This window comes from Perognathus longimembris, chromosome 7 (assembly GCF_023159225.1).
Source record: "Perognathus longimembris pacificus isolate PPM17 chromosome 7, ASM2315922v1, whole genome shotgun sequence".
In the NCBI taxonomy this organism is placed as follows: Eukaryota; Metazoa; Chordata; class Mammalia; order Rodentia; family Heteromyidae; genus Perognathus; species Perognathus longimembris.
Window position 1 is genome coordinate 66030679 of NC_063167.1, and position 72089 is coordinate 66102767.

The 72089-nt window shown below is 42.1% G+C and overlaps 1 protein-coding gene and 1 pseudogene across 1 annotated transcript; both read right to left on the minus strand.

The window, feature by feature from the left end:
* Positions 1-1010: 1010 nt before the first annotated feature.
* Positions 1011-19120, minus strand: LOC125355379 (guanylate-binding protein 1-like). The gene is made up of 11 exons (XM_048351720.1): positions 18989-19120; positions 15744-15952; positions 9011-9138; positions 7570-7679; positions 7074-7267; positions 6026-6268; positions 4944-5224; positions 3889-4101; positions 2848-2950; positions 2555-2748; positions 1011-1154 (listed from the first exon to the last, which is right to left on the minus strand). Exons 2-11 carry the CDS (start codon positions 15931-15933, stop codon positions 1038-1040), a joined length of 1773 nt encoding a protein of 590 aa, XP_048207677.1. The 5' UTR covers positions 15934-15952; positions 18989-19120; the 3' UTR covers positions 1011-1037.
* Positions 19121-49096: 29976 nt separating this feature from the next.
* On the minus strand, positions 49097-50841 carry LOC125355722 (annotated as a pseudogene).
* Between the last annotated feature and the right edge of the window lie 21248 nt (positions 50842-72089).

Sequence of the window (72089 nt, forward strand, 5' to 3'; positions counted from 1 at the left end):
CAACATGCTTTCAGATATTGTTCTGAATGTTTTTACTGTTATGATAGGAGACCTACTTATTACTAAGTGAACTGACATATGTTTTAAATTCTAAACTGGCTTTATCTATGTCTTGAGATAAGTTGATTTTTAAAAAAATAATGTACTCTTGCCCTTCTCTCCAGCCTTGCATCACCTCGGCCACAGGCCAGCAGTTCCGTAATGAACTTTCTTTCCTGCCTGAATACCATGTGGCGTTCTCCTTTATCAGCTATTTATTTCAAAAACCTAACAGCTTCCAAGCATGATCCCAACCTCAGCTTCCTGAGTAGCTAAGTTAACCTTGCAGGCTAGAGAGCAAATCTTTGTTTTTTGGGTTTTTTTTTTTTTTTGGTTTGTTTGTTTGTTTTTCAGTCCTGGGCCTTGGACTCAGGGCCTGAGCACTAACCCTGGCTTCTTTTTGCTCAATTCTAGCACTCTGCCACTTGAGCCACAGCATCATTTCTGGCTGTTTTCTATATATGTGGTGCTGGGGAATTGAACCCAGGGCTTCATGTATATGAGGAAAGCACTCTTGGCACTAGGCCATATTCCCATCCCTAGAGAGAAAATCTTGTCTAAGTAGACCCTGGGTCTTGGGGTGGCCAATCTAGAAAGGTGGGCTGATGCAAGGAGGTATTCACCTGATGCCAGGGCAGCAGACTGTACTCACTCCCAAGGTAGCAGGGCTTCTGAGCCACATCTGGGGGCATTTGTGCTGCCAAACATGGGGGTAGGTGCTCCTGGCATAAAGAAAGTGGAGGCACCAGATGGTGTTACCCATGACAAACACCCCAGAGGTGATCCCACCCCATTGTCCCAGAAAAGAAAAGAAATATCTGCGAGACAAGCAAAATGAAAGGATTAGTGTATGGTACAATAAAGAGTATGCCATTATCTGAAAAATGTCCAGGTATTGTCTGCCTAGTCAAGATAATTTTGCATATGCAAACTAATTATCATGGTCCTGATTCACAAAACAAAAAAGAAATAAAAAAAATAATGTACTCTTTAGGTCTTCAACTTATGACACATAAAGGCTTTGGTGCTGACAGCTTCTTCTGGAGATTCTGTATCTCGTTATGAAGCTGTCTGCTCTCTGATTGAAATCCCTCTTTTAGTATTCGGGCCTGTTCCTAAATTAAAAAAAAAAAAAAAGGAAGATCAATGGATAATTAAGCACCATGACATTAAATAAACGATATACTTTTTTTTTTTTTTTGCCAGTCCTGGGCCTTGGACTCAGGGCCTGAGTGCTGTCCCTGGCTTCCTTTTGCTCAAGGCTAGCACTCTTCCACTTGAGCCACAGCGCCACTTCTGGTCGTTTTTTATATATGTGGTGCTGGGGAATCGAACCCAGGGCTTCATGTACACGAGGCAAGCACTCTTGCCACTAGGCCATATTCCCAGCCCTAAACGATATACTTTTTATAATTACTTATTTATAGTACTTAATTTCGTAGTGACATTTTCTTTATTCTTAATTTTTATTACACTTCTTGGAAAGCTGGGCAATGTGATAACATCTTCTGAATGTCCTGTAGCTACAAAATTGTTCTCGCTGCACCTTCTAATATACTGATGAGCCTAAAATTACCAGTATTGATTTTTCCCCCCACTAATTGTATATAACCTGTGTGAGAAATCTTAGTCATATGTTTGGCTTCAAATCTTTTTTTTTTTTTTTTTTTGTTAGTTGTGGGGCTTGAACTCAGGGCTTGGGCACTGTCCCTGAGCTCTTCTGCTCAAGGCTAATGCTCTACTTTGAGCCACAGCTCTACTTCTGGTTTTTCACTAGTTCATTGGAGATGAAAGTCTCATGAGGACTTTTCTGCCTGGGCTGGCTTCAACCCATGATCCTCAGCTCTCAGCCTCCTGAGTAGCTAGGATTACAGGTGTGAGCCACCAGCATCCAGCTACTTCAGATTGCATCCATGTATCTTAGACTAGGAAATTTGCTCTAAGCCTCATGCCTTGGTCCCATGGGTGGGATAAGATAGAAAGGGCACTCGGAATTACAGAATGACAAGACTGAATTTCTGCACTTAACTCCCAACCAAGCACAAAGTGGGAGCAGGACATAGAAGACAGGTAGGAGTGGCAAACTATCATGGAGATTGAGAAGTTTTTCTCACAAAGATTTCCTTAGAGGTAGGTCATAGAAAGTATGACAGAAAAATTCCTTGTAGATTCTACCATGTGGTAAAAAAAAATAGCTTCAGATATGTAGCCAGCTCTATGGCCTTATAAAAGTTATTTATTCTTATCTAAATCTTTGTTTCTTCTCTTCCACAATAAAGATAAATTTCTTGCTTCAGGTAGTATTAAGCAAATGAAAAATTTTCATGTTTCAGAGCAGAGAATTCTATCCATAAAGGAAGTACTGAAAAAAAGTGGAGTTTGACATAATGGACCTAATTGCATTCACAGGAGAGCAGGCAAGGTCATTTGGGGTGTTTTAAGCTCTCCCTGTCACATTCAGTTTGTACAATAAAGAGAAAACAGAAAGAAACCTGAAGGTGGTACATTGAAATACCTGAAGTTTCAGAGCAATGGTCCTCTCTTGCTGTTCCACCAACTCTTTCCTTTCCCTCTCCATCTTCTTAGTCAACTGTTTCACATGCTCTTGATGACTCCTCTCACTCTGTTCTATCATCTGCTGATTTTTCCTTTGCATTTCCTCCAACATTTTTGCCGACGCTTGTGCAGCCTCAGCTTTCACACGTTCCACTGAAGAGGAAAAGGAAGAAAATGTAAAGGGTGCTGCCATGTTTCCTTTAACTTTTTCAGATCATTCTAGACCATCTAGTCTTGAGATGTGTTCCTCACCTTCAATCTCCTTTTCCTTTTCAGACAGAGTCTGGTCTGTTTGTAGGAGTGCATCACTCACATTTTGCTTAGACTGTAAGTACTGCTGCAGAATCTCTTCAGCCTTAAAGTCCAGAGAATATGGGATCAACATCAAAAAAGAGCCATCCATCCTGTCTCCCTAGCATTTCTTTCCTAATTGCTTCTTTTGTCCTTGATGTGTCAGATTTCCTGTCAAAGGAATGGTCATATGATCTAGCCTGCCTAGTTTGAGCACTTAACAATGCCCTTTATAAGGATTCTGTACTAGGGAAAATGGCTTCTCTCTCCTTCAGACAGAGGGCTGTATGTGGAATTCCTGGTATGGTGTTCTGTATCTGGTAAGCATACTGGAGGATGAAGCCCTCATGGAGAAAGATCAGAGAAAGAAGGAGGAAAGGAAAAGAGGAAAAGAGGTTAGGAAGATTGCTTAATGATAGACTGCTTTCCTAGTATGCATGAAGCCCTGGGTTCAGTTACTCAGTACCACATAAACAGAAAAAGCCCAAAGTGGCACTGTGGCTCAAGTGGTAGAGTGTTAGCCTTGAGCAAAAGCAGTTCAGGGACATCTCTTAGACCCCAAGTTCAAGCCCCAGGACAGGCACACACACACACACACAAAGGGAAGAGAAGTGTGGGGATGAGAAGAGTGATGGAGAGAGAGAGAAAGAGACAGAGACAGAGACAGAGACAGAGACAGAGACAGATAATACATTTAATATCTCAGATGTAGTTGTTTTTCAAAGCTACATAGAGCCCAAACTGATGACTTACTGTTGTGTAAGAGGTGCATCATTGAGTTTCTGTTCCATTCAAGATAAAATGTCCAGTTGTAGTAGTAAATGACAGTTTGTAACTCAATTTTTAAATGAGTAATTCAGATGAGTACCCAAGACATATCTAGTATAACAGCCTTCCTGTGCATCTTATTGAGTGAAAAGTGAATGTTTATGTCCCATTGCTGTTTGTTTGAAGGAGGTATGTCAGTACCTTCCTAAGGAGACACAGATAAAACTTAGTTACCTGAACTCCCTTTCCAGGTTCCTTTTGGTACTTTTTCTTCAGTTCGTGTAACTGCTGAATAAAGAAACGATAACCTCCAGGTTTAGAATAGGTTCCTTGTTTCACTTCTTCTTCTAGAGGGCTGAAAATTTCTTGAATTAAAGCTGAGCAACGATCTGCAGATGCTTTAATATTCTTTGTACAGAACTCATCTCGCTTTTTTTCCAGCTGAGCCTTTAAGTAAAAATAAGAAATAGAATAACAGGGAAAACATTATATCGATCTCTGGTTTTCTTGAAACACTTCTAAAAAAGCCCAAAAGTTATGCTTCCTAGGAAAACAAAATATCTCCCTACCTACTCCTGACCCAAATTAAAAAAAAGTAAAGACCTTTTCTCCTTGGAAATGAAGGTAAAATCAATAATGGGTAGCTTTATACTATGGCTTAACCAGTAAATTGCTTTTTCACATTGGACCAATGATTGCACAGGATACAAATGTGGCTTAATGAAAGCCTTCCTCAGATAGCTGAGACTAAATCTTTCTTTGCCTTTGGCTTGAATATTAAATCAGTCTGATAACAGTGGATGTCCCCAAGGATTGTTACTTATATGCATTTAATTTTATTAGGTGGAATATTAGTACTTTATTCATGAAAGGAGAAATGTCTCACAACTTTGAATTTATAATATTCTTTTTGATTATTGTAATTATTAGTAGTGAAGCTTAAAGTCTAACATTAAATAAAAATGGTGAGACAAAGGACAAAGGATGAACTAATGCAACAGTGATACTTACAAGACAATATGTTGTAAACTAACTGTACTACTTGCGTGGGGGTTGTGGAGGAGGGAATGTAGATGAAAAATGAGGAAGGAGGTAACAAGTTTGACAAGAAATGAACTAATTACCTTATGTATGTAACTGTAACTCCTTTGTACATCATCTTGACAGTAAAATTAAATTTAAAAATCTAGCATTAATTTCCCTCCTGAAAATAAATACACATTTAATTTCCTCATAGAACTTTGCTTTCCAAAACCCAAATGTGTTATAAACTTGAAAGAAAAAATTACCGCCAATTCCTTTTGAAATGTTTGGTTAATATCTTTGAAGGAAGTTTTGATGAAGAATTCAATGGCCTCTTTCTCACAGACCCTGTGCAGGTCCAGCAGGTCCTGGAGGGTATCTGTGGGAAGCTGCACCTTTTGATTCATCTGCTGGACATAGTGAGCAATGGCCTTTTGCACTGCAGCTGAGTTCTCTATCTGGGCCAAGGCCAGGACTGCGTTCTCCATGCATGGTAGGTCCCCACTGCTGATGGCATTGATATAGGTCAGCACCAAGTTCTGGAGACCTATGTATAGAAATCAGGTGATAATGTCTCTTTTCCACTGGAAGACATATCTCTGTCCTGTGCAATTCTGAATATGGCTCATATTTGCTACAATGTCAATGTCCTCAGCATCACTTGGAAGTTTACTAGAGATGCACTGTCTCAGCCCCTGATCCAGACTCACTGAGTCAAGCTCCCCTAGTGATGGGTGTGGACATCAAAGGAGGAGAATGCCAAACCTAGACTATGTAAACCTGTTTCTGTTGAATGTTTGCATCCATCTTCACCAATCAAAACACCATTAGGCACCATATATTTATGTCTGAATCCTCTGGTTTGATTGTAGCCAGCAGTTGAGCAGTATTTATGTAAAAATAGATGCTACTCCAATCACTAGGAGTCTTTCATTTGGCTTTTTATGTAAACAACTTTATCAAAGAGAACTTTTTATGTGTGATAGCACAGTGTACCAGCCACAGGTAGATAGGAGCTCTTGAAATACAACCATGCCATCTTCTATTTAAATTTTATTCATGCTACATAAGTTATATTTAAATTTTCATAGTCACACACATTTGGTGGCTATCATATTAGTGACTACCAGTTCTGCTACTAGGGAAATTTGAAGCAATATTTTTCTTTCATCCTTTTCCTTTCCCATCAAGAAATTTGATTAACAAAATCTAGTAAAAAATGTTGCTACCACCTGAAATGTCACACACTGAGTATAGATTTGTGCTTTTCAAAGAGGATCTTAGTGGATGTGTTTTCATATTCCTTGTGGGCATAATAGTAAGCAGAGGGACTGGGGAGTGTACTCACGAGGGCCGTTAACCTGGATGCCTCCTGAAATTGTTTTTGTCTTAGAATGCTTGAAGATGTAGGAACAGAATTCTGCTACTTGTTTCACAAATTCAGAGTCCAGCTCATCATCATGTAGTGTCTCAAGCTTGCAAAGCTTTTTTCTGTGAGCTGGCCTATCGAAAATAAAGCATTTCTTCTTGGGGAAAAACTTGCGGATGCAGATCCGGGGCAGGTTAAAATTTTTTTCTTTGTGACCAGTACCTATAGGAAGGTTAAAGACAGGGGTTTGTGAACATTTTCTTGAGAAGGGAAGAACAGTGTATCTTTTAATTTTTAAGGACAAATAGCTTCTTTTCTAAATATTTATTTACTATCACATGAATGACCATTCATGGACAATATGTAAGTAAAGAATATTATTCCAATAAAACTTCTTTCCATAGATGGCCAGCAGGGTTGTGTTGGCCATCATTTATCTATGAACTATAAATTTCCAACACTTGGGCTATGATATTGTTAATGCTTTAATCTGTTTTCTTCCAATATACTTATTCATTGTACTCCATATTTTTTGCTTAAATACAGAATAACAGTCCTTAGTAAGGAGATAAAATTAACCTAAATGTAGTAAGAGAAAGTGAGAGGGAAAGATACTTGACCCTAGAATGTGGATAGAAATAATTTAAAATCAAGTCTCCTCATTCAGATAGTAAGCATTAACATTCACGATAGCTAGCTGGAAGAAGTAGAAAACCTGTAAAGATAAGAAAACTGTGAATAGAACAGTAAAACCTACTCCTTTTTAGTTTTTTTTTTTTTTTTTTTGGCCAGTCCTGGGCCTTGGACTCAGGGCCTGAGTACTGTCCCTGGCTTCTTCCCGCTCAAGGCTAGCACTCTGCCACTTGAGCCACAGCGCCGCTTCTGGCCATTTTCTGTATATGTGGTGCTGGGGAATCGAACCTAGGGCCTCGTGTATCCGAGGCAGGCACTCTTGCCACTAGGCTATATCCCCAGCCCCTTTTTAGTTTTTTTGAGATTCTCATTACCAATTGTAAGTCCCTATTACCTGGTACTAGCTTTAGAGAATTCATCAGGTACTCATCTGCTGAGACAGATTTCCCATCAATGTTTAATTCCAGGGCGAAGTCTCTCAGAGTCCATACGAAGTCAGGGAAGAAGCTTATAAATTCAGCTGAGTCCTCCTCATTCTGCTCAGGTGAGGATTTTGCCCTGATTCTGTCTGTCAGCTCTGTCACATAGCTGAGTTATGACTTAAGGAAATCTGGCAAAAGAACATGGCTTCCCATTCCCTATTAGTCCAACATATTCACAAATTTTCATTTTGCTGTTGTTCTTAATGTAAATATTAATATGTTAGTAGATACCTGCATCCCCCCCTTACCCCCTGTAGTTGAATGATTTTTTTAAATAAAGTAATCAATTTATTTTTATGTTTTTAGATTTTCTGTTGAATTTGTTAGAATTCAGAACCAAGCAGCTGGTATATTCAGCAACATCTCTGCTCTGACTTTGCACTGTACTGTACCATAAGGAAAGGATACTGCAGCTGGTCCATGGCCTGCTGGTTGATGGTACCCATGCTGTTGTACACGAAGGTGCTGCTCAGAAGTATGGCCAAAGCAAAGATCCAGCTGTCATTCTGGTTGTCACCCTGGAAATCAGAGCATGTTTGAGTAGGAGTAAGTTTTGTTCTCATAATTCTTCTCAGAAGAACAGTGCTAAAGGCAATTAATGGTACTGGCAATTAGAAATGTTTTCACTAATGACCCATGTAAGGAACTCAAATCCAAGTTCATAGGCCTTGAACCTTGAATCATTTATTAGTATTTTTGGTTTTCACTTATTCTCACTATTGGTTCTTATAATCACTCGCAGCTAACTACAAAATAGTCTAGGTTGACAGACACTCTAAAGTCTTACATGCAATTTAAATGGAAAATTATCATTTATAACTCATATATATGACACATATAATATATGTGTGTGTGTGTGTGTGTGTGTGTGTGTGTATGAGTGGTGGTCTCGAGGCATGAATTCTTTTATTCAATGTTAGCATTCTACAATTTGAGCTACCGTTCCACTTCTTCCCTTTTGTGGACTAGCTTATTGGAGATAAAAATCTTATAGACTTTCTTTCCCCGGTTGGCTTTGAACCACAATCCTCAGATCTCTGCCTCCTGGGTAACTAAGATTACAGGTATGAGCCACCGGCAACCAGTATGTTTCCATATTTTTGTATCAATGTTGACCCATAAAAGATTGGTAATACTAGTAGCTTTTATGATGCTCCTGAGACATTATTTATCTTATTAAATATTTAAAGCAATACAACTATATCCACTTGACAGATCATAGAGTGATACTAAAGGAAGTAAATTTGCTTAAGGCTACTAAGTTTGCAACAGTTTAAATTTAAACAGGTCACAAAATCTCAAACTGCAATTCTTTTTTTTTTTTTTTGGCCAGTCCTGGGCCTTGGACTCAGGGCCTGAGCACTGTCCCTGGCTTCTTCCCGCTCAAGGCTAGCACTCTGCCACTTGAGCCACAGCACCGCTTCTGGCCGTTTTCTGCATATGTGGTGCTGGGGAATCGAACCTAGGGCCTCGTGTATCCGAGGCAGGCACTCTTGCCACTAGGCTATATCCCCAGCCCTCAAACTGCAATTCTTTAACTCAAGTTATCAGCAGGAATAAGATCCATGACATTGAATACATCTGTACTGCTTTTACATCTGGAGATTACTTGCTTAGTTTATAGCCTGTTAGCAGTTAGAATACTGTGCATTGGCCATCTTGTCCTACTAGAATTCTGTCTTAGGAATGTTTTCCTTGCCTCTAGTTGTTAATCTCAGTCTCATGACAGATTAGTAAAATAATGTCATATTATGGATAAATCCAAGCTCCTATTTAAGGAGAAGCTAGTTAATGTGAAAAATGTTCAGATATAAAGGCCTTAATCCAAAATTGAATTCTCAATCCTTACTTTCTCAACATCTCCCAGGCCCTCAGTATCAAGCAGAACTAGGGTGTGTTTTGGCTTTATGGGATGAGGCACACACCACATCCAGATTCCTTTGGTGTGGGACTGGACTGAGGCACCCAGAGAGAAGCCTGCAAAGCACAGAAGAGAGATTTAGCAGTTAGTAGTTTTGGAAATTGACATAAAATTTAATATAATGTGAACCATCTCTAGCTGTTGATTTTTTAACTAGAGAAATGATACCAAGTTATTCCACACATCACCGAGACGCAATCAATGAATTCAGCAAATATACTGCATACAAATTCAATATGAATAAATCACTTACATTTCTATATACTAATAGTGAATGATCTGAATAGAAAGTTAAAAACAATCCCATTTACAATAGTCCCAACAAAACGAACTATTTAAAGACTTAAATGGTAATAAACTAGTTAAAAACAGATTACTGTTTTTAGATGGTAAATAACTTAGTGAAAGTTTCTTGTGTAAAATATTAAAAAGAAGTTCAAACATCACGTGGAAGGACAGAAGAAGAAGAGCTGTAATTGTTCAACACCTTGCTATCAGGCCAACTATCTACGCCAAATATTTACTGGAAGGAAAGTGGGGTGTATATGCAATTTCTTTCCCAGAGGAAAGAAATTTTGACACATGCCCTGACGTCAAAGAACCTTAAGAACATTATACTAAATTAAAGAAGTCAGTCACAAAAGGAAAAATCATGTCTAATTTCATTCACATGACATTCCTAAAATGGCAAAATTCATAGAGAGGGAAAAATAGTTTGTTTAATGGTTATAAAATTTCTTTATGGATAGAGGTGAATAGCTGCATAAAATGTTAAATTACTTAAGCAACAGAACTATATATTTAAAATAAGTGTAAGTTATATGTATATTACAATAGCAAAAACATCTCATCCCAGTGTAAATGCTGTTTTACCCTTAAAGAATAATAGAAATGTGCTATTATTATATAAGTGTTAAAAAAGTCTTAGTTTATATTTAAGTTATTTTTATGTGGCCTTTTCTTTCTAGAAAAGGAACAAATTATGTTTTTATGAGAGAAACTAAGGCATAGTGGGGGAAAATTGGTGAACTGATTCAACTCCTGAGAGGAAAGTGAAGATCAAAGCCTAACTTTGAGCAGGGCAGGGGAGAGAACAGCTGTGAGAGCACTCAGGCAGCTGAGGCAGAAAGAACACAAGTTCAAGGCCAGCTTAGACTGCATTGAGAAAGACTCAAAAAATAGAAATAAACCCAAAGACTAAACAACAACAGCAGCAAAACCCAGTCAAACCTTACCTCAACCAACTGCCTCACCCTTGAGGTGTACTCTTATTTTCCTAATAAATCACTAGTGTCTCCTTACTCTTTTGTGTGTGTGTGTGTGTGTGTGTGTGTGTGTGTGTGTGTGTGTGTGTGTTGTAGGGGTTGAACTCAGGACCTAAGGGCTGTCCCTGAGCCTCGTAGCATTCTACCACTTGAGCCACAGCATCACTTCCAATGTTTGAGTGGTTAATTGGAGATAAGAGTCTCATGGGGACTTTTCTGCCCAGGATGCCTTCGAACTACAGTACTCAGATCTCAGCCTCCTGTGTAGCTAGGATTACAGTTGTGAGCCAGTGGCACCCAGTTGTCTCCTTGCTCTTCATGGTTCCTTTACAGAATTCTAATCTTAGACATTATACCCAAGGATTGAAGAACATCTGACACACCCCAACAACCAGTTCCATGTTGGTGTTATGAATGGTGTCTGCTGAATGGGTAAGCCCTCTCTGTGTCCTCTCTATTAGCTAGAGAGCTTCTTCTAATTTGCTTTTCTTTCATAGAGGGGGATCATCTTTTTTATTTTTTATTTTTATTTTTTGCCAGTCCTGGGCCTTGGACTCAGGGCCTGAGCACTGTCCCTGGCTTCTTTTTGCTCAAGGCTAGCACTCTGCCACTTGAGTCACAGCGCCACTTCTGGCCATTTTCTGTATATGTGGTGCTGGGGAATCGAACCCAGGGCTTCATGTATACGAGGCAAGTGCTCTTGCCACTAGGCTATATCCCCAGCCCCAGATCATCTTTTTTTAAAATTAGTTTATTTATTGTCAAAATGATACACAAAGTAGTTACAGTTTCATACATAAGGCAGTGATTACATTTCTTTTCTTTTCTTTCTTTCTTCCCTCCCTCCTTCCCTCCCTCTCTCTCTCCCTTCCTTCCTTCCTTCCTTCCTTCCTCCTTCCTTCCTTCCTTCCTTCCTTCCTTCCTTCCTTCCTTCCTTCCTTCCTTCCTTCCTTCCTTCCTTCCTTCCTTCCTTTCTTTCTTTCTTTCTTTCTTTCTTTCTTTCTTTCTTTCTTTCTTTCTTTCTTTCTTTCTTTCTTTCTTTCTTTCTTTCTTTCTTTCTTTCTTTTGCCAGTCCTGGGGCTTGGACTCAGAGCCTGAGCACTGTCCCTGGCTTCTTTTTGCTTAAGGCTAGCACTCTGCCACTTGATCCACAATGCCACTTCTGGCTGTTTTCTGTATATGTGGTGCTGGGGAATTGAACCCAGGGCTTCATGTATACAAGGCAGGCACTCTTGCCACTATGCCATATTCCTAGCCCCTACAGCATATAGTTTTGTAAGTATTGCTGTTGCATTGATTTGCCTTTTACCCATTGTCTCTTCACTTTCATGTTCCCTTTCCCTTCCCTATTTCTGATAAATGTATATAAATACTCAGGGTACCAAGCCTTTGCTCTATCTCCCTTCCCATCTAGCCGCTGTGGCAACTAAACCAAGACTAGGAAAGTCTTGGGGTTCTGACAGGTTCCCACACTTTTTGAGACCTCCTCGCCCTTCCTTTTTTATGTGTTGATACTTTGCATGTTTCATGGGATGCCTTTTCCACTTTGACTCAAATCCAAACAAAATCAAATTCCTTGATATTTGTCTCAGTAGTTATCTCCTCCAAGATTGAGAGGTAGAAATGAAGGGAATATATGGTGAAACTAAATTCCTGAACCTCCAACATGGGAGGCCTTGACATCCATCAAATGTGGGCCATTTAAAGAGACCATGGGATTTACAGAGACTTGATTAAAAGGAGTGACTAGAGGGCTGGGGATATGGCCTAGTGGCAAGAGTGCCTGCCTCGGATACACGAGGCCCTAGGTTTGATTCCCCAGCACCACATATACAGAAACCGGCCAGAAGCGGTGCTGTGGCTCAAGTGGCAGAGTGCTAGCCTTGAGCGGGAAGAAGCCAGGGACTCAGGCCCTGAGTCCAAGGCCCAGGACTGGCAAAAAAAAAAAAAAAAAGGAGTGACTAGAATCACCATGTTCCACATGGCCAATGGTCAGCCCAAGACAGAGGAAGATTGCAGAGCAGCTCAAACTCAGGGCTATGTCATGGGGACACATTCAGGACTTGGGAAGTGGAGGATGTTTCCCCTGGAGGTAGCTTTCTGTAGAGGAAGCCTATAATGGAACATACTCAAGCCCTCTGTGATAGGTTATTTTTTTTTCTTCCTCTCTCTTCCAGAAATGGGGAACACCTGGAGTCTCACCTATTGGTTGTATTTTACATCACTGGAAAGAATTCAACCCCAAGTCCTCCAGTAAAAGTGTCTTGCTTGCTTTATTACTTGTGGTAGATGTGATGTTATGGCCTACCAATGAATCTCTAGATATGAACAACATATATAATATGTATGGGTTGGTTACCAAATGCATTTTTATAAATTGCTACTGTGTAGAGAGGCAGTTTGATATTACTATTTTTCCACTAAGTCTTCATTGAAATAAGTTCTTACTTGTCAAGCAAGTTATTTTCTCCTTTAAATATTTGTTCTTGGTTTTGTTTTGTTTTCCCTTGTAAAGCTATGCAGCTCTTGTCTGCTGACATTCTGCAGAAGTACAACTTCTTAGAAAATAGCCTGAGCAATGTTTTGAGAAATACCTATAGCACAGTCAGAATTAAATTACAGAATGGGCTTGAGGTTGTCCCAGCCTTTGAACCACTTCTTAGTTGCTTAAATTTGGTTAAAAAGATCATTGACATTCATTGACTCTTGCCTGGCTCTATCTGTTACTTTTCTCAGCTTGGATCAGACCAATCTAACTTTGGAGGTCTCCTTCAAGAAGCTAGTGACCATTTAAGACACTTCATAGAGTGATCAACTGGAAATGTTTTCAGAGAAAGTTGCCCAGAGATAAGGTGATACTGACAGAATAATAGTGACATCAAAGTTATGTGTGGCAGTGCCAACCTATAATCTCTGCACTAGTAAGGCTGAAACAGCTTGGCTAGTTGGAGATATAAGATAGCTCTTCTACCTTTAGGGTTAAACAATGGTCTCTTTCAGTTGAATCCTTTGGCCACTGCAACATTTTCCTTCTCCTGTTCTAGTTTGAGCTTGCTCTGGAAAACTCCAAAGCCATACTGGCTGACACCCAAATTCTCTCAAGATTGAGAAATGTTTAAACAAGAGGGTTATGGTAGGTAGATACATAGAAGTATGTTTTTTCCAAACTGCAGTGACTTCTTACAAGGACTTGCAAAATTCTGGATCCATTCTGTCTTCTTTATCTGAGCCATTATTTTCTCAGGTCTTCTTATATTCCCACAACAACAGAACACCAACTTTCTTATCCTGACTAGTCTCAGACTAGTCTTATATCCATGTCTGCTTAGTTATACAAACTCTGGCCCCAACTTCAAGTGCTGCAAACTGTCTCATGTGGATCTCTAATTTTTAACACTCTTATTAAATTTCTTGCCTCCATTCTACAGAATATCTTCTTGCCCTTGATGGTTGTTTCATCTCATAACAACGTTAATGCTACTGGCTCAGCAATGGGAGCGCTATACTCTTGGCAACCATCTTTTCTAAAACTTAACTGACTTTACACTTCCTGCCAGTTAGCAAGCCTCTGGAACCTGAATTTCCCTGTCCCTCTCTGAGCTCAGGGTCCATAATCCCAAAGAATTCAGGATCCTGAGCTTGCTTGATTTTTTTCTTTCTTTAAGTTTAGGTGCCAGTACCTGAGCTTGAACTCAGGTCCTAAGTGCTGTCCCTTAGCTTTTTTTTTCTTTGCTTTTTTATTCATTTCTTGATTGTCAAAGTGATGTACAGAGGGGTTACAGTTTCATACCTAAGGCAGTATGTACATTTCTTATCCAACTTGTTATCTCCTCCCTCATTTCCCTCCTTTCCCCTCCCCATTTCCCTCTCCCCATGAGTTATATAGTTTTATAAGTATTGCTATTGCATTGGTTTGTCTTTTTATCCTTTGTCTCTTGATTTTGGTATTCCCGTTCCCTTCCCTAGTTCCAATACACATATATACATTATCGAGGGCACCAAAATCAATTACAGTGATATCAGGGGTAAAACCTTCAACAAGTCATGAAAAAAAAATCATACACTATGATCAAATTGGATTCATTCCAGGGATGCAAAGCTGGTTCAATATACACAAATCAATTAACGTAATTTACCACATCAGTAGTAGCAAGGTCAAGAATCACATGATTATTTCTTTAAACTTGGAAAATGCATTCGACAAAATCTGGCACACATTTATATAAAAGCTTTGGAGAAATTAGGATACCAGGGAACATTCCTGGATATAATCAAGGCTGTGTATGACAAACCTACAAGTAGCATTATACTTAATGGTGAAATGTTAAAGCCATTTCCTTTTAAATCAGGAGCAAGACAAAGATGTCTGCTCTCTCTACCCTCTTCAACATAGTACTAGAATTCCTAGCCAGAGCAATAAGGCAAGAGGCAAATATAAAGGGGATCCAAATAGGGAAAGATGAAGTTAAACTATCTCTCTTCATAGATAACATGATCCTGTATTTAAAGAATCCCCTAGCTTTCTTGCTCAAGGCTGCTGTTCAATCACTTGAACTACACTTGCAGCTGTGTGTGTGTGTGTGTGTGTGTGTGTGTGTGTGTGTGTGTGTGTGTATGTATGAGAGAGAGAGAGAGATTAATTGGAGGTACAAATTTCACTGACTTTCCCATCCTGGTTGGCTTGAATTGTGATCCTCAGATCTCAGCCAATGGAGTAGCTAGGTTTATAGGGGCAAGTCACAAGGGCCTGGCTGAATCCTAATCTCTGGAGCGGATAATGTTACCATAGGCAGCTAGGAAGACATCAGCAGGAATGCTGAAATGTTTCAGACTACAAATCTCCAGGATGGCCCACATCTTGAGCTAACAAGTAAGCTAATGGCCCTATAGTCCACTTCCACCCCCCGCCCCACACACACACCATGTAGTCAGGGTTAAACCAGAAAGGACAAAGAGGATTAAATAGGAAGGGGAAAAAAAAGGTCAAGTATACAATCATGAGTCCTTCCACACTGGAGCAGCTTCTGCACAGTGGCCAACCATTTAAGGAGGGCCACAAGGGGGAGGTTCTGACTTTATACACCTAGTAACTGCCACCTATTGAATAAAACTGTAATCCCCAATGCTCCCTTCACCCTTGGGAGCATACTGGGTATGTTTAGGCAGTCAACCCTTCCTTGAATCGATTGCTCCATCTACTCAGGTGTATTTGTTCTTTCCTTATAAATCACCCTCTATTGTCCTCAAAAAAAAAAATCAGGATTCCAACTGTATGTGGAAAAATATCATTCAATATTCGTTTCTATCTCTTCCTTTCCTCTTTCCCATGCCCTTGCTGGATTCTGACAACATGACTGAACAGAGGGGATCAGCCAGGCTTTATAGGTAGCACTCACCTTTTTTCTTCCCAGCCAGTTTGTTCATCAGGTAGGATTTGCCTGTGCGGTAGAGGCCCACGATAGCTACCACCACCACAGGCTGTGAGATGGTTGATAGAATCCTCAGAGCTTCCTCATTAGTCATCAGTTTCCCTTCTGCATTCTTGATGAGGCACACAGGGGCTGGCATTTGCAACTCGGAGTCCATGTTGAGGGGTGTCAGTTGTCTGCAAGGAAGGGGGAAAGAATGAGAATTTCCATTCTGTTGTACTTAGATGGTGAATCATAAATTCTAGGCATTAGGAAAACTTGTATGTGTGTCAGTGAGTTAGGTAAGGGAGCAATATTTTAGGGAGTAATGGAAATATTATGAAAATAGTTCTTTAAAAAGCATTGCTATCTGGGGCTGGGGATATGGCCTAGTGGCAAAGGGTGCTTGCCTCGTATACATGAGGCCCTGTGTTCGATTCCCCAGCACCCCATATACAGAAAATGGCCAGGAGTGGCGCTGTGGCTCAAGGGGCAGAGTGCTAGCTTTGAACAAGAAGAAGCCAGGGACAGTGCTCAGGCCCTGAGTCCAAGCCCCAGGACTGGCCAAAAAAAACCAACAAAACAAAAAGCATTGCTATCGGGGGTTGGGAATGTGGCTTAATGGTAGAGTACTTGCCTAGCATGCATGATGCCCTGGGTTTGATTTCTCAGTACCACATAAACAGAAAAAGCCAGAAGTGGCACTGTGGCTCAAGAGGAAGAGTGCTAGCTAGCCTTAAGCAAAAAGAAGCCAGGGACAGTGCCCAGGCCCTGAGTTCAAGCCCAGGCCATGCAAAAAAAAAAAAAGAAAAAGCCTTGCTATCGAGGTGAGTTATAAACTTTCACCTGCTCTGAGAAGCAAGCATGCTATTCAATTTGTTGTAGAAATCTTACCTTTGGAATTCTTATTTTATGGTTTTTTTGTTTTTTTGGCCAGTTCTGGGCTTGGACTCAGGGCCTGAGCACTGTCCCTGGCTTCCTTTTACTCAAGGCTAGCACTCTGCCACTTGAGCCACAGTGCCACTTCTGGCCATTTTCTGTATATGTGGTGCTGGGGAATTGAACCCAGGGCCTCATGTATACGAGGCAAGCACTTTTGCCACTAGGCCATATCCCCAGCCCCTGGAATTCTTATTTTAAAAAACAAGGTGTGGTGCCCAGTGGCTCATGCCTATAATTCTAGCTATTCAGGAAGCTGAGATCTGAGGATGGCAGTTCAGAGACATTTGGGGCATGCAAGTCCATAAAACTCTTCATCTCTAATTAACCACTAAAAAGCCAGAAGTGGAGCTGGCTCAAGTAGCAGAGCACTAGCTTTTAACAAAAAAGCTCAGGGACTTGTGGTGGCAATGGGGGATTGGGGGGAATTGGAGACAGCATGGGAAGGGGTAACATTGTCCATAAAATTATGTACTCTATCTGACTTACATAACTGTAACCCCTCTGTAATCACCTGTATAATAATAAGGTTTTTTTTTTAATTTAAAGTTTAGGAACAATGTCCAGGCCCTGAGAACAAGCCCCAGAACTGGCACCAAAAAAAAATAAATAAATAAAAGAGGAAATTTACATGAGATCAAATAGAGGCCAGAATAGAATTTAGAGAACTTATTTTCCAATCCAGTAATTGGCAAGAAGGTAAATAAATATTGATTGTTTATTCATCATCTCTTCTAATAAATACAGACTCACAAAATAAATGCTTTATTATTTGATGTGTACTCTTGGAATATTTTCCAGTAATTTAAAAATCTATTCCTCTCTCCCACCCAAAGAATATATGCTTATTTTGTTGCCTTACAGCTTCAGAGAACCTTCTGCACTGCCATTGGAGAAGTGAAAAAACCAACACAACTTAGTTTTTAAAAAATACATGAACTAGGTGGCTGGAATATGGCTTAATGGTAGAGTGCTTACCTTGCATGCATGAAGCCCTGGGTTCAATTCCTCAGTACCACATATACAGAAAACGGCCAGAAGTGGCACTGTGGCTCAAGTGATAGAGTGTTAGTCCAGCAAAAAGAAGCCAGGGACAGTGTGCAGGCACTGAGTCTAAGCCCCAGGACTGGCAAAAAAATAAAAATTAAAAAAAAAAGCATGAACCACGAGTTTTTATAATTAGAGCCCTTTCCTTGGAATGGCTCTGTGAAAACAAAGCAACATAAGAAACTTAAGATTCATTAGTTTCACAGAAAACCTAACTAAAATGAAGGTGTAAATGTACAATTGCGAATGCTAGATACTGCTAAAAATAACTATGACATGGGCATTACAAAATCAGGGAGCAAGCCAAGAGAGCTACAAAAGAAAGTGGTTCAAAGAAAATGTCTATATTTTTTGCCATGCACTTTCAGCCTTTCTCTTTTGGTTTTCTCTTTGGGAGAGGCATAGAAGGAAGAATAATGTGAGGGGAGGAAAAGAAGGAGTGGAGGGAAAAAGAGTATCAGAAGAAAGATGGCTTGAAGTGCTGCTAGACAATCAATGAGACTAGTCTCCTGCCAGGAATTCAGATGAGGAAGTTCCAGGAGGCAGGACAAGTTGTCCCAGGTCATGAGGAAGGCAAGGTAGACAGAGATGCTGCCCCTAGTACTGGCCCTGTACGAGATTCTTTTAGAGAAGACTTGTGACATGCTGGATCTTCAGATCCAGTGAATGGACACTGAGAATTGAATGCCTCTGCACCACTTCTAACAGAAGATCACTTTGACTACAAAGGATGTTGCGGTGAGCTTCAGGTTTTACTCTGGACTCCAGAATTGTGACTCATTATCCTTAGGATGATGATGGCACTTTATCCTGCCTCAGATCTCCCCAGGAAGTACCTTCAGTTTCTCAGCTGCAGCAGGACATAGCGAAGTGAACTCATCATTGACCCTCATCGCTATGTCCCTAGTTGATACAGACAATCTGAACAAGGAGAAAGCCATCCTGCTGCCTTTCACCCTATTGGCGAAGCCCATGTCTGCTGATGCCTAACACTAAGCAGGTATTTGCACTGATATAACCAAAGCAATATACTCAACACCAGCCCAGTACTGCCCAATGTCAACTCACCTTGTGTCCTACCCAGTTTCAGCTGCAGCCTCTTGTAGTCTTGGTAGTTTTTAAGTTGATGAACTGGTCATTGTAAATATTTCTTATTTCTGGTCCAACCAAAAAATCCTAATTTTCCAGCTAGAGCTCCTTCAGTTATGGATCGAGAGCACTGTATGAAGAGAAGGCAGTGTTCCTACCTGAGCTTTGTCCTCAGAGTGGATGGAATGGCTTCTCCATTCTCTGTCACAGGGGCTGGCCTTTTATTTCCTCCTGAATGCCCTGTGGATTTTCTCCTGTGAACAAATCATAACAAGAACAGCAAGAGTTTAGAGGAATGTGAAACTGAACGTGCTTACTTAGTCTGGGCTGTGAGCCAACAGATTTCCTGAGCTGGGCTGGTGGGAGGAGCTGGAAGTCTCAACCAGAACCTGCAAAAAGTTTGTTGGAAGTAATTGTTATGGGGTTTGAGGGACGGGATTCCCCATCCATCCAAGAATCCACCAATCAGAGACAGTCTCAAGTAAAAAGATGAATTTATTGGGGAAGTTCCAGATGGACCGGTCTCAAGTTTCAGAAAAACATATAACACAAAACAGGACAGAGACACAGACTTACTTCGGGATTTCTAAGTAACTCCTGCAGCCCACACATGCCCTTAACACTATCAGGAAACAGGCCAGAGGAGGAGGAAAGAACAAAAAGCGATACCAACAAACCAATTTAGCTCTGATGGAGAGCTGACTTGGGACGCCATGGGGACGAGAGAGGAGACAGGAGACAGGACACAGGACGTGAACATGGAGAGATGTGACATAGCTAAATGGTGCCTGAGCTGGCCTGACCCTAAATAGGGTCAGGTCAGGGGGCTAGGTCACAGGAAACTCCCATTCCCAAGCACTTGACTGACAGGTTCAGTAACCTATAGGCCATGTGCCCTCCCCTGTCTCTTGGGATTCAGGAACACCAGGCACACCCATCAGGCAAGATGCTACATAGTACAACTTGCCATGTGGCCAATGATAGCACTGGCCAGATCTGACCTCCATATTAAAGTATCATTATAAAAATTATCAAGAAGTGGTTGTACAGAAGGGTTTCAATTCAACATGTCTGTGAGTACAAATGTATCTTGATCAGTGCCACCTCTTTCATCATTCTCTCCTAATTCCACTCATCCCCTCCATTTACCTGGCTCTACTTTCACGTGTATATACTGAATGTTATGACTGTATTCACCCACCCTTCCCCTCTCCACTTGTCTGCCCTTCCTTACCTGACCACATCTCCCTATAATACATGTTTCAGCTTCCTGGTATCCATTTTGTAAAACTAAGTTGTTCAAGGAAGTTACACCATTATGTATATAACATACTTTATAGTTAATATATAACTAAAGCATATAGCATGTTTTAGTTAACATATTCTCATATGTATGCATTTGACCCTGTATACTTACATATATTTATAATTTAGATCTAATGAAAAAAATCTTTGAAACCATTTCCTCTTTTGCCTATAGATACAATCAAATTTTCCTCAATATTGGGGGAGGATCAGCACGAGCATCCTAGAATGAGGAGGAATCACTAAGAGTTTGAAGTCTGATTTCTGGAAATAATAGATCCATTTACAGTAGAGTCAGTTATGTCTTCAGAGATGCTAAAAGTGTGGGAGAGGGTATGTTAAAATTGAAAACAGGTATTTCTCATGATTTTATAGAAAACAAGCCACAGATAGACTTTATTGTCTTAAATCATAGCACTGTCATCAATCTGTATCCAAGCCATTTTGATTCGAAAACTACTTCTTGAATGACCTCACTGTTGCTTCTCTGTTTGCTGTGCAAATAATTGTAAAAAGATTGGATTTTATTTTTAGATCATTCAGCTTGATAAGTTACAGATGAAATGGAGTCTTGAGTAATCCTTCTGAATAAATGGTATTGTTTCTATTTTTCAATGGAAGGGGAGTTCAAAGGCTGGGTCTATGATTAGATATGGCTTGAACGTGGCCTCCAAATGTGCTTTTTCTTTATTTTAAACATTTTATTAACATGCATTAGTTATACAAGGGGAGGTTCACTGTGACGGTTTTATACATATGCACATACATACACATACATGTAATCTCACTTTCATCTAAAAGACATCAATATGTTTCTTGTGGCACTGTTTGGAGGGGTTGTTTTCTGTTTTAATTTTTACTTTTTACTGTTATTATAAGGTTGATATACAGAGGAGTTATGTTTGTGTTTTTGTAAGAAATGTCACATGTGCTTTTAAAAGGTAATTTCACCTCCCACTCCTGCCCCACTTCTCATTGTGCAACATCTCTGTCAGCCTTAAGAAGACTCCACCCACCATGCAACAAAGGAAACAGTATGCTTTCACAAGAGGCCAAATATGGGCCTACAGTTTCCAAAACTTAAAGCTACTTTTTCTCTATAAAATAGCAAATTTTACATATTAAAAAATAGTAACACCTATCTAAGAGAGGCTAAGTTTAAATTCATGAACCAATTCATGGATGGAGGATGAAATCAATGATGTCCTTGGACATGCTGCAGGAGCAAATTCTGGGCCTGTTTAACTAACTCCTGTGTCCTGAGTTCTTTGTAAGAAATGGAGCTGGTCATTAACTTGCGTACTTGGCAATGCCTGAGTGTCATGTAGGGCTCAGCATTGAGAGTGGCAGAGGTGTTGATGGGTTATTGTAGTAACATGAAATAAAGTGCCTTTATAGAAGACATTGTTCTAAGTACCTACAGGAATTTTAATTATGCAGTACTTATGATATAGTTGTTATCATCTGAATTTTACAGATCAGTAAATACAGCTTAATGATATTTGGTGTTTTATTTCTTTATTTTTTTTGGCCAGTCCTGGGCCTTGGACTCAGGGCCTGAGCACTGTCCCTGGCTTCCTTTTTGCTCAAGGCTAGCACTCTGCCACTTGAGCCACAGTGCCACTTCTGGCCATTTTCTGTATATGTGGTGCTGGGGAATCGAACCCAGGGCCTCATGTATATGAGGCAAGCTCTCTCGCCACTAGGCCATATCCCCAGCCCTGTTTGGTGTGTTTTTAATAGCAGTTCTCAGCTCATAATGCTCTGATGTCTAGTTGGTTAGATATTTCCTCCAAGGATAAGTCAGAGAGTTAAAAGAAATTCAGATGGCTCTGTATTTTGCTAAAGTTGGATAAAGTTGCTACTAATACATGTCTCTTCTCGGTTTCTGTTTTTGAAATCTGTTTAGTTCTGCAAAAATTTAAGCTCTCTGGGCTTATCCATTTTTATTCACAAACAAAAGATTTCTGGTGTTAATTCGGGACAACTTGAAACAATTTTCAGTTTGGATGAACATCAGATTGAAAGTGAAAGCTAGCAAACTTAGTTTCTCAGAAACAGATTTGGTGTTAGGAAAACAGGCCCTCTCTCAATGCATTGACTTGAGAGAGCAGGTTTTTGTCATGTGCATATTAGGCTGCTTGAAATTTTTCTTGGAAGTTGTTGATTTTTTTCTTTATTGTCAAGATTAAGTACAAGATGTTTTTGTTTTTTTAATGCTGAATACAAGGAAGCTACATTTCCTCCCTTGCTTGTTGAATTAGTTCTGTCTGTGTCCTGAAAATTTTCCAATAGTTACAGGTCAAAGTACTTCACAATATAGTATTATGTTGAGTGATTTCAAAGATGTTCCAAATATTACAGTCCTACATACAGATAGATTGAGAACATAAAGTGTGGAATGAGTGTGTGTGTGTGTGTGTGTGTGTGTGTGTCCTAATATATGATATATCCTGACAATGTCTCACGTGTGCTTGAGATAGAAGTATTATGGTGTCAGAATGCAGAATACCTGAATAATGGTCTATCATGGTTCTCCTGTCATCTGTTTCTTTAGCAACTCTCTTTTCGGATATTTTGTTGTTAATAGTAGAATGTTAAACACACCTATTATCATAGTGTTGCTGACTATTTCTTTCAGTTATGCCAGTGTCAATGTGTGTTTTAGGTTGTTTGTAGCTCTGATGTTGGGTGCATATTGATTTATAAGTAGCTTATTTGGAAGCTAAATTGGTCTCTGTTTTGATCTGTGGTGACAGCTTTTCACATAATGCCTGTGGTCATTCTGCTTGTTTTGATGACCATTTCCCATCCTTTCACCTAGAACTTAGATACATTTGGAGAGTGAATGCAGTTAGCATTCTGCAGGATCTTCTTTCTACTCAGCCAACAGATGTCTTTTAATGGAAGTATTTATTTACATTTAAATTACTAAGTGTACTCATTACCTTATATATGTAACCCCTTCTGTAATCACAGTGACAATAAAATTAAATTAGCAATTACTGATAAATACTTATTATTATAACTTACTATTGATTTTTTCTACCCCTGCCTATGGATTTCTTTTTGTTTGAAGTGTTTAATTACTGATAGGAAACGATTTACTATAGCTTGCTGTTGATTTTATATATATATATATGGGTTAGATTATTATAAAAAATAAAGTATACCATAATCTCACTTTGGAATTCTTTTTTTTAAAATTTTTTATTAATTGAACATAAATTTTTTTACAAGGTGTTGTGCAAAGAGGGTGCAGTTACATAGTAGGGAAGTGTGTACATTTCTTGTGATATCTTACAACCTGTTTTTCCATCCCTTGTCTAGGTCAGGTAGACACATATGCAATATACAATGTATCAAGCACATATACAGTGTTCACAGACTTGGTCTCTACTGTCTCTCCGTCTCCCTTTGTTAACAGTCATATATCAGGGAGATCATGCCCCTTTGTTTTCTGTGTTCTAGGCTTGTCTCACTCAACATTATTTGTTCGAGTTCTGACCATTTCCCTGCGAATAACAATATTTCACCATTCCTAATCGCAATGTAGTATTCCATTGTGTATAAGTACCATATTTTTTGGATCCATTCGTCTGTGGAGGGGCATCTGGGTTGTTTCCATATTTTGGCTATTGTGAATTGTGCCGCGATAAACATGGAAGTACAAATGTCTTTTTGATATCTTGGGTTTTGCTGTTTAGGGTAGATGCCTAGGAGTGGTATGGCTGGGTCATAGGGTAGGTCTATATTGAGCTTTTTGAGAAACTTCCATACTGTTCTCCAAAGTGGTTGTACTAATTTGCACTCCCACCAACAATGAAGAAGGGTTCCTCTTTCCCCACAGCCCCTCCAGCATTTGTTGTTTCCTGAGTTCAGAGTATAGGCCATTCTAACTGGGGTGAGGTGGTATCTCAGGGTTGTTTTTATTTGCATTTCCTTTACTAGCAGGGATGTTGAGCATTTCCTCATGTGTTTCTTTGCCATTTTTATATCTTCTCTTGTGAAGTCTCTCTTTAGCTCTTTTTCCCATTTCCTAATAGGTTTATTGGGCTTGGAGGGGCTTAGTTTTTTGAGTTCTCTGTAGATGACCGATATCAGGCCTTTGTCTGTTGCTGTGCTGGTAAATATCCTTTCCCATATCATTGGCTGTATTTCTATTTTGGTGGCTATGACCTTAGCTGTGCAGAAACTTTTTAATTTGTAGTAGTCCCATTTGTTGAGTCTTTCCCCTATTTGTTGTGCCCCTGGGACTATATTCAGGAAGTTCCTTCCTGTGCCTATAAGTTCTAGCGTCTTTCGTACTCTGTCCTTCAGTAGTTTCAAGGATTCAGGTCTGATGTTGAGGTCCTTGATCCATTTTGAGTTGATCTTGGTGCATGGTGATAGGCTTGGGTCTACTTTGAGTTTTCTGCATATGGCTGCCCAGTTCTCCCAGCACCAGTAGTTGAAGAGGCTATGTTTATTCCATTGTATGTCTTTAGCTCCTTTGTCGAATATCAGTTGGCTGTAAGAGTGCGGTTTTATTTCTGGGTCTTCAATTCTAATCCACTGGTCTTCCGATCTGTTTTTATACCAATACCATGCTGTTTTTGTTATGATGGCCTTGTAGTAGAGCTTGAAATCTGGTATGGTGATACCTCCTGCACTATTTTTTTTGCCTAGAATTGCTTTGGCTATTCTAGGTTTTTTGCTGTTCCATATGAATTTATGGATTGGTTTCTCTATTTCAGTGAAGAATGTGGCTGGGATTTTGATAGGTATTGCATTGAATTTGTATAACAATTTGGGCAATATGGCCATTTTCACTATATTGATTCTGCCTACCCATGAGCACGGGAGGTCTTTCCATCTCCTTGTGTCTTCTTTGATTTCCCTTATTAGATTTTTGTAGTTTTCATTGAATAGGTCCATCACGTCCTTGGTTAAGTTGATCCCTAGGTACTTTATTCTTTTTTTGGCTATTGTAAATGGAATTGTTTCCATAATTTCCTTTTCTGTTTGTCTATTGCTGGTGTACAGAAAAGCTGCTGACTTTTGTGGATTGATTTTGTATCCTGCTACTTTGCCAAATTGGTTTATTAGGTGTAGGAGTTTGGGTACTGAGTTTTTTGGGTCCTTCAGATATAAGATCATGTCGTCTGCGAATAGGGATAACTTGATTTCTTCCTTGCTGGTGTGGATCCCTTTGATGTCCTCCTCTTGCCTTATTGCTATGGCTAGGGATTCCAGCACTATGTTGAAAAGAAGTGGGGAGAGTGGGCATCCTTGTCTTGTTCCTGAGTTTAGGGGGAATGATTTAAGTTTCTCTCCATTTAATATGATATTAGCAGTTGGTCTGTTGTATATGGCTTTTATTGTTTTGAGGAATGTTCCATCTATTCCTGTTCTCTCCAAAGCTTTTAATAGGTATGGATGTTGTATTTTGTCAAAGGCTTTTTGGGCATCGACTGAGATAACAATGTAATTCTTAGTTTTAGATCTGTTTATGTGGTGAATTACGTTGATTGATTTACGGATGTTGAACCATCCTTGTGACTGAGGGATGAAGCCTACTTGGTCATGATGTATGAATTTCTTGATCAGTTTCTGGATCCTGTTAGCTAATATTTTATTGAGGAGCTTTGCGTCTGTGTTCATTAGTGATATTGGTCTGTAGTTCTCTTTTTTTGCTGGGTCTTTGCCTGGTTTGGGAATGAGTATGATATTAGCTTCGTAGAATGAGTTTGGGATTTCTCCCTCTGTTTCTATTTCGCGGAAGAATTTGAGGAGTATTGGTATTAGCTCCTCACTAAAGGTTTTGTAGAATTCATTGGTGAATCCATCTGGGCCTGGGCTTTTCTTAGTAGGGAGGTTCTTGATTACCTCCTGTATCTCACCGTAAGTTATTGGTTTATTTAGTTGATTTATTTCTTCTTGTTTCAGTTTGGGCAGTTTGTACTTCTCTAAGAATTGATGAATTTCTGTAAAATTATTGTTTTTTAGTGAGTAGAGGTTTTGGAAATAGCTCCTTATGATTGTTTGAATATAGTGTGTACTTGTTGTAATTTTTCCGGTGGAGTCCCTGATTTTACGTATATGAGTCTCTTCTCTTCTTTTTTTTGTGAGTCTTGCAAGGGGTCTGTCAATTTTGTTTATTTTCTCAAAGAACCAGCTTTTAGTCTTATTTATTTGTTGAATGGTCTTTCTATTCTCAATCAGATTCATCTCTTCTTTAATCTTTGTGATCTCTCCCCTCCTAGTCGTTCTAGATTCTGTCATTTCTTGTTTCTCCAGTTGTTTTAGTTTCACCGTGAGGGTATTCACCTGCTCTGCTTCCATTCTTTTTTTTTTTTTTTTTTTTTTTGGCCAGTCCTGGGCCTTGGGCTCAGGGCCTGAGCACTGTCCCTGGCTTCTTCCCGCTCAAGGCTAGCACTCCGCCACTTGAGCCACAGCGCCGCTTCTGGCCATTTTCTGTATATGTGGTGCTGGGGAATCGAACCTAGGGCCTCGTGTATCCGAGGCAGGCACTCTTGCCACTAGGCTATATCCCCAGCCCTGCTTCCATTCTTTTAATGTGGGTGCTGAGTGCAATGATCTTGCCCCTCAGTACTGCCTTAGCTGTGTCCCATAGGTTTCTTTGTGATGTGTTTTCATTGTCATTGTGGCTTATGAATTCGTTGATTTCATCTTTAATTTGGTCTGTGGCCCAAGTGTTGGATAGCAGCGTGGGGTTTAGCCTCCAAGAGTGTGTATAGTGTCTGTGGTTTCCTTTGTTGTTGAGGGTTACCTTTAATCCACTGTGATCAGATATAATACATGGGATGACGTCAATACTTTTGTATTTGCTGAGGTTCTTTGTGTGGGCTATGACGTGGTCTATTTTGGAATATGATCCATGGGCTGCTGAAAAGAAGGTGTATTGGGTCTCTGTAGGGTGAAAGGTTCTATATAGGTCTGTTAGATCCATTTGGGAAATGGTGTTATTTAGGTCCTCAGCTCCCTTACTAATCCTCTGGGTGTTGGATCTGTCTCTTGGAGAGAGAGGAGGATTAAAGTCACCCACTATGACTGTGTTTGTGTCTATCTTGCTCTGTAATTCTTTGAGAATTTGCTTGACATATGTCGGGCCTCTTTTGTTCGGTGAGTATACATTTATCACCATGATTTCTTGATTCTGTATTTTTCCTTGTATTAATATGTAGTGTCCTTCTTTGTCTTTTTGAGTGGACTTTAAAGAGAAGTCCAGCTTGTCTGAGATCAGAATGGCTACACCTGCCGTTTTGGTGGGTGCATTTGCTTGGTAGATCTTGCTCCATCCTTTCATTCGAAGCCTGTTTTTGTCCCTTGCTGTAAGGTGGGTCTCTTGTAGACAGCAGATGTCAACTTTTTGTTTGCGAATCCATTCTGCCAGTCTGCTCCTCTTTATTGGAGATTTTAAGCCATTTATATTTAAAGAGATCAAGGATAAGGGTGTTTTTCCTCCTTCCATTTTCTTGTTGGGCTGTTTTTTCCTTTTTTTTTTTTTTTTTCTTCTTGTCTTTAGTGAGCAGGTCTTTCTGTTGGACTTTGGCTATTGAAGTTTCTTTCTGATTCTGTCTGTGTGTCTTTTACGATCTCTGTAGGGTGGGGTTCACCTCTTAATATTCGCTGTAGGGCTGGTTTTTTTATTCACATACTCCTTTAGCTCCTCTTTGGTGTGGAAAGATCTGGTTCTCCCTTCGAATGTGAACTCCAATTTCGCTGGATATTTGATCCAAGGTTGTAAATTGTTATTCTGAAGTACTTGGATGGTGTTCTTCCACTCACTTCAAGCTTGGTAAGTTTGTGTGGATAAGTCGGATGTTATTGTAATCCTCTTCCCATTGAAAAAAGTTTCCTTCTTCGCTTTGGCTGAATTCAGAATTTGCTCTTTAATCTTGAGGTCTGTAGTCTTGAATATTATGTGCCTTGGGGTGGTTTTCCTGGGGTCTGGCCTGCCAGGTGTCCTATAGGCTTCGGTTACCTGGATGGGGTCCCCTGTGAGATTGGGGAAGTTTTCTGCAATAACTTTATTAAGAACATGTTTAAGCCCTCTGCTCTGGTATTTGGCTCCTTCTTCTATTCCAATTATGCGCAGATTATATCTCTTGTCTTTGTCCATTAGTTCCTGGATTAGTCTTCCCTGAAGCTTCACCTTTTCTTGGAGTGTGGTCATTTTCTGGTTATTGTCAGCTGCTTCATCATCCAGGCGAGAGATTCTGGATTCTATATGGTCCACTCTTTGTGTTATGGTTTCAATTGCGGAGTTTATGGATGTCAGAGAGCTATTTATGGTTGTCATATCAGCTCTGATCGTGGAAATTTCTTCCTTTAAAGAGTTGTATTTTAAATCTATTTTTTCATGCATTTCAATTCTCAGGATGTGGAGATTTTCTTTAAAGGCGGCTTGCATTGTATCCATTTTTGCTTCCATTTCTTTAAAGCAGGCTTGCATTGTATCCATTTTTGCTTCCATTTCTTTCTTGGCTTCCTGGGTGTCCTTCCAGATTTCCGCTCTAAACTCCTGGAATTGTTTTCTGATTTCATTTCTGACGCTTTCGATCATTCCTGTTAACATGGCCTCATTTGCTTTTTTAGTCTCCATCTCCTCTTCAGTCGTGCTGCTTTATGGAGCTGGCGAGTTGGCTTGTCCTTTGATGAACTGAGTTATGTTTCTTTGTGATTTGCGCATCTGGAGATCTGTGTATAGCTTCTCAGGTTTGATTTGTAGCTCTTTCCTCCCTCCTATGTAGGCGTATCTACGGCAGCAGGTGCTGCCGCTGTGGCCCCGCCCACCAGTGCAGGGTACGCCTACCAGAGTGGGCGCTGTCGCCAGGGGCCCCGCCCTTCTGTGCGTTGTTGTCCACTACAACATGCACTTTAGTGGGATATGCCTCCCAGAATGAGTCCTGGGTTGTTGGGTTGTGCTTGCGCCCTCCCGCGAGTCCGTTGGGGGGGGGGGGCGGTATGTGTGGGGCCCAGTGGGATCGACTGTCTGGGTGTGGCTTGGCACCCTCAGACCTTGCCTCCACTGCAAGCGGGGGGATGTGATCAGGCTCAGGTGACCCTGCTGGGCTGGTATTGCCCACCAGCGCCTGTGATTTTAGTTGTAAGAGTCTGCGAGGTCCAGGAGCCTCGGGTGGGGCTTGCCCTGCCGGCCGTCCCCCGGCCCCTGTTGGGAAGGGGGCGGGGCCGGTTCTGCCAGTTCAGGAACCTGTGGGGGCTTGGGGCTGTTCCGCCCTTCCCCTGCTAAACTGGCTTCCCAGCGCCTGATGGGAGCTTCCCGCCTGATTTGGGGGTTCTTTGTTCCCTCAGGGGTGGGGAGGGGGAGGGAGGGAGATCTAGCTTCTTTGTCCGGCTTGGGTCTCTGATAGCTGGTCTCCCGTTGGGGGAAGGGATAATGGGGGACTCACTTTTGCTGCTTTGTGTGTGTGTCCCGCGCAGCTGTTGGCCCTTCAGGGGTTGGCGAAGTGTCATGGTGGCTTCCCCGTTCCCTCTTTCTGCTGCGCTGGGTTCCCTTGTCCGAACCCGGTGTGGACCCGAACTTCTCGTCGCTGCCGGTGTGTGTCTTGGTCCGCACCCTGCCTTGTGTCCGTGGGGTCTCCCCCTATATGAATTCTGCGCTCCTGGCAGCCTGTCTGCCGATCACCGAGTTCCCCTTTCCCAGCCTGGCCCTGTTTGGGCCAGGGTCGGCTGGTGGGGGGAGGGTGCCCCGGAGAATCTCCGGCTCCGTGTAGGTTTTCGGTTCTTCTTTTTTGCTCCTTTTTGTTTTCCTGCGTTTCTCCGCTGCTTCTGGATGCTGGTTTTGCTGGGTTCTTGATGGGGTGTTGGGTGTTGGAGTTCCCAGCTCGCTATTCAGTTGGTGCGAGTCGGGGTGCCTCCCTATTCTTTCGGCGCCACCTTTCTCCTCTGACTTTGGAATTCTTGAGAAAGAAATGGGTGAGTTTCTAAACAGACCGGGAATGCCTGTTGCAAAAAAATATACCTGTGACTACAAGAATTAAACCAAAATTCTTGAGAAAGAAACTGGTGTGTTTCTAAGCAGATCTGAAATGTCTGCTACAAAATTCACCTATGTCTACAAGAATTAAAAAGTATCAGCAGAAGCAGAAGCAAAATCAATGCAATATGCCTGGTCAGTTGCTTTGGTAATATTTTGTTGGCCAAAAATATTCTGAGTAGGAAGCAAACTGATTATGTGAGAGGAGAGATTAGAGCTCAAAAGGCAGAAATAATTTGTGCTGAGTTTATATGAAGAGGAAGGCTATAGTTCCCTTCAAAGTTTATGATGGGCAGATGAATCATAGAAGAAAAGATAACATCTGAGCTAGGCAAGATCCTGGGACTGTCCTCAGCAACACAAGGGGAAAAAACAAGAAACAAGAGGTAAGTTCTCCTGTCCACATCTCCAACAAAATCTACTGCAATGCCATGTGAATTTTCTGCTTTCATGCCTTTAGGGATCAGAGGTACATCATGTGGTGTGTGCAGCTGTTCTCAGCGTAAACTGCCATCTCTAAAACAGAAGGCCATCAACATGCTATCTGCAAACTGCAAATAAGCAGTTGGTGACCCGGTGTGTTCTTAGCTAGCCCTAAAAAGGCATACATTCTTGACAGGGATATGGTCTCTTAAAAACCCTTCCTCCAAGTAACTGTGATACTAAGAATGGTATTTTAAAATTATTTTTCTTAATACAAATAAAAAGTACATCAAGTTGTACATTAAATGTGACTATTGAGTTATAAAACTTTTGTAAAATGTGAGCCATTAAAAAGCACTTCGTGCTGGTGTAGCATCAGACAAATGGGAACAGGCAGGTGATACTGAGGTTTGGTGAGCTTGCAAAGCTTATGATCTGTGAGTAAAAGCTATCAATTGATTAACAGTTTGTACTTATAATAACTTTACCACTGACAGCAAACTAGTACTAGAAATATACATGAATATGCACATCTTGATCTAACCAACTTGTATAAAATATACACAACATTATTTATAATAGTCATGAATGGGAATGAATTCTGTGATCAAGTGTGAGTACCCAAGCACTTTGCATTGAATACAGAGGACCACTGATGACTGGTAGAATGACAGACCACCCTCTACTGACAGAGTTGGTGTCCCAGCACTGACCTCTAGTGGTTACTTTGTATTTTCCCTGCCACATCCCTAAGGTTTAAGTCTTGCAAGTAGCAGAGGTGACATACTTTTCTTCAACCTCATTTAGTGGCCAGATCACTTATTCTGTTTCTTAAGATCCTCAGTTCCAACCACAGAAAACCTCAGGCAACAAAGAATGGAAAAACACGTGAGTTGTCTTTGAAGTGCATGACATTGTGGTATCTTATTCATGACACACTTATTCCAGGCATCCTTGTGCCCTAATCTCCACCCCTCACTCCCCCATGGTGAATTCCCTAAGATCTTCTAGGGGGTCAAAATCTCATTTGTCAAGCTTGAACATACCCCCTTCTGTTTTGACACCCTCCTAGATAAGTTGGAGTTCTATTACTAGAGCACTCTCAATGGTGCTCAATAGCAAAGGAAGTGCACTGGGATACAGGTGTTTACAGATGTCTTTCACAGCCTCTACGTTCATATATCAGCCACTAACTTGAGTTATTCAGGTGTATTATATTTGGGAAATTATGCCTAGAATACCTGGGCACTGCTTCTAGTGTGGGAAAATTAAACATTTTATATTTGAAATGGTTGTCCAGGTGACATGAAATCATAAAAATGCACTACCTTACCTCAAATTGCATGTCCTGTCAATGGAGAAAGCAGATCAATGAGTGTTTCCATCATTTACCTGTGACAGGACAGTGTCCCAGGGCTAGGTGAGGTCATTCTGGGACACTTACCATGACCTAATTTGCAGTCAGTGTGAAAGTGAACTTGGGCATTCTAGACAGAAATGTAACTGAAGTGATCAAGATAATTAATCTGTTGCTATGCTAGCATTCAACAACAAAGCATTGCTAATACTGTTGTGTAGTGTTCAATGTAAAAGTTTTCTTTTACTATTCTGTAGTGTTCAATGTAAAACTTCTTAAGCTGGCCCCTGCTGTAAAGTTGTATTTATCCAACTTGCTTTGAATTTGTTTTGCTCTGCATTGATCACACATATAAACTCCCCCACCCCCAAAGAGTTTCATCCTGTTTTGCCACCTGGTTGTTAGATGGTCTCCAGTGAAGATCAAGAGGCCCTGACCTGTTGTGACTGACACCTCTTGGAAGTAACAAGCCCCTGTTGGAAGTAACAAGCCCCTGTAGGTAATACCTCTTGTAAGTAACAAGCCCCTATAGTTAAAAGCTAAAAGGAAAATTCCTGTCTTTTTGAGTATATAAGCAACTTCTGAGATGGCCTGGGACTGCATCTTGGGATCTTGAATTGAGATTTCTTGGTCAATAAAATCTTTTTTAAAAATTTAATCTGAGGGGCTGGGGATATGGCCTAGTGGCAAGAGTACTTGCCTCATATACATGAGGCCCTGGGTTCAATTCACCAGCACCACATATACAGAAAATGGCCAGAAGTGGTGCTGTGGCTCAAGTGGCAGAGAGCTAGCCTTGAGCAAAAAGAAGTCAGGGACAGTGCTCAGGCCCTGAGTCCAAGGCCCAGGACTGGCCTCCCCCCCCCCCCCCAAGAAAAACCAAAACAAACAAAAATTTAATCTGAGTGTCTCATTGACTGTGGACCCCACAATGTAACCTTATACACAGCTGGAAACAAGCCTTCTGAACCTAACTATCGAATCTAAGGTATTACAAAAGCATGCCTGAGTATAGCAGATTTACCTGAGGATGGAGAGTTAAAAATTGTGCTTTTATAAAAACTCATTTGCATCTTCAGTTTTTGTTACCCCTGACTGATTAATGTAAACTGGCTCCCCTGTCTTTTAATTTTTTAAGTTGGTGAATATCAATTGTACATAATGACAAATTTCCTTGTGACATTTTGATATGCCAGGCCGACGACCCCCCAAAAAAAACCACCAAGGAGCTAATCAGATGCAAGGCCAAGAGAGTCTTTTAATTCAGCTTGAGCTGGTCCCACAACCTTCCATGGCAGCAGCCATTCAGCTGTGAGCCCTGTGTCTTTGTTCAGCAGGGTTTTTATTGACAATAGGGTAGGGGGAGTGATAACCATGACAATGGATTTGTGATTGGTGGGGTTTCCTGGGCTTACAGTTGACTGGCTGGTTAGTTAGCAGGCAAGCTCTGTCTCTGGCTCATTGGCTAGGGGTGTGCTCCTTTCTCATAAGGGCAGAGACTTTTTAGCTTAGTGGTTGTGGGATAGGGAAATCCAGCCATATTAGGCCGGGGGGGGGGAGGGGTGGGGGGCGGGGCAGGGGGCACTATTGTTTACTGGGAGAGGGAATCTTCCCAGGCCTCTGAGCAAGGGGTGTTGGGGAGATAGTGGAGATGGAGTCAGCTTCTGCCCTCTTTTGCTGGCCAGATGTGACCACCATATCACATTCCCCCCCCCCTTTTTGTTTTGGTACATAGAAATCAAATCATTGATTTCTTTTGGAGAGCTTAATCTTAACTGAATTCAACCCTTGCCTTATTTTATAGAATCATTAAGTGATTCCACCTACAGGCTTCTGGGATGAGACAAAGGCCAGTCCAATGATGGGACTGCTGCTCTTAAGCTTGTACTCAGAAAGAAACTGGTTATCTGTAAGGCCCACCCCCAGGAGGGCTGCAGGTATTTTTACCTGTTTAAATCTCCATCCTCTTACCTAGGTAACTGGTACACTTGGAGGCAGTTACCTCCCTTTCTCTGAGGTCACACCCTAATCCATCTTACTCACTCTAATACACTTGGACACACCTCTCACCTCAGGCATTGCCTGGAAGTGACTCTCTAGCCTATCATAGATGCTTTGGATTTAGCAGCAGGCAATCAGTTCCATGGAATTGTCTACTTGAAAATCTCATACAATATCCAATTTTCTTTTCTTTTTTTTATTAATTAAATTTTGTTGATAAGGTGTTGTGCAAAAGGGGTACAGTTACATAATAGGGCAGTGAGTACATTTCTTACACTCTCGTTTTTCTTTCCCTTCCTTAGATCAGGTAGGCATATATACAATACCCAGTGTACCAAAATCATATACAGTAGCCACGTGGCGTACGTCAAAGGAAATTTACTAGAACTTTAAATATAATGTCAACAATAGAGTTTGCTTACCCTTGTCTTATATGACCATATATACATAGCTGTTGAGCTATTGTGATCCACTGAGAGGTCAATTTTAGACCTTTTTATGTTTAGTAGTTGTTTGGTTTTAGATACATAATGTGAGGTCGCTGACCCAAACCTGTGGAAATACCATTTGACAAAAAGGTTTTTGTTTCGCAGACCTGGTCTCTACTGTCCCCCCCCATCCCACCCTAACAGTCATATATCAAGGAGACCATGCCCCTTTGTTCTCTGTGTTCTAGGCTTATCTTGCTCAACATTATTTGTTCAAGTTCTGACCATTTCCCTGTGGATACCAATATTTTATCATTTCTAGTCGCTGTGTAGTATTCCATTGTGTATAGGTACCACATTTTTTGGATCCATTCATCTGTAGAGGGGCATCTGGTTTGTTTCCATATTTTGCTATTGTGAATTGTGCAGCAATAAATATGGAGGTACAGATGTCTTTTTGATATCCTGAGACCTGTTGTTCAGGATAGATGCCTAGGAGTGGTATAGCTGGGTCATAGGGTAGGTCTATGTTGAGCTTTTTGAGGAACCTGCATACTGTTCTCCAAAGTGGTCACACTAATTTGCACTCCCACCAACAGTGGAGAAGGGTTCCTCTTTCCCCACATCCCCTCCAGCATTTGTTGTTGCCTGAGTTCAGAGTGTAGGCCATTCTAACTGGAGTGAGGTGGTATCTCAGGGTTGTTTTTATTTGCATTTCCTTTATTGCCAGGGGTGTTGAACATTTCCTCATATGTTTCTTTGCCATTTTTATCTCTTCTCCTGTGAAGTCTCTCTTTAGCTCCTTTGCCCATTTAATAATTGGTTTACTGGGTTTGGAGGGGTTAGTTTTTTGAGTTCTCTGTAGATGATGGATATTAGGCCTTTGTCTGTTGCTGTGCTGGTAAAGATCCTTTCCCATATGGTTGGCAGTCTTTCCAGTTTAGTGGCCAATTTCTTTAGCTGTGCAGAAACTTTATATATTGTAGTAGTCCCATTTTTCGAGTTGATTTGCGGATGTTGAACCATCCTTGCGTCTGTGGGATGAAGCCTACTTGGTCATGATGTATAATTTTCTTGATCAGTTTATGCATCCTGTTAGCTAATATTTTGTTGAGGAGCTTTGCATCTGTGTTCATTAGTGATAGTGGTCTGTAATTCTCCTTTTTTGTTGGGTCTTTGCCTGGTTTGGGGATGAGTATGATATTAGCTTCATAGAATGTGTTTGGGATTTCTCCCTCTGTTTCTATTTCACGGAAGCGTTTGAGGAGTATTGGTATTTGCTCCTCACTGAAGGTTTTATAGAATTTATTGGTGAATCCGCCTGGGCCTTGGCTTTTCTTTGTTGTGAGGCTCTAAATTACCTCCTGTATTTCACTGTAAGTCACTGGTTTATTTAGTTGATTTATTTCTTCTTGATTCAGTTTGGACAGTTTATACTTCTCTAAGAATTAATCTATTTCTGTGAAATTTTCATTCTTTAATGAGTACGGGTTCTGGAAATAGTTCCTTATGATAGTTTGAATATCGTGTGTATTTTTTGTAATTTTTCTGGTGGAGTCCCTAATTTTACGGATATGAGTCTCTTCTCTTCTTTTTTGTGTAAGTCTTGCAAGGGGTCTCTCGATTTTATTTATTTTTCTCAAAGAACCAGCTTTTAGTTTTATTTATTTGTTGAATGGTCTTTCTATTCTCAATCAGACTTATCTCTTCTTTAATCTTTGTGATCTCTCTCTTCCTAGTTATTTTAGATTCAATATTTTCTTGTTTTTCCAGATGTTTTAGCTGCATCATGAGGTTATTTACCTGTTATAATTCCATTCTTTTAATGTGTGCGCTGAGGGCAATGAGCTTGCCCCTCAGCACTGCCTTAGCTGTGTCCCAGGGGTTTCTTTGTGATGTATATTCATTGTCGTGTGGCTTATGAACTCATTAATTTTGTCCTTAATTTGCTCTGTGACCCAAGGTAACAGTGAGGGGTTTAGCCTCCAAGTGTTTTTGTAGTCTCTGTAGTATCCTTTGTTATTGAGGGTTACCTTGATTCCACTGTGTTCAGATAAAATACATGGGATAATGTCAGTACTCTTGTATTTGCTGAGGTTCCTTGTGTGGACTATGACATGATGTATTTTGGAGTATGTTCCATGGGTGGCTGAGAAGAATGTCTATTGGGTCTCTGTAGGGTGAAAAATCTGTACAGATCTGTCAGATCTATGTGGGATATGGTGTTACTTAGGTCTTTGGCTCCCTTGCTAATCCTCTGTGTGTTGGTTCTGTCTCTTGGAGACAGTGGAGTATTAAAATCTCCCACTAGGTTTATATTTGGGTCTATCTTGTTCTGTGTTTCTGAAAGAATTTGTTTGACAAAGTTAGGGCCTCTTTTGTTCGATGAGTATAAATTTATCACCGTGATATCTTTTTTTTTTTTTTTTGGCCAGTCCTGGGCCTTGGACTCAGGGCCTGAGCACTGTCCCTGGCTTCTTCCTGCTCAAGGCTAGCACTCTGCCACTTGAGCCACAGCGCCGCTTCTGGCCGTTTTCTGTATATGTGGTGCTGGGGAATCGAACCTAGGGCCTCGTGTATCCGAGGCAGGCACTCTTACCACTAGGCTATATCCCCAGCCCCACCGTGATATCTTGATTCTGGATTTTTCCATGTATTAAAATGTAGTGCCCTTGTTTATCTTTTTGAACTGATTTTAATGAGAATCTAGGTTGTCTGAAATCAGGATGCCTACACCCCTGCCATTTTGGTGAGTGCGTTTGCTTGGAAGATATTACTCCATCCTTTCATTGGGAGCCTGTTTTTGTCCCTTGCTGTAAGATGGGTCTCTTGAAGACAACAGATAGCAATTTTTTGTTTACACATCCACTCTGTCAGTCTGCTCTTCTTTATTGGAGAATTTATACCATTTATATTCAAAGAGATCCTGGATTGGTGTGGTTTATTCCCTTTCATTTTCCTGTTAGGCTGTGTTTCCTCTCCCTTCTTTCTTGTCTTTATTGAGCTGCTCTTCCTGTTGGGCTCTGGCTATTGCAGTTTATTTCTGTTTCTGTCTGGGGGTCCTGTACGTTTTCTGTTGGGTGGGGTTTCCCTCTTAGAATTCGCTGTAAGGCTGGTTTTTTATTCACACAATCCTTTAGTTCTTCTTTGCTATGGAAAGATCTGGTTTTTCCCTCAAAGGTAAATTCTAATTTTGCTGGTATCTATTTCTGGGTTGGGAGTTATTGGCCTGGAGAACTTGGATTGTGTTTTTCCAGGTTCTTCATGCGTTGTACGTTTGTGTGGAGAGGTCTGCCATGATTCTGATCTTTTTTTCCATTGTAATATGGTTCTTTCTTCATTTTGGCTGCATTCAAAATTTGCTCCTTATTGTTGAAATCTGAGGCCTTGATTATAATGTGTCTGGGGGAGGATCTTCTAGGGTCCAGTCTGCCAGGTGACTTATATGCTTCTGTTATTTGGGTCAGGTTTTCCCTTTTGAGATTGGGGAAAATCTCTGTAATAATTCTATTGAATATGTGTTATATATCTCTGCTCTGGTACTCCTCTCCTTCATCTATTCCAATTATATGCAGATTATATCTCTTCTCCCTGTCCACTAGCTCCTGGATTAGTCCGCCCTGGAGTTTGACAGTTTCTTGGAGTGTGGTAGTCTTCTGGTCCTTATCAGCTGAATCATCATCCAAAAGAGAGACTTGAGATTCAAGATGATCAATTCTTTGTGATGTGGCTTCGAGTGTGGTTTGCATCCAGGTGAATGAGCTTTTTATGGTTGCCAGATCAGCTCTCATTGTGGTAATTTCTTCTTTTTATGAGTTGTGTTTTGAATCTATTTTTTTCATGCATTTCATTTCTCAGGATGTTAAGGTCTTTAACAGAGGAGTAGACTGTTTCTATTTTTGCTTCCATTTCTTTCTTGACTTCCTGAAGGTCCTTCAAGACTTCCATTCTAAACTCGTGGAATTGTTTCCTGAATTCGTTCCTGGGGCTTTCGATAATTTCTGCTATCTTAGCCTCAGTTGGTCTTATATTCTCCATCTCCTCTTGGGTCATACTACTTTTTGGAGCTGGCGAGTTGGCTTGACCTTTCATAAAATTAGTAATATTTCTTTGTGATTTCCGCATCTGGAGGTTTTGCACTTTCAGTGGCCTGTAGGTGGCGGGCTTGGTTTGGCTTTGTGCTGGTTCCCACTGGTCTGTCAGCAGGGACTTGTTTGTATCCTGGCTCCGGGTTTGAGATTGGCTGTTGAACCTTACTGCCCTATGGGTGAGCACTACCGCCTCGTTTGTTTCTGAGGTGGTTACCCTCACCACAGTTAGGGGTGGGTAGGTTCTGTGTCTTTCTCTGCAGGACTGTTCTCTGCCACTGTGTTGTGCTCACCCTTGTGGCACCTGTTAGGGGTTCGCGGGTCACTGATTCAGCATGACATGGAGACGTTTCTCTTCTTTGATTCTTTCCCCTCTAGTTGCTATGGGTCAAGAGAGCTCAACTCTCAGATTGAGAATTGCCGCTGAGGGGTAGCTGGCCCATCTGTGCAGTGTGTGTCAGAGCAGGTGTTCCTGTTGAGGGGTGGCCCACCCACCTGTGCAGAGAGCGCCTATCAGAGCAGGCGTCACCACTGAGGAGCAGCTTGCCCACTTGTGCGCTCCTGTGGGGGAGTGAATGTGAGACCCTCCTGCTGGAGGGCTAGCACACTGACACATGCTGGCCATCTTGGCGGCATGTACGTGTGAGATCTTGTGCTTCTTTTGGGAGCATGCTGTCCCGGATTGTTGGAGGGTGCTTGTGCCCTCTCGTGAATCTACTGTGGGGTTGGTATGTGTGGTCCCAAGCAGGTTCAAGTCTCTGGGTGTGGGTTGGTGCCCACGGACCCTCTGTGCCTCCATTGTGGGGGAGGCATTTGCTCGGACACAGGTGACCCTGCTGGGCTGGTATTGCACACCAGCCAGCCTATGACTGTTGTTCAAAAAGTCTGTGCATACCAGGGTGCCTCAGGTGGCGTTCAAATGCCTTCCAGACCCAGGTCCCTGCTGGGGGGGCTGGTGCGGACAGATTCAGGCTCCTCAGCTGGGGTTTTGGGGGACTCTGGCCTAAGGTGTCTCCCAGCCACTTTGTTGGGCACTGCTTTGCCGCTGCTAGCTCCTTTGTCCTCTCAGGAACTGTAGGGTCCTAGAGCCACCATATATGGGGCTCTTTTTGTTCCCTCTGGGCAGGGAAGGGAAGGGAGGGAGCTCTAGTTTCTTTGTCCCCTTGTGATGGGCTCTACATGAGGTTTTGGGTCTCTTCCAGAGCTGATCTCCCATTGGGGGAAGGGACAATGGGGAACTTACCGGTACTGGATTGTGTGTGTGTCCCGCGCTGCTGTAGGCTTTTCCGAGCTGGGGTGTGGTGATCGATCCTTTGGCGGGGGCGGTCTCAGCTCTCCCCATCCACAGTGCCCAGCTCCCCAGCCATTCGGTCCTGCGCCCCCATCCGCCTCGGTGGTCCGGTATGCGTGTAGTCTGGGGCCTGTGGACCTCCTGCTGCCTCGTCTCTGCACTCATGGAAAAACTTTTCTGTTGTTGCTTCTGTGGTCACTGATGATCTGTGGTCCCATTTGCTGGCACGGGGCCGCTTTCCAGGCTTGGCCTCTTTCGGGCCGGGGTGGGGAGGGTACCCTGGAGATTTTCTGGCTCTGTGCAGATTATAGGCTTTTCTTTCTTTGCTCTTTTTCATTTCCTGTTTTTCTTTATTTGTTCTGATTGTGGGGTTTGCTGGTCTCTAGATGGGACATTGGGTGTTGTGAGTTCCCAGCTCACTATTTGGTTGGAGCGAGTTGGGGGTGCCTCCCTATTGTGATGGCACCATCTTCCTCCTCGTGTTCAAGCTTTTACTTGAGCATTATTAAATGATAAAGGTATAAAAGTATTCTTAATGATTTTTATTTTTTTTCTTATTTATTGTCAAAATGATGTACAGAGTGGTTACAGTTACATATGTTAGGCCTTTGAGACATTTCTTGTACTGTTTGTTACCTCCTCAATCATACTTATTGATTTTTATCAACCTATTCTATAATCTAGGTTAAATGATGATTAACCCAGACTTTTACTAGGGCACATCTAGGATGAGAACACTGTGCTTATTGCAAGAAAAATGGACATTCGAATAGGGAATGTCCAAGGAGGAGAAAGATGGAAAAATGACAGGTTAAATAAGCACATTGGACCCCAGGAAACTGTGTTCATTTCTCCTAAGAAACTTGATGAGGAGCTAGGGGCTCTAAAATGCAACTTTGTTGAAATGAAAGAGAGGCTAGCAGAGCAGACACATAAGTGGCGTGTCAGAGAAGAAGAGGCCAAGAAACGTGAGCTGGAAAACAACAGGCTCTAGAAGGAAATTGCCACACTTCAGAATGAGTTGAAGGACACAGGTGGTCTGATGAGGAATGCTGGGCAAACAGAAAGAGCACTAGGCAAAAAAACAGAGGAGCAAAATAAATGGCCGAATGATGGGTCCCAAAAAAACCCTGAAGTGAAGAATGAGAAAGAAAAGCTACTAGAGGAAAAGGCCCAAAAGACTACCGAGATTCTTGCCATATGAAGTCTAATACAGAAGCGGCAGATCATCATCGCCCAGTTCCAGAGGCAACAGTAAGTGCTGTCACAGCAGTATAAAGGTCAGATGCACGAGCATTTTCAGCAGCAACAGGAGATGCTGGCCATGAAACATCACCAAGAGCACAAGCTGGAGCAACAGCCCCATGAGCAGAAAGTGCATCAGGTCAAGAACAAGGAGAAGGGCAAAGGGATGGATGTGGCCACAGAGCTGCCTTTAGTAGTTGGACAGTCAAAGGGACTCTTCAGTGCCACTGGCAGGATACTATCAGGCAAAGGATGCCTTTGAGAAGAAGGTTGGGATGATGAAAGCAAGGCTGGGAGAAAAAATGGAAGAAGTCTCCAAGTTCCAGACTGAGGTTCAGAGCACTAAGTAGGCATTAAAGAAATTAATGTCCCCTGAAGTTCAGGGAAACAATCAGGCTAACCAAGCAACTTAGGAGGCCATCCTGAAGGCAGTGGGGCCACTAGATCCACTAGTCATTAGGATTAAAGAAAGAGGAATGACAAACAGTAGTAGCAAGTGTGCAAGTGTGGAGAAGGAACTTGTGAAAAATGGTCACAGGCTCAAGCCTTCTTTGTCTATATTTAAATTGCTCTGGGCCACTGCCTCAAACTGTCTCGACAACCAGTGAGTTAAATGCTGGAAAGAGGAACATGTGAAGAGGGCATGTATATGAGGAACCTCATGTAGTGACTTTACGGAAATGAATTTCAGGGAGGTAAAGCCTGGAAAGTATGGGGATCAGTATCTGTTAGTACTAGTGGACAATTTATCAAGCTGGGCGGAGGAATTCCCGACAAATACTGAAACCACTCAGGTCGCAGTTAAATAACTAGTTCACGAAATAATGCCTTGATTTGGCTTATCCATAGCAGTGGGGTGTGACAATTGCCAGGCCTTTACCACCCAAGATACTCAATTATTAGCTAAGGCCCTAAGAATAAACTGGAATTTATATCAGAGTTCACAACAGCTGGAAAGAATGACTAGGATCTTAAAGGAAACTTTAATTACACAGAATGGCTAGGACTGGGTAAGCCCCTCTAATTTGCACTGCTTCAAGACAGATACACCTCTTATGTTAAAGGATTCACTCCCTTGTGAAATAATTCATGGGATACTACCCTCTTTGCTTCCTAAACTTGGAGAAGCTATATTAACAGAAATGTCTAACTATAACCTGGTATAGTCACTGCAGGTTAGGCAAGGTGTTCTTTCACATGGCTGACCTTTGGTGGCCGAGGCCCACTGGCTCCCCTGAGAAAAACTCCACCCACGCTTTGTTCGTGGACAGCTAGATTGGGTAAAAGGGCATCATGCTCCTGAATTGGAGCCCAAGTGACAAGGACCTTACTCCGCAGTGCCAACGACACCATCAGTTATTGAAGATACAGGAAAATATCAGGCATCCATCACTCTCATGTGAAAAAGGCAGGGGGACAATATCCAACAGAGGGCTCATGATAGACTCTTCAGGGATATTCAGAAATTCCCCTAAAGATAGTCTTACCAGGTGTTAATTAATGTGGTCAACAGGGACAGGATTCTTTGTTATGGTTACCCCTCCTTGTTCTCACTGTTATTGTAGATTTTCTGCCCAGACCTTTGTACAGGCAGCCTGTTCCTATCTGCTGGATTTGCTGTACCTTTCCTGTTTGATTGGGGAGGGAGAGCTCTGGCCCCCAAAGAGAATCAGTTCAGTGATTTGATTGGACATGGAAACCAGTGGGGAATGTGATCACCAGCTTGAGGGGGCGGGGCCTCAGAGCCATTGGAGCAAGCTGTGGGGGTCTATTTATTGGCCACAATCGTTGTGTGAGGGAAGCCAGCAAAGGTACATGTAAAACTGAGCACCTATCCAGCTAAAGCAAGTCCCAGTCTTGCCCACAAGCACCCTGGACAGATTTAGATGCTGATAGGGCTGCAGGAGCGGCTGTCATCAGGACTCCACCCATTCTGACTGGATAGCAAGATTCTGGTCACACCCTCTAATATTTCACACTTCTCTCTGACCAATGGGTTGCCAGACTTGGGGCCACTCCCACATCCTCTGCTGCCTAGTAGTACTGGTGTTCCCTCTGTTGGCTTACATCACTCCCAGCCATTGAGGGAGGTAGAGGTGGCTGAGTGGTGACTGTGAGAATCAGAGTTAGTTAGGAGTTACAGTAGTAAATAGACATTGTTGGTGATTGTAGAGGTGATTTCAGACCACCTGGGAATGTGGCCCCTCTGTCTTCCCTGCTCCGAGGTCTGAACAAAACAGACAAAATGAACCAGCTGCAGGAAATCAACTATGGCAAGAATACCAGCAGAAATGCCCTGCAAGAGGACCTGTACAACTCAACACAAACAAGAAAACTATAAAGAGCTGTCACCCCAAGACTATCGCCACTGGGGATGGTCTACCAACTGAGGATCCTGCCAAAGACCACACCTCCCCGGAGCCTCCCCTGCCTTCGTGCAGCCTCAGAGCTGCCAGGGTCGAGAGTCTCACAGGTCCCAATAACACCGAGGATATGCAGAGGTGCTACCAACACTGGTGCTTGCCCTGGCCTCCAGCAAGTTAAGAAACCAACAGCTCTCCCGTGTGATCAAACAACTGAAGAAAGAAAAGAAACACCTGCAGCATGAACAACCAAAAGAGAATTGGAAAAGAGTCCGTGAGCAAGAAGCACTGAAACAGAGTTGGAAATCCACAAGCGAACCATACAGATGTTAGTTTCAAAAGCACAAAATTTACACTCTGCCCTGGCCCACATGTGGCAGGTGGCCAAAGTGAGGAAAATGGAGCATGAAGGTCTCAGCAGCCATCTGCAGCCTGCAGCAGCACGTTGGAGTGCTAGAGAGGACATTGTCCACAGACACCACCCAGCAGGATGACACTAAAAAGAAGAATATCCAGCACATCAAAGACCAGGAAAAGAGCAGGAGTTGTGATTTGGAGGAAATCAACAGTGATTTGCAGAGGAAGCTGGAAGTGCTCTGGACCTAGAAGGTCAACATAAAGAACAGAATTGACAAGCTTCAACAAGCACTAGAGGAGCAGGAAGTGCTCAAAAGGCAAGCGGACAACCTCAGAAGGCTCGTGAAGTACCTGAGGAGGGAGAGGGACATGTGGGAAGAGATGGTTCAGCAGCAATTCGATGAGATGAAGCAACTAAGAGAGGAGAGAGAACAAGGGGAGAGGCAGGTGTAGGAAGTGGAGGTAAACCTGGAGGAAGTTAGAAAACAACTGGCAGAGCTGTGGTCCCCTGCAGGGCTCACTCAGGCTGAGCAGTAGCTGCAGGCCCAGGCCTTCCAGATGCAGAAAGAGTTAAAGGACCTGAAGCAACAGCTTCACATTCAGGTGCAGGAAAAACACAGCCTCCGTCTCCAGAACCTGGAGTGGCTGTGGAGACAGGAGAAAAAGACGGAAGAACCCATTCCTCGGCATGCCGAGGATCACCACAAGGTAACTGAGACAGCGAGATGCACACATGTGCACGACAGAGAGATCCAAGATCACCTGGTGCAGCTGCAGGATGCTTTCCGCAGGCTGAGCGGTGAGAAGGAGGAGCTTGCCAGTGTCCTAAGCTCAGAGCATCACCTGAAGAAACATCTGCAGGAGAAGCTGGAGCAGAAAGATAAGGATTTGCACAAATGGAAAGACGTGGCTGAGATATCGAGCCAAGCAGCTCAGGAGCTGCAGGAGCTACATGACCAGTACTGGACCCAGCTGCAGAAAACCAGAGCTACCTGTGATCAGCACACAGCCTCTAATCAGCAGCTGAGCTCACAGAAGGAGGCCCTGCAGCAGCACCTGCAGAGGCAGACCCAGCTGCTGGCGCAGCTGAAACAGGAGCAACTACAGAGCAAGTTGCTGGCCCAGACGGAAAGGGAACAGTTACAGGACACTCTGAAGTGCCTAGAAGCAGCAAGGCAACAGAAGGAGCAACTGCAGGCCCAGCTGAGCTTCATGGCTTTCCCTCCAAAAGTGAGCAATGGGGAAGAAAGGGGGCGAGGAGGCAACGCCACTCGGCATGACCGTCCCTGACGATGTGGACAGCCCTCAAGTCATGAGGGATTTTTTGTTTGTTTGTTTGTTTTTGGCCAGTCCTGGGGCTTGGACTCAGGGCCTGAGCCCTGTCCCTGGCTTCTTTTTGCTCAAGGCTAGCACTCTGCCACTTGAGCCACAGCGCCCCTTCTGGCCATTTTCTGTATATGTGGTGCTGGGGAATCGAACCCAGGGCCTCATGTATACGAGGCAAGCGCTCTTGCCACTAGGCCATATCGCAGCCCCAATGAGGGATTTTTACCAGAAAGCACTATCAGCTGCTGAATCTAGAAAGTTAAAAGTCAGCCAGTAGCTGCAGGAGCAGCAGGCCTGCTGCACGTGCCTAGTCAACCTGGGAGCCCAGTGCCAGACCAAGCTGGAGCAACAGGCCCTCTTCCCCAGGACGAGGACCCATGGCCTGTTTGGGAAGAGGAAGCGGGACACACAGGTGCCCAAGAGGGAGCTGCAAATTTACTTCATCCCAGACCTGCCTGACATGGTGGACTTCCAGAGTCAAGTGGATGGCCTATAACAGCGATGCAGCTGGCTGTCAGAGCACACCAACGCTATCAAAGAGTCCATCGTTGCCTGTAACGAGCAGATGGAAGTCCTGGAGACTCTGTATCATGAGAAAGATGAGCATGTCCACCTGCTATCCCAGGAGAAGAAGAAGAAGCAGGAGCCAAAGGAGTTGCTGTTGCGTCTTGCAGGTGAAGGGATGCAGTGACAGGACAAGATGCAGGTAGATACCGAGCCCCCTGCTGCAGACACCACTTCAGACTTGGCAGGCCCCATGAAGATTGAATCTAGCGAGTAGCAGGTTGGTTTTGAAGACGTCCAACTGGAAGATGATGTGGAACCTTTGACAGTAGAGGCTGAGGTGCTGTGCTCCCTAGAGGATTCCAACACACAGCTTGGGGTTTGGGCAATGAACACCCCATCCCGTTCTGGTCCAAACTGAAAAAAATGATGAATTTGAGATAATTACTCTCTCAAGAAGGACCCGAACAATCAGAAGTTCTATCGGACAATTTTCCCTCTCCCTGTCCCCTGTGGTCACAAGCTCAATTAACGCAGCTGAGTTTGAGGAGTGAAAGGCCTGCCATCACAGGCAGATGAATGGCTCAAATGCTGACTAGAGACACTAAATCCTCTGTCTTTGTGTCTAGAACACAACAGATGCTGAATTAAATTACATTTCTTACTGAAGGGGAAAAATGGATGATTGGGACAAGAAGCAGGATTGAGACTTTCTTCCTTATCAATGATACTTCATTGTTCCCATAGATTCAAATGACTTGGATGTCATAACAGAGAAATGATCTGTGTGGGTGTTCTATTTTGAGCACTTACTGTATAGACTATTCAAAATGGATTATATTACAAATCCTTATAAGATAGTTTAAGAGAAGAATATGATTGTGCAATTTTTGTTTCAATCATTAAATGGAAAATTGGAAGCTTTAAGATGTTTTCATTGGCCCAAAGAAACATGGAATCTATGGTCTCCCTTATTGGGAATAATTAGTACAGGTTTAGGCAAGTCATAGCAGAGCATTACAAGGCCCAATAGCTATACCCTTATGAACACATAAGATGATGCTAAGTGAAATGAACTCCATGTTATGGAAACAATTGTTATATCACAGTTGTAACTACTTTCAACGTCCTATGTGTATCTGTAGCTTCTATTATTGATGATGTTCTTGTATCACATTCCTGTGCTTGTACCTACACTATCTCTGTAATCTTATCTGAGTATATTGGATACCGTGTTTACTGGTATTGGAAGTAGGAAATTCAAAGGGAATACCAAATTTGAGAGACACATGGTAAAAAAAGAGAAACAACTACAAAAGCAATACTTGCAAAACTGTTTGGTGTAAGTGAACTGAACACCTGGGTGGGGGGGAAAGGGAAAGGGGGGGAAGGAGGGGGTTATGGGGGACAAGGTAACAAACAGTACAAGAAATGTATCCAATGCCTAACGTATGAAACTGTAACCTATCTGTACATCAGTTTGATAATAAAAAATTGAAAAAAAAAAGATGTTTTCATTGGGAGGAAGAGTAGAAGACTGCAAAATCTATTCTACTCTTTCAGGAAGAGACTGTTACTTTGAAAGCAAAACCAGGATGATAACTAATAATAAGAGGAAGTATATGAATAAATTAGAAATCTGAAATTTGTAACACATAGTCAATTTCTCTGCATGTGTATATATATATATATATTTTTTGGCCAGTCCTGGGCCTTGGACTCAGGGCCTGAGCACTGTCCCTGGCTTCTTCCCGCTCAAGGCTAGCACTCAGCCACTTGAGCCACAGCGCCGCTTCTGGCCGTTTTCTGTATATGTGGTGCTGGGGAATCGAACCTAGGGCCTCGTGTATCCGAGGCAGGCACTCTTGCCACTAGGCTATATCCCCAGCCCTGCATGTGTATATTTTTAAAGACAATAAATCATTTGGCTTTATCAATTTTGCTCCCTGTGATTATTTCTGCACAACTGTGTCCTCAGAAATTCTTCTGCATTGTAAGGAAAGCATCTTTTTATAACAATTTCTTTAGAAAAGACTTTTGCAACATTTTTTTAAATGTCACAATGCTAGAATAATGTGTCAGCTAAAGAAAATTGTAGAAAATAATGTTCTTGCTTTCATTTTGAATTTGAATATATAACTTTAAAGAAACAATCCTTTTTTGCTTTAAAATATTCAGGGGAGGGGCTGGAAATATGGCCTGGTCGCAAGCATGCTTGCCTTATACACATGAAGACCTAGGTTCGATTCCTCAGCATCCCACACAGAGAAAAAATGCTGGAAGTGTTGCTGTGGTTCAAGTGGTAGAGTGCTACCCTTGAGCAAAAAGCAGCCAAGGACAGGCAGGCTCTGGCCTGAGTTCAAGCCCTAGGACCTACAAAAAAAAAAAAAAATCAAACCAACAAACCTGAAAAACAATATTCAGGTGAAAGTTAATATTAAAGATCAAAATATAGGTGTATCCTTGGCAGAAAAAGTGAATGGAAAAGTTTCTGATATAACAGAGTGGTTGTTCAAGCAAATAACAAAAAACATGGATTATTTATTATTCAAGGCACAAAATTTTAAAAATCTTCTCAGTCTTTCATTCACATAGGAAGCTTTTAGCTAAACAAAGACAGGAGGTTTTATCAGAAAGAAACCTAGAGATAACCCAAATAATCGTATAATGAAATGTATGTTTTCCAGTCTTCTTGGATAAGATACTCTGTTTTTAATTTTTGGTGCTGAGCTGTTTTAAGTTTAAGGCTTATCCACAGAGATAAGTTTTTTGTATAGCCCTTATATTAAATAAAGGCTAACAGGACTGTATAAGTATCGGATATTATCTACCATGCTGAAGGTAGTTTAGGCACTCAAAATTATAGTCTCTCTGCAGGTATATGTTTAAAAGACAGAAATCAAATAATGGGGAGCTGTGCAAAGAATGCATACACCTTTGTAGAATAGCTACTATTTCTTTTAAGTACTGATGTATAATTTTATTCTACTCTGCATCAATGCCATACATACTAAACTTTTGTTTGGGTCATAATAAATCATCATATTTCACATTTTAATATTAATAACAAAGACATATATGATCAATTCCTGAGTCAAAGAGAACCTATTGCGAATAATACATTACAATAGCATAGAAACATAATCAAAGTGACCGTTGACAAGTGGTATGGTAGAACAGTGATACAATCTGAACGTAAGGAAATTTGTGATCCATAACACAGAATCCTGCACATCATTCTTGCATGGACTGGCTGTTAGAATAAATATCAGTAGTAAAAAACTAGACCAAGAAGTTACCTGCAGCAAGGGAACACTGGATTTCATTTAAGAAATGGAAGCCTCGGGGCTGGGGATATGGCCTAGTGGCAAGAGAGCTTGCCTCGTATACATGAGGCCCTGGGTTCGATTCCCCAGCACCACATATACAGAAAACGGCCAGAAGTGGTGCTGTGGCTCAAGTGGCAGAGTGCTAGCCTTGAGCAAAAGGAAGCCAGGGACAGTGCTCAGGCCCTGAGTCCAAGGCCCAGGACTGGCCAAAAAAAAAAAAAAAGAAAGAAAGAAATGGAAGCCTGGACTCTAGTGAACCTTCAGGACATACAAGAAAGGGTCACTTACAAAAATGCCAATCTTCTCGGAAGATAACCCGGTTGAATTTGAGACAGAGAAAGTTCATGATGCCGTTAATCTATGGATCTCATCCGCGGAAAAGTGGAGATCGTGCAGCCACCCGATCCTGCCTTCAGTGCTTGGCGCTGGTTCACAAATGCACAGGAGGACTTTATAGAGTTTTCTAGATTTCTTTTCAAACACTCAGAAAGAAGAACTGGTGAAATGTATCCTCCTTTGCCATTGCATTCCAGAGCAGGTGCTGAGAGAACAAATTCAGCATCAAATCTTTCATTATCAATTGCTAATTTCTCCAATTGGCTTCTCCAAATTGTATCTTCTGTTTTATTGAAGAACATCAACTTTATCTTCCTGGGACTGGATATGTTAGTCAAAGCATAATTCAGAATTTTAACCATTGGTGTGAAGCCCGTTCCCGCTGCCAATAAAAAGAGATCTTCTCCTTCCTGCAGTTTGGATATTTTCTTTTCTTTTTTTTTTTTTTTTTTGGCCAGTCCTGGGTCTTGGACTCAGGGCCTGAGCACTGTCCCTGGCTTCTTTTTGCTCAAGGCTAGCACTCTGTCACTTGATCCAAAGTGCCACTTCTGGCCATTTTCTATATATGTGGTGCTGGGGAATTGAACCCAGGGCCTCATGTATATGAGACAAGCACTCTTGCCACTAGGCCATATCCCCAGCCCCAGTTTGGATATTTTAAAAGTGCCCTCAGGACTGCTTACAGAAACCAAACCTCCCATCTGAAGATGATCAAGCTGTCATGTGAAGAGTCTGGAAGGAGAAATTGGATCCAAAAGTCCATGTATTTATTGTTAGGAAGAAGGGGATCTTTGAACTGCGAGACGGAGGAGTCAGATGCTGGTGTGTATGGCCTTACTATTGGTGTGGCGACCGTTAGCCTGGGGTAGACATGGGGCCCGGCCGGTACCTGCAGATGGGCGCCTGCAGGCCGCGCCCCACAGAAGAGCTTTGTGTCCTGTCAGGAGCAACTGCTGCCTTGGAAACCAGGCGGCCCTTCCTGTAGGGCAGACCTGCATCTCAACTTGGAATAAATGAATTACGCTGCTCCAGGGGATGGCCAGGGCACTTCCACGAGGGACTGTCCCTTTTCTTCAGGATCATCGCTGTTTTCCCCATGTTCTCCACAACCCGCACAGAAAAGTCTTCCTGAGCCTCAGGGCTTAGCCGGATATGGATAAGACCCACATAGTCCTTCCTGATTGTATCTGCTCTAGAGGAACCACCCTGATGATCAATGACCACTGATTCTAAACTGATATCCTGCTGAGCATATATGACGACAGTGAGGAAAGAGTGTGATTGGAACCAGTGAGAGCTTGGAGAAGCGGGACTCTCCGTTGCCAGGCGGATCTGTCAACGGCCTCTTCGGAAGCAAACCTTTGGTGGCAGTGGGCTTCACTGCTATGCCGCCAACCAGGCATTCCTTCAGCATGGATTTCGAATTGACCCAACGGTGAACCCGCTGGAAAAGATCAGTGCCACCTGCTCCTGCAGCTCTCACGCGTTCATGTTCTCCACCAGGGTGATATTCCGGGTATGAGCTGACATTATAACAGGCCCTCTTAGATCCAACAATCCTCTTTCTTGGGGTGTTGCTTCAGTTCTTCTTCAGCGACTTCAACCAGCTTCCTTTTCAAGCCCGTGAGGTCTTTTCCACTTGTGACCGGTCGCATCTAATCCGTTAGACTTTTGCCTTGCTCTAAAGGGACCGTGCTGTGGCCCCCAGAGGTGGCACGCTGCTGCTGGGAGCTGGGGCCTGGGACGGACAGGACGTTGAGCGTCCTGGAGCCCGGCCCGACCCTGCCTGGGGTCCTCACCGAGCACAGGCCAAGCCCGGACCCACTTCCCACTTCCGGAGTCCATAACTACTATTAATGAGTCTAATCAAGTGAAAGAAGACCATAGCTATGGAGGATGAGTGGATAGTTTTGAGTCCTAATTTAATCAAATGATATGAGCACCTACCATACAAGGAGGTACCTGAAGAAGAGTTTGTACCCACCAGGAATTGGAGTTAGTTTTCTGATTTCTATTTCCTTCAAACTTTCTCAGTGAAGGTACTAAGAAGATGTGGTCAAGAGTAAAAGAACCAGAAATGAACTTTTAACCAAGGTGATTTCTAACCGGTATGCAACACGTAGCATGTTCAAGCTTTTACTTGAGCATTATTAAATGATAAAGGTGCAGAAGAATTCTTGAGTTTTTTTTAAATTTATTGTCAAAGTGATGTACAGAGTGGTTACAGTTTCGTACGTTAGGCCTTGGGGACATTTATTGTACTGTTTATTACCTCTCCCTCAATCTTATTGATTTTTAATCAACCTATTCTCTAACCTAGGTTAAATGATGATTAACCCAATAAGACTGAGTCTCATTGTGCCCTTTAGCAGGTTGATGCTATGTATAGAATATATTTCTCTCCTCTTATGGGAAAAATGGGAAATGTTTATTCTCAGATCCCCCTTTAGGAATATTTTCCTGTCTAGATGACACCACAGAGAAAGGAGAAAGGCTGCTTTCATTCAACTGGCTCCTATTTCTCAAGGCTTACTCCATTCCATGCTCATATTGAATCAGACATCACCAGATGCAGTGGTACAAACACAACCACAGTACACGTGACCTTAGAATCTGAAGCAGATATGATAGTCAAGTGTAAACCATGTCAAAAGACAATGAGAGACGCAAAGGTGCTCTCAGATAACAGAGCCGACACCAAACAGCTGGTTAGAATGATACACTAAAAAACTCTACAGACTTGTTTGGTATTCAGAAAAGCAGAGAAATTTAAAGGAAAAACATCTTCCTCACAGTTTAGTATTTCTTCCTTTTGAATTAATTTATGTATTGTCAAAGTGATGTACAAAGGGGTTACAGTTTCAGACATAAAGCAGTGAGTAAATTTTTCCTCAAACTTGGTAGCTACTGGCTCATTTCTCTCCCTTCTTTCCCCCTCCCAACGTGCTTCGCCCATGAGTTGTACAGTTGGACTATGGAATATAATTTTGAAGTATTGCTGTTGCACTGGGTCATCTTTCACTCTTTGTCTCTCCATTAGGATGTTCCCCTTCCCTTCCCTAGTTCCAATAAACACGTATACAGTACCCAGGGTACCGAAATCAGTAACCGTGACCTCAGGGGTAAAAACCTGGGGAAGAAAAGAGAAAGTGGCACAATTTTAGATGGTACATTGAACATAACGACGACACTGGTAAACCACTTATTTCCATAACTTGGGCTTCATTTTACTTAGTATCATCTTATGTGTATATACTTAGCTATTGAGTTATTGTGCTTTTATGCTATGACTATTCTAGACATGTACTAATTATTCCCGATGAGGGAAACCATATTTCTTATCCATACATTTTAATGTAGAATTTGTTTAGAGTTGAGGCAAGAGAGTAATGCATGGACAAAACCAAGGAGAAAGATATACAGGATAGGAATATGTGGGACCCTGTTCTGTAGATGAGAAGTAATTGAGCAGTGTACCATGGGGGAAACTATGGAAATCAAAGATTTTCACATCAGTCTGAGGGCCATGTTTGGCAAGAATGTGTGAGCCCAAGAATGGAGACAGGAAGATTACTGAGGAGATAGCTGGGATCCTGCATGGCATTGGGATTAGTGTTGGTAGAAGAGACAAGAGGAGGGACACTCCTCAGGCCCTGAGTCCAAGCCCCAGGACTGGCAATAAAAAAAATAACCACAAGAAACTGGAAAAAGAGAAGATATTGGAAAAATTCAACAAAGTAAACTAATTACAATTCAGAACAAGGGACTTACAAGGAGAAATGAGATTTCCACTCAAGTCAGTGAGTGAAAGATTACACCACCAAAGTACACTGCAAGAGGGCTGCAAGATCAACACTGGATTTTTTTTTTTTTGAACTCTATAGAGCCTCTGGCACCTGTGTGTAAAATTATTGCTTGTAGTGAAATGAGACTGACTGAGAAATGGATTATTTTTGGTTAACATGATAAGAGCCCAAGTACATTTTTGTTTTCAAAGTGCAACAAAAATATAGAGATGAATGTCTCATTCTAGCATTCACCTTTCCATCAGTTCATGTACCTCTAGACCTGGCCTTCTTTTTTTTTTTTTGGCCAGTCCTGGGCCTTGGACTCAGGGCCTGAGCACTGTCCCTGGCTTCTTCCCGCTCAAGGCTAGCACTCTGCCACTTGAGCCACAGCGCCGCTTCTGGCCGTTTTCTGTATATGTGATGCTGGGGAATCGAACCTAGGGCCTCGTGTATCCGAGGCAGGCACTCTTGCTGCTAGGCTATATCCCCAGCCCTAGACCTGGCCTTCTTGATGGCTCTCTATTTCTTTACCAAAACTAGAACAGTGCTTTTCTCTAGAGAATATTTTCTATAGAAACTAAAATAATAAAATCCGGACATCAAAATTTACATGAAAATGTTTAGGTGACTGCGAACATATGAGATCTCTTAGATGCCTCAAATGAAGCTTGGAAAATAGCAAAAACAAAATTACCATTTTAAACTATATTATGAAGTAATAAACTTTGGTCTAAGTTAAATATTTCTAAAGCCCCTGGGGGGAAAATAGGTCGGGTAGAATGCAGTCAAGAAAGCAATGAATAAATATCCTACAAAACTGAGAAGAATAAGGGGAAATGTGGGTAGGAAGGGATGGGAAGGAATGATTAATGGGGTGAATATGATCAAGATGTTATATCCATAAACTGCTTTGTTCAACTGCAACTCCTATGGACAGCTACTTAAAAATGACAAAAATATTTACCCCCAAAATAGCCATTTAGGAAGTTGTACCTTTAGCTGGGCATCAGTAGCTCATAGCTGTAATTCTAGCTACTCAGGAGGCTGAAATCTGAAGATCACAGTTGGAAGCCAACCCAGGCAGAAAGGTCTCCATAAGACTCTTAGCTCCAGGGGGGGGGGGAGGGGGGTATGAGGGAAAAGGTAACAAACAGTACAAGAAATGTATCCAACACCTAATGTATGAAACTGTAACCTCTCTGTACATCAGTTTGATAATAAAAATTTGAAAAAAGAAAAAAAAAAAGACTCTTAGCTCCAATTTACCACTCAAAACCTGGAAGCAGGAGCTGGGAATGTGGCTTAGTGGTAGAGGGCTTGCCTAGCATGCATGAAGCCCTGGCTTCGATTCCTCAGCACAACATAAACAGGAAAAAACAGCCAGATGTGGCACTGTGGCTCAAGAGGTAGAAGACTAGACTTGAACAAAAAGAAGCCAGGGACAGTGCTCAGGCCCTGAGTCCAAGCCCAGGAATGGCAAAAACAAAAACAAAAACAAAAAACAAAAAACAACTGGAAGTGGCACTCTGTCTCAAAGTGGTAGAGCTCTAGCTTTGGGCAAAACACTCAGGGACAGCACCCAAGCCCTGAGTTCAAGTCCCATAACTGTCCCCTCCTCGCACCTCAAAAAACAAAGAAAATGGAAGTTGTACTTTTATAGACCAACCCTTAAAGAGAAACAAATGTAATTGGGATTTATGTTTTGGATCTAACTTAATTGCTCACACCTCGAGGTAAGCTACTAATTGTTGGCATGCGTGTGATGCCATTTTAATAACTTGCTGGTTCCACTAGTGCTTGTCCAGCAGTGAGCAAACCCTTTATGTTTCTTGATTCACTATGTCATACCTACTACTGAGCACATGTAATCAATAAAGTTTAACATTAAGAGACAGCCCACCCACCTCTCTATGAGCTTCACCTGAAGATTAGTTTAAAGGACCCATGATATGTATTTTTCAGGAGGAATGAAAGAACCGGAGAACTTGCTTCTCCTGACTGCCTGCTTTGGCTGGGGAAAATGTGAGTTATAGGACATTATTGCAGTTCCTTCTCCACTAAACCATGGGAAGAATGGAAAATAGAGGGGAAATACAGTTTGATAATTTACCTCTTTATGCTCTTCAAGGAAGAAGTTCAGATTGTTTATGGCCAACTGTGGATCTGTGCATCATCAAAGAGTACCTACTACTGCATGACAAGGTCCAAAGTCAGTCTTCTGACTCCATCTTGTCTCTTTATTTGCCTTTCCAACAAGAGAGGATACCACAAGAAAGTGTTTACTGGATGTTGGATCATTGAGCTTAAACTTCCCAGCCTAAACTCTGATTAACTTTAAATGAAGTCTTCCAAAAGATAGCTTCTAAGTTGTGACTGTGATTTAAATTACAAGAAATACTTTGTGGCTGAATCTGTAACGTAATCAGCTATTGCTGAATTGGAAAATTCCCAATCTGTAAGTATGTTGCAATCGCTTTGATGTTTACTGTATTTCTCTGTGTCAAATGCAAGATGGTGAAGACTTTCATCTTTCCACTTTTCTTATTATTTGTGACTCATAGGTTTGGGTGGAAAGTATTTTAGCAGAAATTTTTGGAAAAAGTATTTAATGTTGGAATGTTCACTATACTGGTTGTCATATAGTAATTTATTAAACAAAATAATTTTAATTATGAAATGCTTATACATGTTACAATTATTTTTCTATGTAAAATTACTTTTCTAAAAACCATAATGAAAATATTTCTCATTCTCTTCTGATAATTACTTTGATAAATGTCATTTTCAATAAAAGTAGTAAAGTAAATGTTTACTAAAATGGTTAACACATATTCTTATTTTCAGCTACTACTATGGGTCTTCTTTCATCGAAAACCTACAGTAAATTATAATAATGTATTTTATAACTGAATTCCACCTGCATTTCCAAAAAACAACACTTTTTTTGAGGTATAATGGCACAACCCAGTTTTTAATACAACCACCAATCTTCACAAAAGAATTTTAATACTTTGTGCCTGGGCTAGCAGCATGTTGCGCTGTTACATTCCTATACATACATGAGCATTTTATCAAAGTACAATGTAACGTAAGCAATTGCCTATACAAGGTAAATAGACACACTTTACGTAATTTTCTTCTTGAACCATTTTGCTGCATAGTAAATTGCAATTACACGTCAGTACAATGTTACTGATTTATAGACTACACTTTGAACTGTGAGGTATGGTGACTCCCTGTGAAAGAGAGCTTAACAAAAACAACACTTTTGATCTAATATATTTTCTTTCTTTGAATACATCATAGGATCATTTAATAATTAAATGTGTACCACTTATAATTAAGCAGAATTAATGTAACAAGAAAACTTCATTTTAATTTTTTAGCTTTATGTTTTACTCAAACTCAGAGAGCAAAAGTGTTCTCTCTCTCCCTCTCTTTTTCCCTTTCTCTCTGTCTCTCTCAAATGAAGCGAATGGGGTAAGATATTATATGTATATATATATATATATATATATATATATATATATATATATAGTTATTTTTTAGTTGGATCAAACTTGAGATTACCATAAAAAATTAAGCCAGATCAGACAATTACTTCATATTTTGTTATTCAATTGTGAAATCAAAACTAAAAAGACTATGAAATCTGGGCACCTGTGGCTCATGCCTGTAATCCAAGCTACTCAAGAGGCTGAAATCTGGGGATCAAGATTTGAAGCTAGCCCTGGCAAGAAAGTTCATAATAATCAACCACCAAAAGCTGAACTAGGGGCTGGGAATATGGCCTAGTGGCAAGAGTGCTTGCCTCTTATACAAGAGGCCCTGGGTTTGATTCCTCAGCACCACATATACAGAAAATGGCCAGAAGTGGCGCTGTGGCTCAAGTGGCAGAGTGCTAGCCTTGAGCAAAAAAGAAGCCAGGGACAGTGCTCAGGCTCTGAGTTCAAGGCCCAGGACTGGCCAAAATATAGCTGAAATAGAGCTATGACTCAAGTGGTACAGTACCAGCCCTGAGAGAAAAAGCTAAAGGACAGCCTCTATAAAAACAGTGCACAGACTCTTGGAAAACAATGGGATTCAGTGGAGAGAAGCATGAAATCAATAAAGCTTCTTGATTTTCTACTTTACTTGAGAGGATGTATATACTCAAAGAACATTAGAGTCATGAATGAATACCTAATGAAAATCCATTAATCTATAATCAAAAAAATTCTGAGACTTGAATTTGAAAATAGTAATATATTAGATGAATGGCTGTGCTTTACAGAATAATATTAAAGGTTTAACAATAAACTGACGGTATATTAGCAATTAGAAAACAAAACCAAAAAAAAGATCCAATGTCAAAGTAACAGAAGGGTGACATCTTTGACAAACTTTGTAACCTTGATACCCCTTCATCAGATTATTATTTTCATTACCGATACCTTTAGCAAAATATGTATTTTTTCACATTTTTATTATCAAACTGATGTACAGAGAGGTTACAGTTTCATACGTTAGGCATTGGATACATTTCTTGCACTGTTTGTTACCTCGTCCCTCATTCCCCCTCCCTCCTCCCCCTTCCCTTTCCCTCCATGAGGTGTTCAGTTCACTTACACCAAACAGTTTTACAAGTATTGCTTTTGTAGTTGTTTGTCTTTTTTTACCCTGTGTCTCTCGATTTTGGTATTCCCTTTCAATTTCCTAGTTCTAATACCAGTATACACAGTTTCCAATATACTCAGATAAGATTACAGAGATAGTGTAGATACAACCACAGGAAGGTGATATAATAACATCAACAGTAGTAGAAACTACAGATACACATGGGATGTTGAAAGTAGTTACAACTGTGATATAACAATTGTTTCCTTAACATGGAGTTCATTTTACTTAGCATCATCTTATGTGATCATAAGGGTATAGCTATTGGGCTCTTGTGATCCTCTGCTGTGACTTGCCTAAACCTGTGCTAATTATTCCCAATAAGGGAGACCATAGAGTCCATGTGTCTTTGGGTCTGGCTCACTTCACTTAGTATAATTTTTTCCAAGTCCTTCCATTTCCTTACAAATGGGGCAATGTCATTCTTTCTGATAGAGGCATAAAATTCCATTGTGTATATGTACCACATTTTCCTGATCCATTCGTCTACTGAGGGGCATCTGGGTTGGTTCCAGATTCTAGCTATGACAAATTACGCTGCGATGAACATTGTTGTGCTGGTGGCTTTACTGTGATTGTTTGTGGTTTTTTGGATAGATACCCAAAAGTGGGGCTGCTGGGTCATAGGGGAGTTTTATATTTAGCCTTCTGAGGAATCTCCATACTGCTTGCCAGAGTGGCTGAACCAGTTTACATTCCCACCAACAATGAAATAGGGTTCCCTTTTGGCCACATCCCCTCCAACAATTGTTATTATTAGTTTTCTTGATATATGACATTCTTCCTGGGGTGAGATGGAAACTCAATGTTGTTTTGATTTGCATTTCTTTTATGGCCAGTGATGCAGAGCACTGCAAATATGTATTTTATGCCTATTTTCAAAGAGGTACTTCCTTAGGCCAAAGACGGAATTTCAAACACTCTGTGAGTAGAACAGAAAGAAATTAAAATACATTGAGAAATAAATATGGGTCAGTTAACTTTATGATACTGTCAGACAATAAATAAGGCAATTAAATTACAAACAAGAAAGGACTAAACCAGGTTTTGTATGCACTTGTAATTCTGTCAACTGGGAAGCTCTTGCAGTATGGTTGGGAAAGGAAGAATAGAAAGATCAAAAGGAGGAGGAGAAAGGTTTTTATATGGATTGTAGGCCTAAAGATTCCACTCAAAGATCGAACTAGATTCTATCTATCTCAATAGTAAGAATTACAAATTTAATATGCTTTGTACAGTTGCAAATATCAACAAATCATTAAGAAATCTATGAAATGAACACAAAAAATGCAGGGAAGTGACTTTGGGGAAGAAAAAAGAGAGAGAGTCGATTCCCGGGAGTAAATAAGAGCCTCTGAAAATTCGAGTGAGGTTTATTTTCTCTAAGTATGTATTTTATTGTTCTCTATACTGAGCGGTTACTTTTTACTTGAATGTATGACATGACATATTTCACCATAATTACTACCCACATGATAGCAGGTACATAGGTGTGGAGACCTAAAGAGACATCATGAAAGAAGAGATGTGCAGTCTGCCATATGTGTCAAATAACAGCACCTATTCTCTCTCTCTCTCCTATAGGGTTTGAAATCCAGGCCTGGGTGCTGTCACTGAGCTCTTCTGCTCAAGTGTAGAGCTCTACCATGTGAGCCACAGCACCACTAACAGCACCTATTCTCACTTGACATTTTTGGAAGAAATAGACCACATCTGGCAGAGTGCATTGATGGCATTCCTTAGACTATATAGTGTCCCCCAATGATGTCCGAGACTCTTTCAAACCAGTTTTTCCTTGTGCCCGCTCAATCTCGTTGGATACCAAAGATCAAGGTAGGGAGGCACTTAAGAATTATCACCAAAGTGTGTTAGTCAGGACAGGCGCAACAGCCTTGAAGCCAAGTAATTTATCTAAGGTGATTGAGACTGTACAACTTCCCAGTGAGTTCCCTGCTGCTCTTCTTGAATGACCCTGGAGGCCTATAGGACGTATACACCTATAGATCCTGAGGCCCCAGAGAACCAGAGAGCCCACAACATAGCCTTCTTTACCCAGTTGATCCCAGATATTGGAAAAAAGCTTCTAAGGTTAGAAGGGTTTGAAGGAAAGGTTATGTGATCTGCCTAGTGGGTGTTTGATAACAGGCACCCTAGAGGAAAAGCAGATTGAAAGGAGGTTCAAGTTTTCACAGCACCAATATGACAGGCACCAGGAATCCCTCAACATAGCTCATCTGCAAAGCCTCGATTTGGCTTACCCATAGCACTGGGGTGCGACAATAGCCAGGCCTTCACCACCCAAGATACTCAATTATTAGCTAAGGCCCTAAGAATAAACTGGAATTTATATCAGAGTTCAGAATGGCTGGAAAGACTGCATAGGATCTTTAAGGAAACTTCAGTTACAGAGACTGGCTAGGACTGGGCAAGCCCCTCCCCTTTGCACTGCTTCAAGCCAACTACACCTCTGTTAGAGGATTCACTCCCTTGTGAAATAATTCATGGGATACTACCCTCTTTGCTTCCTAAACTTGGGGAAGCTATATTAACAGAAATGTCTAACTCTAACCTGGTACAGTCACTGCAAGTTAGGCAAGGTGTTCTTTCACATGACTGACCTTTGGTGGCCGAGGCCCACTGGCCCCCCTTAGAAAAACTCCACCCACGCTTTGTTCTCTGGATAGCTAGATTGGGTAAAAGGGCATCATGCTCCTGAATTGGAGCCCAAGTGACAAGGACCTTACTCCGCAGTGCCAACGACACCATCAGTTATTGAAGATACAGGAAAATATCAGGCATCCATCACTCTCATATGAAAAAGGCAGTGGGACAATATCCAACAGATGGCTCATGATGGACTCTTCAGAGATATTCAGAAATTCCCCTAAAGATAAGTCTTACCAGGTGTTAATTAATGTGGTCAACAGGGACAGGATTCTTTGTTATAGTTACCCCTCCTTGGTGGGTTATTGTAGCTTTTCTGCCCAGACCTTTGTACAGGCAGCCTGTTCCTATCTGCTGGATTTGCTGTACCTTTCCTGTTTGATTGGGGAGGGAGAGCTCTGGCCCCCAAAAAGAATCAAATCAATGATTTGATTGGACATGGAAGCCAGTGGGGAATGTGATCACCAGCTTGAGGGGGCGGGGCCTCAGAGCCATTGGAGCAAGCTGTGGGGGTCTATTTATTGGCCACAATTGTTGTGTGAGGGAAGCCAGCAAAGGTACATGTAAAACTGAGCACCTATCCAGCTAAAGCAAGTCCCAGTCTTGCCCACAAGCACCCTGTACAGATTTAGATGTTGATAGGGCTGCAGGAGCGGCTGTCATCAGGACTCCACCCATTCTGCCTGGATCACAAGATTCTGGCCACACCCTCTATTATTTCACACTTCTCTCTGACCAATGGGATGCCAGACTTGGGGCCACTCCCACATCCTCTGCTGCCTAGTAGCACTGGTGTTCCCTCTGTTGGCTTACATCACTCCCAGCCATTGAGGGAGGTAGAGGTGGCTGAGTGGTGACTGTGAGAATCAGAGTGAGTTAGGAGTTACAGTAGGAAATAGACATTGTTGGTGATTGTAGAGGTGATTTCAGACCGCCTGGGAATGTGGCCCCTCTGTCTTCCCTGCTCCGAGGTCTGAACAAAACAGACAAAATGAACAACCTGCAGGAAATCAACTATGGCAAGAATACCAGCAGAAATGTCCTGTAAGAGGACCTGCACAACTCAACACAAACAAGAAAACTATAAAGAGCTGTCACCCCAAGACTATCGCCACTGGGGATGGTCTACCAACTGAGGATCCTGCCAAAGACCACACCTACCCGGAGCCTCCCCTGCCTTCATGCAGCCTCAGAGCTGCCAGGGTGGAGAGTCTCACATGTCCCAATAACACCGAGGATATGCAGAGGCGCTACCAACACTGGTGCTTGCCCTGGACTCCAGCAAGTTAAGAAACCAACAGCTCTCACATGAGATCAAACAACTGAAGGAAAAGAAAAACCTGCAGCATGAACAACAAAAAGAGAATTGGAAGAGAGTCCATGAGCGAGAAGCACTTAAAACAGTTGAAAGTCCACAAGCGAACCACACACATGTTGGTTTCACGATAATTTACACTCTGCCCTGGCCCACATGTGGCAGGTGGCCAATGTGAGAAAAATGGAGTATGAAGGTCTCACAAGCCGCCTGCAGGCTGCACAGCAGCACATTGGAGAGCTAGAGAGGGCATTGTCCACAGTCACCACCCAGCAGGATGACACTAAAAAGAAGAATCTACAGCACATCAAAGACCAGGAAAAGAGCAGGAGTTGTGATTTGGAGGGAGGAAACAGTGATCTGCAGAGGAAGCTGGAAGTGCTCTGGACCCAGAAGGTCAACATGAAGAACAGAATTGACAAGCTTCAACAAGCACTAGAGGAGTGGGCAGTGCTCAAAAGGCAAGAGGACAACCTGACAAGGCTGGTGAAGACAATAAGGTTGGAAAGAGACACCTTTGCCAAGTACCTAAGGAGGGAGAGGGACATGTGGGAAGAGATGGTCCAGCAGCAATTGGAAGAGATGAAACAACTAAGAGAGGAGGGAGAGCAAGGGGAGAGAGAGGCAGGTGTCCGAAGTGGAGGTAAAGCTGGAGCAAGTTAGAAAACAACTGACAGCGCTGTCGTCCCCTGCAGGACTGGCTCAGGCTGAGCAGTAGCTGCAGGCCCAGGCCTTCCAGATGCAGAAAGAGTTAAAGGACCTGAAGCAACAGCTTCACATTCAGGTGCAGGAAAAACACAGCCCCCATCTCCAGAACCTGGAGCAACAGGAGCGGCTGTGGAGACTGGAGAAAAAGGCTGAGGAACCCATTCCTCGGCATGCCGAGGATCAGCACAGGGTAACAGACAGCAAGATGCACACATGTGCATGACAGAGAGATCCAAGATCGGCTGTTGCAGCTGCAGGATGCTTTCCACAGGCTGAGTGGTGAGAAGGAGGAGCTTGCCAGTGTCCTGAGCCCAGAGAAGCACCCAAAGAAACATCTGCAGGAGAAGCTGGAGCAGCAAGAGAAGGATTTGCACAAATGGAAAGACGTGGCTGAGATAGCGAGCCAAGCAGCTCAGGAGCTGCAGGAGCTACATGACCAGTACTGGACCGAGCTGCAGGAACTCAGAGCCACCTGTGATCAGCACACAGCCTCTAATCAGCAGCTGAGCTCACAGAAGGAAGCCCTGCAGCAGCACCTGCAGAGGCAGACCCAGCTGCTGGAGCAGCTGAAACAGGAGCAACTACAGAGCAAGTTGCTGGCCCAGACGGAAAGGGAACAGTTACAGGACACTCTGAAGTGCCTAGAAGCAGCAAGGCAACAGAAGGAGCAACTGCAGGCCCAGCTGAGCTTCATGGCTTTCCCTCCAGAAGGCCAAGGAGTGAGCAATGGGGAAGAAAGGGGGGGAGGAGGCAACCCCACTCAGTGTGACTGTCCCTGACGATGTGGACAGCCCTCAAGTCAGGAGGGATTTTTACCAGAAAGCACTATCAGCTGCTGAATCTAGAACGGTAAAAGTCAGCCAGTAGCTGCAGGAGCAGCAGGCCTGCTGCACGTGCCTAGCCAACCTGGGAGCCCTGTGCCAGACCAACCTGGAGCAACAGGCCCTCTTCCCCAGGACGAGGACCCATGGCCTGTTTGGGAAGAGGAAGCGGAACACACAGGTGCCCAAAAGGGAGTTGCAAATTTACTTCATCCCTGAACTGCCTGACAAGGTGGACTTCCAGAGTCACGTGGATGACCTGTAACAGCGATGCTGCCGGCTGTGAGAGCACAGCAACGCCATCGAAGAGTCCATCGTTGCCTGTAAAGAGCAGATGGAAGTCCTGGAGATTCTGCATCATGATAAAGATGAGCATGTTCACTTGCTGTACCAGGAGAAGAAGAAGGAAGAAGCAGCTTGAGCTAAAGGAGCTTTTGCGGTTTGCAGGTGAAGGCGTGCAGTACCAGGACAAGATGCAGCCACACACCGAGCCCCCTGCTGCTGACACCACTTCAGACTTGGCAGGCCCCATGAAGATTGAATCTAGCAAGGAGCATGATGGTTTCAAAGAAGTCCAACTGGAAGACCACGTGGAACCTTCGCAGTAGAGGCTGGGTGGCAGTGCCACCTAGAGGACTCCGACAGACATCTTCGGGGCTTGGGCAATGAATACCCCATCCCATTCTGGTCCAAACTGAAAAAAATGATGAATTTGAGATAATTACTCTCTCAAGAAGGACCCGAACAATCAGAAGTTCTATCGGAAAATTTTCCCTTTTCCTGTCCCCTGTGGTCACAAGCTCAATTAACGCGGCTGAGTTTGAGGAGTGAAAGGCCTGTCTTTGCAGGCAGAAGAATGGCTCAAATTCTGACTAGAGACTAAATCCTCTGTCTCTGTGTCTAGAACACAACAGATGCTGAGTTAAATTATACTTCTTCCTGAAGGGGAAAGAAAAGATGATTGGGACAAGAAGCAAACTTTACTACTGTCAAAAAGAAGAAAAAAATTCTTCAAATAAATGTTTCTTGTTCTCCTCATATTTGACTATATGTATCTTCCTAAGACTAAAGTAGGAGGATAAAAAATGTTTTGTAAATGTACCAAAAAAAATAAAAGCAACAAAATCAAAACAACATTGAGGGGGCTGGGGATATGGCCTAGTGGCAAGAGTGCCTGCCTCGGATACAAGAGGCCCTAGGTTCGATTCCCCAGCACCACATATACAGAAAACGGTCAGAAGCGGCGCTGTGGCTCAAGTGGCAGAGTGCTAGCCTTGAGCGGGAAGAAGCCAGGGACAGTGCTCAGGCCCTGAGTCCAAGGCCCAGGACTGGCCAAAAAAAAAACAAAAAAAAAAAAAACAACATTGAGATTCCATCTCACCCTAGCAAGAATGTCATGTATCAAGAAAACTAATAATAACAATTGTTGGAGGGGATGTGGCCAAAAGGGAACCCTACTTCATTGTTGGTGGGAATGTAAACTGGTTCAGCCACTCTGGCAAGCAGTATGGAGATTCCTCAGATGGCTAAATATAGAACTCCCCTATGACCCAGCAGCCCCACTTTTGGGTATCTATCCAAAAGACCACAAACAAAACCACAGTAATGCCACCAGCACAACAATGTTCATGGCAGCACAATTTGTCATAGCGAGAATCTGGAACCAACCCAGATGCCCCTCAGTAGACGAATGGAACAGGAAAATGTGGTACATATACACAATGGAATTTTATGCCTCTATCAGAAAGAATGACATTGTCCCATTTGTAAGGAAATGGAAGGACTTGGAAAAAGTTATACTAAGTGAAGTGAGCCAGACCCAAAGAAACATGGACTCTATGGTCTCCCTTATTGGGAATAATTAGTACAGGTTTAGGCACGTAATAGCAGAGCATCACAAGGCCCAATAGCTATACCCTTATGAACACATAAGATGATGCTAAGTGAAATGAACTCCATGTTATGGAAACAATTGTTATATCACATTTGTAACTACTTTCAACGTCCTATGTGTATCTGTAGCTTCTATTTTTGATGATGTTCTTGTATCACCTTCCTGTGGTTGTACCTACACTATCTCTGTAATCTTATCTGAGTATATTGGAAACCGTGTTTACTGGTATTGGAAGTAGGAAATTCAAAGCGAATACCAAATTTGAGAGACACAGGGTAAAAAAGAGAAACAACTACAAAAGCAATACTTGCAAAAATGTTTGGTGTAAGTGAACTGAACGCCTCGGGAGGGGGGAGAAGGGAAAGGGGGAGGAGGGTGGGGGGTATGAGGGACAAGGTAACAAACAGTACAAGAAATGTATCCAATGCCTAACGTATGAAACTGTAACCTATCTGTACATCAGTTTGATAATAAACAATTGAAAAAAAATAAAAGCAACAGAAACTTCTTTCTAGTACAGAGAATATTTCAATTAAAATTAAGTGTATTTCTGGAAGCCAGTGTCTCACCACTGTTATCCTAGCACTGAGGAGTTAAGGTCTGAGATCTGGTTCAAGCTGGAAAGTCTGTGAGACTCTAAAGCCTGTGTTGTGACTATTTTTCATTCAAATCTCATTAAGGCATAGAACATTTTGTGTTTTAAGTGGGTTATGTATTGGTCCTTTTACTTTTGTTATATTTTTAAAATTTTCTTTCAGTATTTGTACAAAAGATTACCATCAGTTTATCACAAGTACAATGCCATTTATGTTTGTCTTTTAAAAATGTCAAGTGATCCATTAGACATCATAGGTATAGATGGTTTTTTCAAGGAATCTATCTTTTAAAGGTGTTCAATAGAGGAAAAAAAGCTGCTTTTTGAGAAAAAATTTATGTCATGGACAGAATTTGGTAAAATCGGATTTGTGGACATGTTTCTTAATGTTGAGATTTAGTTCTGGAGACATGTTTAAAATTGTCACTGTACTAAAATCTAGAAGAGTCTCTTCCTGGTTAGTCTTTTCAAATAATTCCAGGAGGTTTGGATTGATTTGCTAAAAATACAGAGATGCAGCTAGATGCTGATGGCTCATGCCTATAATCCTTGCTACCCAGGAAGCTGAGGTCTGGAAAATTATAGTACAAATCCAGCCCAGAGAGAAAAGTCCAGAAGACTCCATCTCTAAGGTAACCAGGAAAAAGCAGAACTGGAAGTGTGGCTCAGGTGTTAGAACACCAGCCATGAGCAATTACAAGGTCCTGAGTCCAAACCCCAGGATCAGAAAAATAATTACAGAAATAATGGGAATCTTCAAGAGTCAAGGAGTTTTTCATCTGGTGGCTAAAACTCAGCAGCTAGTGTCACAATTTAACAGCCAATGGCATCATTCTTTCATGTAGAGCATATCACTCTCTGAAACAACTTTCTCACCCAGAGCCATCCGTAAAACTAAAAATCAAGAGACACTCAACTTAGGTCTTTAGAAAGGCTGTACTATAGGCTTCAAAACTTGAGGCAATGAAGCATTTTGTTCACATGAGTAATTTTAGGGAATAAAAAGATTTTGTTCAGTCAAAAATTGCCCCTGCTTTCCAATCAGAAAGTTTGATCTACATGCTGCATTAGTATAGGAATGTGCAACAAATGGGGCAGAGAAATACAAGTCATTAATACTGCTCCACTCAAATCACTCCACTTATTACTTGGCATACTTTAGCTGTTTGATTCTTGTGATGTGAAGTCACCAGGTACAATTCTCATCTTTTTTTTGGTGGGGGGAGGAGGTGGAATCTATTTGATTTTTCCCACCTTTCCTTCTTGATTCATTCCCTCTTGAGCTTTGTGGTGACTTCCTCTCCACCATTCATTTCTCTCTAACATTTTGGTTTCCCCAGTGGCTTGACATACTTGCTGTTTCCCCCTTAATTGTGTTGGGAATATTTGGACACTTACTTTTAAGCCCTTTGACCTATTGTTATGAAGCCCAGTATCATCTGGAACTACTACTTTTAAGCCCTTTGACCTATTGTTATGAAGTCCAGTATCATCTGGAACAACTCCGTGTCTCACCCAGCTGGCATCCTGTCCTGGAGTGTAGGACCTGGCCACACAGCTGCCCATGGGAACCTGGGCATGCTCACACTCAGGCAGATCAGAAAAGCAAGGGGGGGGGTGCACCTGGAAATACTTGATTAAAGCCTCTGACAGATGTGTGTCCCTTTTCCTTGCTTTCTGCCCTGGCAGCTCTGAAATGAAGCACTCATGACAGGAGCAATCAGTTGCCTTAGTGATGACCCAACTCTGCATCCTTGGGTTCTCGCCATGTTCCCAGTAGACCACCTGCATTCTGGACTCAGCCCAGAATCCTTTAAGAGCAGGATCAGAAATAAGGCCATGGTGGATGTTCAGTCATTAGCCACCTCATACTTCCTTACCTAGAGGTGTCCTTTGCCAAGGCTCCATCCAACCACTGCCTCCTCGGGTTCATTTTCTACAGAAACAGAATTAAACTTCAGAATTAAAACTTCCTGTCTCTATGTTGCTCTTCATTTGAAAAAAAACTTGAACACTTCTGAAAATCTTGCAATCTTTTTTAGATTTTACCATGTTCGTTATATGAGGGAGTCACCATGTGACATTTCCATATGTCTGTACAAGGTCTCGATTGAATTCAGCCACGCTGTCACTCTTCCTCTCCTTTAAAACCGTCAACAGATTTCACTGTTCTATTTTCATACATGTATCCTGAATACTTGGACTGTATTTTCCCTTCTTCCCACCTGTATATCTGCCTTTTCCTCCTGTGGGTATTCGCCCCCTATACTTGTCATTCATTGTAAGTGTACATTACTTGTACCAAGGTGTTTTATCATGGAATTTCACACATGCATGTATTACCTTTAATCAGATTAACCCCCTTCTACTGCTTTCTTCTCTCCCATCTCCTATTATTCAGCAGCCATCAGTGAGTTTCTTAATGCTCTTTATATTATAGACATAATGTATTGAAATTTTTGTTTCCTTCAATTACTCCACAGGTCATAATTCTGGATGATGTCTTTTAGCCACTTGCTAATTCTATATATTTTCCCCCAAACCCTCTCCAAGAAATAATTACCACACTCTGAGATGGATAAAAGCACAAAATTTTAGGACCCCTGGACAGACCCTCATTCTCCATCCTGCTCATCCTCCCATCTTAGGAGGAAGCTTTCACTCCTTTGGTTTTAATAAAGCTGCTTCCACTAAGTCCTTTGTGTCTGTCCTTGAATTCCTTCTCTAGTAAGACCAGGAGCTTTGTATCCTGGGCCCAGTTAGCCAAGTTACTCTTCACCTTCAAGGAAGAATGTTTATCCTGCTGGGTGTTCAATTTATCTGGCACCAGTTACCTCTTTTTCTACTTCTGCCTTTTTGTTTTGTTTTGTTTTTGGCCAGTCCTGGGGCTTGGGCTCAGGGCCTGAGCACTGTCCCTGGCTTCTTTTTGCTCAAGGCTAGCACTCTGCCACTTGAGCCACAGCGCTACTTCTGACCATTTTCTGTATATATGGTGCTGGGGAATCGAACCCAGGGCCTCATGTATACGAGGCAGGCACTCTTGCCACTAGGCCATATCCCCAGCCCCTACTTCTGCCTTTTGAAACATGAACATGTACCCAGTGCTTGTGTCTCTGTGTGGGACACCAAAGGAGCCTGGAAGCACCTTGCAAAGGAAGACAAACTCTATTCCCAAAGAACTGAGAAAGGATCATAGCAAAGTGCATGAGAATTATTAGTGTGAAATCGAGATACACTACAAGGGAACAGCAGCCCCCCACAACATGGCTCAAGAGAGCGCCAAGCCTTTGCTTGGCTAGGGCTTTATTTAGGCCATGGTTAGGTGTGAATGGACTTGTGAGGTGCTCCTTGAGCAACAAGATCTAAAAATATCAGCTTCCCAGAAATCAAATGACCATTCCCACACGCATAAAAATGTTACCATATATATGAAGTTTGGGGGCTATGGGCCCCGAAGGTCACTTTGAGCACAGTTCCTCTATCATTGTCCATGTGAAACTATGAGGAATTTCCTTTATATATCATCTACTAGCTTATATCCTGTGATAGAAGCATTTAATACATATTTATAGTTAATGATATCCCCATTGCCTCTGATGACTAAGTGCTGTGGCCAAACCTTTGCCATTTCTGGGATATGCCATCACGATGGGCCATGGGGAGCACAGTTCTGTAGCTGATTCACTTAATTCTGGCCTGCGGAGGACAGTTATGCTAAGTTTCTCCATAAGCCTGATGCCCTTTCTGTTCGTGCCTCCCTTTTTTAATGGAAGTAAGCAACTTTAATCATCCTGGGAAAATGATCTTGACCTCAAGATCTGCCCATCTATTCGGGCCACTCAAGCCACCTACAAGCTCATTCACTGGGTAGTTGTACTCAAAATTCAGCTAAAATTCTGAGCCATGAAGCAATCCATGTTGTGTGGAAGTAGGATCAACATTAAAGTGAAGAGACATCAACGAGAGGCTATAACTTATCTCAAACAATAGAAAGAAATAGAATGACTAGAATAAAATGAAATAGAATAGAAAGGTAACAACCAAGTGGCCAGGAATCAGAGATGTAGTCTTGTATTCTGTCAGGGAAGAATTCATATAGTCTGATCTGGTTGGAAATCAGGAAGAATTGGAAGAGCACAAATAGCTCAGTTACAGCAGCACAGATCAAACAAAGCAAGCAACAGACAAGACCCATGGAAGCTGCTCCTGTGACAGTAGTAGAAAGTTTCTCCACTCAGGTTTCCTGCAGAGCTTTGGTTGCCTTCTCTGCAGCTGTTAACCATGCCTAGCACTACAGAAAAATTGTTGTGCCCATCACGTAACCTGGAATCTGCAAATTCACTGGCTTTTGGGGGGTCTGCATCCCTTAGCAACTTTTTGCCCTTGGTACATTTGTTCATCCTTGCTCTTTTCTGCCCAAAGCAACTGGATCCTCAGATAAGGTTCTTTGTAAGGCAGTCCTCATCCTGTAACAAAGGAAAAACATGGGCCAAGCCCTTGGGTTAACTATGAGATTCTACCTGGGACTATTTCAGTCGGAGTTCTTTCATTGAGTTGTGTGAGGCTCTGAACTAATTATATCAGCGTCCATGTCTCCATCTGCCCTATCCATCTCCTTCCTACTTTCATAGAAAGATGTGGGCTCCAAGTGTCTTCTTCATTAAACAAGAGTACTCAGTAGGAAGAATGAAACCTTCAACAGGTTGCTGCTTATTATATGGCTCTTCCTCATATAGAAATTAAAATCTTTCCTGTCAAGGGGCTGGGAATATGGCCGAGTGGCAAGAGTGTCTGCCTTTTATACGTGAAGCCCTGGGTTCGATTCCCCAGCACTACATACATAGAAAACGGTCAGAAGTGGTGCTGTGGCTCAAATGGCAGAGTGCTAGCCTTGAGCAAAAGAGAAGCCAGGGCCAGTGCTCAGGCTCTGAGTCCAAGGCCCAGGACTGGCAAAACAAACAAACAAACAAAAAACAAACAAAAATTTCCTGTCAAAATAGTTAACACAAAAGTGTTTGTGTCACTTTAGGGGTGGCCTATCCTAACATACCATACAACCTAGGTTCTGAGAAGCCCCACAGATGTCTAGAACTGTTAGCATGCCCTTTTACTCAGCCTTGTGAACTCCTGTTTGGAACAACAACACTATACTAAGCTATAGCCTGTTATAAGCGAAGAGTTATTTTTCTTACAAGTTAGTGCACTGCCCAGGCAGCCTGGCTCTGGTTGATAGTTTTAAAGAGAGTTAAGGTTTTATCTGAACAAACGAGACAATTAGGCAAAGAGAGGCATTCACATTAGAAAGAAAACACGGGTGAACTTTCTCATGTAGCGCAATCATGTACTTGGCTTCCTGTCAGTAGTCTGTCTTTTTGCAGGAGTAAAAGTTTGCCTGTCAAGTTCCTCTCAAGCTGTGGTCATTTCCACATGGCACCCGATATCCTGAAATATTCCCAACACCCACCATTCCTCTGTTTCTCTCACCTCAGACTATCTGGATGTTCTAGATGACCTGCTCAGATCTCTAACACAAATATCCTGAAGGAATCAGAGATCTGGGCTAGAAAAACTCTTTGTTAGGCTATGTTTACCCTTTGTCACCTTTCACAGGAAAACTAAGTTGCCCATGAATCCCAGAAAACCCACTTTGTGACTTAGGTAGCAGCAGCCTTTGCTTCTCATTGTCATTGGTCATAAAACCATTTCAGTCTTAGATAATTTGTGCAAAAAGTTTAATGGAACCATTTTTACTTCATTCACCATGCCAGGGTCCAGACCCTCTATGGATCTAGCAATAGACATGAGTTTCCCAAGGTTGATATTTGACCATGCTTGGAAAAAGGATGTCCTCACTCTACCTGTCATATCAAACAATAGATCTTGATTCAAAGCTCAGTCAGATGTCTGAAGAAACAAAGCTGAGGAGACAGATTTGGATAAAGAGATCTTTTTAGGTTTGTCTGTTGTGCCAAGTCGCAAGACCACCACCAAGAAGACCACCGAGACTCAGACATTCCGAAATGTGAAAGCAAGGCAAGGCTTTATTTAAGGGAGCTGCAACTTGGGCCTCGTCCTACCCACCAACACAGCGGAGGTTAGGAGGGAGCCCCGAGCTGTGATTACACAGGGCTTATAAAGGCAAAGAACAAGGTTACAACAATCAGGTGTTTAAGCAAGCAAGATTAGGACACAGGTACAAATCTGATTGGCTCAGGGTTCGATTCTAAAATGGGGTTCACGTGGTAAAATGGGGCCTGACTTCTAAGTCTGGCACTTCAGTCAAGGCCAGCAGCCTCTAGCCAAGGCAGTATATTGCTCATCTCTGTGACCCTTTGTTGCCCTCGATTTACCACCCACCATAATTCCCAGTTTTTTGCAGGTGCCACTCAGACATACTAAACAGGAGACAAGAGAGCACTACTCCAGAATCCTTTACAACATCGAGGAAAGAGTAAATCTCTA

What these genes read in the sequence shown, in the direction of transcription:
- LOC125355379 (XM_048351720.1), bottom strand. Translation starts at nt 15,933, where the DNA reads ATGGACTCCGAGTTGCAAATGCCAGCCCCTGTGTGCCTCATCAAGAAT. An exon ending in ACTGGCTGGGAAGAAAAAAG is followed by an intron (nt 9,139 to 15,743) that starts GTGAGTGCTACC and finishes TGTGCTTTGCAG; the next exon opens with GCTTCTCTCTGGGTGCCTCA. An exon ending in CATTTCAAAAGGAATTGGCG is followed by an intron (nt 4,102 to 4,943) that starts GTAATTTTTTCT and finishes TTTTACTTAAAG; the next exon opens with GCTCAGCTGGAAAAAAAGCG.